The sequence below is a fragment of the Pipistrellus kuhlii genome, unplaced genomic scaffold (assembly GCF_014108245.1).
Source record: "Pipistrellus kuhlii isolate mPipKuh1 unplaced genomic scaffold, mPipKuh1.p scaffold_m20_p_13, whole genome shotgun sequence".
Lineage (NCBI taxonomy): Eukaryota > Metazoa > Chordata > Mammalia > Chiroptera > Vespertilionidae > Pipistrellus > Pipistrellus kuhlii.
Genome location: NW_023425438.1, coordinates 2795417 through 2867001, shown reverse-complemented (window position 1 = coordinate 2867001; position 71585 = coordinate 2795417). Strand labels below are relative to the sequence as shown.

Genomic DNA, 71585 nt, shown 5'->3' with positions numbered 1-71585 from the left:
AAGTCAATAAGGGCTGGCCAGCCAAGGGGAGGGACCACAGGAGGTTGGCTGTGGGAGCGCACTGACCACCAGGGGGCAGCTCCTGCATTGAGCATCTGCACCAGGGTGTTCAGTAGGCATCATAATTATTGACAGGTCCGTTCAGTCGTCTGGCCGTAACAATCACTTAGGCTTTTATATATATATAGATGCAAACTCCTTGTAGGGTGGTCATGCCAAATAAACATGGGTATAGCCCCTCACACCACTCCCAGTTTCCCATGGTGTGTCATGTAGAACCAAACAATGGTTTATGGACAGAACTAATCTGTTATTACTTTCATCTTCTTCATTTCTGATTTCTCCCTCCAGAATCAGGCCTGGCACTTGAAAATAACTGATACTATTGGAGCCTACCTACTAAGACTTTGTGAATTCAAATCCAGGCTCTGTCATTTACCAGCCACCATCTCTCTGATCCTTAGTTTCCTCATCTAGAAAATGGGATAATAATCTTGGCCATATCTATTCTTGAGAATTTTTTAGAGAATTATAGGAGCTGACAAATATAAAAAATGCTTTGCAAGTTGTAAAGTGCTACACACATTTGCATGTAGTTGTAACAAAAGACAGAGATAGGAATTGGGCAGGGTACTCAGTTCAGGCCCTCTTGACCCTGACATGCTCCATCCCACCCTCCCCAGTACCACTGGTGGTTAGGGTGGGGCTGGTGTTGCCCACTCCAAGATCTAGCTCAGCTGCAGGTCTCAGTGGGCTGGGATAACTCAGGGAGCAGCTGAAGCATTTTCAAATGCACATCCAGCTCCAGATTCAATCTGAACTGGCCACCTAATTCTTGTTATCTTCCATTTGGAGCATGCTAGGAATGGCAATTACGAAATTTTAAAAGATTCGCTGGCACCATTAGAATGAAATTCATCTTCAGAACAAAGAAGACTTGCTTGCTTTTGCATACAAATAAAACCCACACAAAAAGCCTGGGATCCCTTCCATTTCCTCCTTGGCCCATTTTCTGTCCTCTAGAAATACAAGTAATTCTGAGAGGCAGCCTGCTTTTGCAACTTCATTCTTCTTCGTTGATAATAGGCTGAACGCTGTGAAGGGAATTGATGAGGGAAATGCTATACTGAGAATTTAGTAGGGCTTGTCAAAATAATAACATTTATTCAATGCCTGCTATGTACAAGCTTTTTCTGATATGTCATTAAATGTGGACAATAATTCTGTAGAAAGTAATGGCATCCCCACTTCACAGAAAAGAAGACTGAGGTATGGAGAGGTGAGTTCGTTTACCCAGGGAAACACAGTGCTGGGGCAGAATCGACGTGCTGTGTGACTTTCCCTTGCGGGGGGGTGGTAGGGGGTCCTCCACATTTCACACCAGGTGTGTCAGGGACATGAGTCCTAAGGTCAGAGGAGTGAGGCTAGGCTTGTCCTGAGTCCTCCTGCCTAGACCAATCGTGGCAGAACTGGCAAACCAGGGCTCTTTCCACATGACTCCTGTGCACAGGGAAACATTGCGGAGCTTGAGTGAGAACAACAGAGAAACACTGAGTTTTAGAACAGAGATGAAGGGCCCACACTGACACAAAGGCATCCCATTATTTTACGCATATGCTTGGGCACAGCCAGTCCTTGTAGCTGGAATGTGCATTGAGTGAAAAAAGCTCTAGACTTGGGGTCTGACAGACTGAAACCCCAGCTCCACTATTGACTAGTGTTGTGACTTTCAGGAAGTACTTAACCTCTCTGAGGCTTAGCAGGGTTCCTGGGGTGAGTGAATGACATTTTAGCTTCCATGTGTTATCAGGCACATACAGGTGCTCAAGGCAGGAAGCCCTGTGGAGGTGCACCCAGCACAGAAAGGAGGGACGCCCTGGTGGTCTGGGGCTGGGCCCACCCTGCCTCTGGCAGCATCCTGAGCACAAATTAGTCAACCTTCCCCAGACACCCTTCCATTCACTCCCTCTCCACAGGAGAAAGGCTTTTATATTTTGATGAGGTATCACTGAAGCCCTAAGCCAAGCTCTGGCAAAATAATTCAAAGCAGCAAATAAAAAGCAGCTAGTCTCTATTTCACTATAGAGCATAAATTAGGACCAATTAAAAGAAGATTAGGAGACACCCAAGTCATTTTAGGGATGCTGACTCATTTATCACCTTTCCAATCTTTTCAAAGTAAAAGCGCTGCGATTTTAAATCCTTCAGGAGAGAGAACTTAATGCCCATCTTAAGCATTTCATAGCTTTTTTATTTGTAGGAGTGAAACTGCCTCACAGGGAGAGGGTTGCATTTGGTCTTAATAGTTCCAGGTATCTGAATATACAATACAAATAACCAGGTCCTGGGAGAAGACCATAAATCTCTCACGCATATGAGAGGAGGCTTTAGAACAACGGAACTGTTTCCGAGAACATGCTCCACTCCCTTCATTTGTATAGCAGACAGCAGCGGTCTGGGCAGGAGTGCTGTGCTCAGTTTTCCTTCCTCGGGACTGTAATTCTCCTCACAGTCAGAAAGGATGTGGCTGATGACAGTCTGCATCCCTCCACTCTTTTCTCAGGCATGTGACACCTGCCCATCCACCTGTAAGATCATCTCCAGCCCCTTTTCCAGGACCTGCACAGGGGGGCACATGGACAGCTCCAGCCCCTCACTGCTGGTCCATCCTCAACCTCATGCCCCACAGAAGGTGCTGAAAAATCTGTTTCCTTGTTCTTGTTTTAACCTTTTGTTTTGGTGCAATTTTAGACTTCACCCAGCTTGCCATGATGTTCACCTCTTAGGTAACCAGAGTAAAACTATGAAATGATCAACCCAGGAAATTAATATTGGTGCGATACTATTTTCACTAAACCACAGGCCTATATTTTGCTATTGCAAACAATGCTGCTGTGCATAGAATTGTGTATGTGTGTTTGTGCTTTCATATGGCTGAGATATGCCTGCAGGGTAGGTTCCTGGAAGAGATTGCTGGGTCAAAACATGCATGCACATATGGTTCCATCAAATGTCACCAGATTCCTCTCTAGGTGGGTTGTACCTATTTGCAGTCCTGCCAGCAATGATAATAGTACCTCTTTCCCCACAGATTTGTCAACACAATGTGTTAAACATTTTCATCTTTGCAAATCTGATGGAGAGATGGGGAACCTTGTGATTTTTTTAAATTTTGATCTCTCTTATTATGAGTAAGTTTGAATGTCAAGCATGCTTCCATTACTGTACCCCCCCCCCCCCCCCAAGAAAGAAAAAGCACGGAAGACACAAGTGGTCAAAATATCCACCCACCCCAGCCAGATGAGGGCAGAGAGGAGAGGTCTCAGATTCTCTGGTCCAAAGACTGTGAACATTGGCAGTCACTGTCCTTCTGCTGGCTCTCTGCCCCAGTACCCTGGGAATGCCCTGCTCAGCTAACAGATACCAGGAACTGTCCTCTCTCCAAGAAACCAAATCTATGGGAAAAGCCTGGCTTGGGGTCAGTTGAGCCTGGTACTACTTCCAGGCTATATGTTTTGGGGAAATTATTTCATCTGTCTGGATCTCAGTTTTCTCATTTTTAATATGGAAATAGATGAAATCTATTTCACATGGAAGTCACAAATATCAAGAGAGTCAAAGAATACAAGGCTTGTCCCCAATGACCAACAAGTGAGGGACCTTTGGTAAATGCTAGTTGTCCTGAGTTCCCTTCTCATCCCACACAGGCCATGGGATAGCTCTTTGTCAGTGGTACTGCCTTTTTCCTTCCAACACCTGAGCGAGATGGGTGTCCATTGAAGAGGTTTAATGCCAGACATCTCTTCTTTGGCCGCAGAGAAGGAAAGCAAGATACTAGCTCTTAGATACTACAATCCAGGCATTGTATCATTAAATCTGAAAGACGGTTGAGATGGGTAGGCAACAGGGTTGCCAGATTCAGCAAATAACAATACAGGATGTCCACTTAAATTTAAAGTTCACATCCTAAATATGAAGCATACTCATGTAGGAAGATGCTCTCCTAAATTAGAAACCTCATAATATTATTTTAAACACATTCTTAAAATACGATTATATGGTGAGACTACCGTTGGCAGGTAAAATACAGGATACTCAGATGTGAATTTCAGATAAGTCAACAAAAATGTTTTTGGTATAACTATGACCCACGTATTGCATGGAACCTATTTATACGAAACTTCATTTTGGTCTGAAATTCAAATATTGCATGGGGCATACATATACCTAAAATTTATTAGTTACCTAAAATGTAAGTATCACTGGGCATCCTGTGTTTTGTCTGGCAACTCGAACAGGAGATCTACTCACCGCCCTGAAAATCACCTGCCTGCTATCCTCCATGAAAGAAGGATGCCCCTCCCATTGTCCACGCCGCCAGAGAAGTCAATGAAGTAGATGACGGAACCAAATAGAGAGAAATTTCTCTGGATGAAATGCCTGGCAGTTGAAATGCCTTTCAGTTGCAAATGACAGAAACCCAACTCAAGCATGCGCAAAAGACAGACTGTTCTTTCCGGGTAGCTGAACATGTAAGGGACACAGCCGATGTAGGTGTGTCAAGAGGAATGGTTCTGACGATGTTCAGAACATCCCCTTTTCTCCATCTCTTGGCTCTGCTTCTCTCTGTTTTGGCTTCATTCTCAGGCAAGCTGTCCCCATGTGGTGGCAATGATGGCAACCAGAAGTTTCCACATCAAAGGAAATAGAGATTGTTATTCTCAATGCCTGGCACAATGTCTGGTACCAGTGGGTGATCAATAAAAAGTGAGTGAGTGAATGAATGAATGAATGAATGAATGGTGAACAAATAAAAAAATGGACAGAGGTGGAGAGGCTGGCTTTGAGAAAACTGGGAAGAAGGTGGAACAGGTGTAGATATAAATAAAGCTATCTGGAGGTAGAGTGTAGAGAAGTTGAAGCATTTGCCACAAAAACCCCCAAAATGAGAGCACCCAATTTTTCAAAAAAACTGTCCTTTAACACTTCCAAACTCCTTCTATGAAGCCAGCATCACCCTAATACCAAAACCAGATAAAGACAACTCAATGAAAGAGAATTACAGGCCAATATCCCTCATGAACATAGATGCCAAAATCCTCAACAAAATCCTAGCAAATCGGCTCCAGCAGAGCATCACAAAGATCATACACCATGACCAAGTAGGATTTATTCCAGGAATGCAAGGATGGTACAATATCCGCAAATCAATAAACGTGATACATCACATAAACAAATTGAAAGATAAAAATCATATAGTCATATCAATTGATGCAGAAAAAGCATTCGATAAAATCCAACACCCTTTCCTGATAAAAACTCTTAACAAAGTGGGAGTACAAGGATCATACCTCAACATAATAAAAGCTATATATGATAAACCCACAGCCAACATTATACTCAATGGGCAAAAACTAAAACCATTCCCTCTAAGAACAGGAACAAGACAGGGATGCCCACTTTCGCCACTCCTGTTTGACATAGTACTGGAAGTACTAGCCATTGCAATTAGACAAGAGGACGAAATAAAAGGCATCCAAATTGGAAAAGAAGAAGTAAAGTTATCCTTATTTGCAGATGACATGATATTGTACATAAAGAACCCAAAAGACTCCATTAAGAAACTAATTGACTTAATAAATGAATTTGGCAATGTAGCAGGATACAAAATTAACGCCAAGAAATCCATGGCATTTCTATACACCAACAGTGAAACTACAGAAACAGAGACTAAAAAAGCAATTCCATTTACCATCGCACCAAAAAAATTAAGATACCTAGGAATAAATTTAACTAAGGAAGTAAAGGATCTATATGCAGAAAATTACACGACACTGAAAAAAGAGATAGAGGATGATGTAAGGAGATGGAAGAACATACCATGTTCATGGATTGGTAGAATCAACATCATCAAAATGTCCATACTTCCTAAAGCAATCTATAGGTTCAATGCACTCCCCATTAAAATACCAAGGGCATATTTCACTGACCTAGAAAGAACTCTCCAACAGTTCATTTGGAACAATAAAAGACCCCGAATAGCCACAGCAATCCTGAGAAAGAAGGGTAAAGTAGGAGGGATCTCAATACCGGACTTCAAACTGTATTACAAAGCCACTGTTCTCAAAACAGCCTGGTACTGGCACAAGAACAGACATATAGATCAATGGAATAGAATTGAGAACCCAGATATCAACCCAAATCAATATGCTCAATTAATATTTGACAAAGGAGGAAAGAATATACAATGGAGTCAAGACAGTTTCTTCAATAAATGGTGTTGGGAAAATTGGGTAGACACATGCAAAAGAATGAAACTAGATCACCAACTTACACCATACACAAAAATAAACTCAAAATGGATACAGGACTTAAACATCAGACGGGAAACCATAAAAATACTAGAAGCATCTTCAGGCAGCAAAATCTCAGACGTATGCCAAAAGAACTTCTTCACTGATACTGCCCCTAGGGCAATGGAAGCTAAAGAGAAAATAAACAAATGGGACTACATCAAAATAAAAAGCTTTTTTACAGCAAAAGAAACCATCAACAAAACAACAAGAAAGCCCACGGTGTGGGAGAACATATTTGCAAATAACACCACTGATAAAGGTTTAATCTCTAACATCTACAGACAGCTGATACAACTAAATAAAAGGAAGATGAATGATCCAATTAAGAAATGGGCAAGGGACCTAAATAGAATATTTTCAAAAGAAGACAGAAGGAAGGCCAAAAGGCACATGAAAACATGCTCAAAGTCACTAATTATACGAGAGATGCAAATCAAAACAACAATGCGGTACCATCTCACACCTGTCAGAATGGCCAACATCAACAAATCGACAAACGACAAGTGTTGGCGAGGTTGCGGAGAAAAAGGAACCCTCGTGCACTGCTGGTGGGAATGCAGACTGGTGCAACCACTGTGGAGAACAGTGTGGAGTTTCCTCAAAAAACTGAAAATGGAACTCCCATTTGACCCAGTAATCCCACTCCTAGGAATATATCCCAAGAAACTAGAAACACCAATCAGAAAGGATATATGCACCCCTATGTTCATAGCAGCACAATCTACAATAGCCAGAATTTGGAAACAGCCTAGGTGCCCGTCAGCAGATGATTGGATCAAAAAACTATGGTACATCTACACAATGGAATACTATGCTGCCATAAAGAAGAAGGAATTCTCATCATTTGCAGCAACCTGGATGGAATTGGAGAACATCATGCTGAGTGAAATAAGCCAATCAATGAAAGAGAAACACCACATGACCTCACTCATTTGTGGATAATAAAGAGCATTATAAACTGATGAACCAAAAGATAGATATAGAGACAGTAAAGCAACAAGCAGATTGTCAAATTACAGCGGGGAGGGGAGGAGGATCTGGGGGAGATAATAGATCAACCGAAGGACTTGTATACATGCATATAAGTACAACCAATGGACATAAAACTATGGGGAGGGAGGGGCTATGGGGGAGGGAGGGAGGGGGGCAAAAAAAAATCATTAAAATATGTAAAAAATAAATTAATTAATTAATTAAAAAAAAAAAAAAAAAAAAAAAAAAAACTGTCCTTTGGCTGCCATGGAAGCTGCTGAGTGAACCAGAAGACACAATGGTGTGGGGTCGGAAAGACAGTTTCGAATATTGTTTAAAACTGAATACTTATTTGATTTGGAGAAAATTCCTCTAATCTCTCTGTACCTGAGTTTGTTCTCTCTAGAGATAAAAATTACCCTTAACTTAAGGGATTCTGTGAGATTTCATGTAACATGTCTAGCACAATGTGTGGCACAGGAGTGAACATATGATTGTTGTTGTTGCTGGTGCTATTGATGTCACTGTTGTTTTGCAGCCAAGAAACACGGCCTCTTGTGTCTAAATATTTTATTTAGCAGAAATCTGGGAACGCTTTCCCTGGGTATGTTTGCACAGCATCCTATTAGCAAATTGACAAGTCAGCCAGGGACTTACGAAAACCACCAACTGTGCTTAGAGAAATCCAAGGCCTGAAACACAGTCATGAGAAGCAGAAGGCCCCAAGGTCAGGCTCCACCCTGAAGGCAGCCAAGTGGGTAAAACAGACGCTTAAGCAAATGAAACAACCAGACAAGGGAGTCAATCAATATGGATGGGGGCCCACAGCTATTGTAGTATGTCCCTTTCTCCCAGACAGCACCTGTGTGTGTGGGGATTTGGATCTCCACAAACCCAAGATGAGGCAGCCAGGAACAAAGTACTCGAGGGGTCCTGAGCAGATGTCCTGTGAGATGCTTTGCTAAGGTCAATCTGGAAGGACAAGGTTTGGTGCATATGCCAAGGGCAGAAGCAGAGCCGCAAAGGGAAATCCCTGTGCAGAGTCGGGGCAGACGCAGAAGAGGAGCTGAGGAAGAGGAAAGCAGGGGAAGACAGAAGATTCCCGAAAGCCATGCTCAAGGTCTCAAGTTTGCCTTGTTGACGTTCATACAAGTGAGATAGAGTTCTGACAAATTCCAGGGCTACTCATTGGGCACAGAATCACACACTTCACATCTCAACTCTATTCAATTTCCCTTCTGCTAACTCATTTTTGTTCTTTAATATTATTATTAACTTTATGGCATTTGTTTGTTTTAACTTTATCAGGTAAAGCCCTTTGGGGATGCAGTTAGAGCATGAATACATATATTGCCGTTAATTTTGTCATGTTTGGTAGACTTATCTTTGTAAACTGCTTTATAACACTGCTCCAAGATATACTAAAATATATATGTACATTTTAAATGTATAGCTATGCATATTTTCCAATTTATTTTACATTTTCCACCTTTTTTTCATCTATTTATTCTTATCTTCCCGTTTCTCTTATCTCTCGTTCACAGAGTCCTGATCAAAGTTGTTAGCTGGGCTTGGAACATGTTGGTGAAATAATCCCTTTGAACTCTCTGTAAGCTACCCCAGTTTTGGGGTGTGGATGAAGTGGCATGTTAGTAAGTAAATAAACAATTAAATAAATGCTGCCTGTTTCTATAGTAACAATAGTGTACCATTTACTGAGTATCTGCTATTTGATAAGTTCTATGTCAAATGGTCTTCATATTTGTTTAATGTAACCCTCCTGATAACTAAAATGGGTGGCTTTTGTCATCCCCACTTTAGGATGGAAGTAGTTGCACAGGTCACTCAGCTAGTACAATATCTGAATCCGAAATAACCAAGCCCCCCAATTCTGGTCTTTTATGTAACATACGTATACATAAACACAAATGTTCATATGGGCTCACATAGACACCTCACCCAGAACAGAAATCGTGCAAAGGGTTGGAATATGCAATAAGTTATCCTGACTTCTTCAGAGATGTCCCCAAGGTAAAGTCTCTCTCCAAAACTCAGGCACGGGGAAATGGCTTTTTGCTCCTCTGTCATCTAGGATAGGAAAGAGAGAAATAAGAAGGGGGCGGGAAGAAATTAATATATGGATTTATGTTTAGTTTTTTTATTTTTAAGGGAGGAGGAGATAATTCTTGAGCTGATTCATAAATATTGAATAGGAATGAACGAATGAGAAGTAGGTAAGATAGCTTTCCAGAGAGAGGGAGCAGTCTGAGCAAAGGCATGAAAAATCAGGGTGGCAGAGGGGAAGAGAGGGGAGTGGGGTGCAAACAATAGCGCTTTTGGTATGGCTGGTGAGTAGGGTTTAAGGGTAAGATCTTGGCCAGGTCATAGGCCACGTGAACAGTGTTATAGAGTCAGAACTTCACCCTTGGGCAATGGGTACAGTTGATGGGTTGAGAGCAATGGTGATATGACCAAACAGAAAAGTCAATGTGGGCTAAGGTAAGCAAAGAAAACTTCCTAAAGAAGGAATATTTTGTGTTTGATGGTAAAGATAGAAGGAATAAAAACTTACCCAAAGAATCTGGGTAAGTTGTGACCATATCACCAACGTTCTCAATACAACGAAAATCCAACTCATTTTTTTTTACTCTCCATCAATGATGTAGACAAGCAAAGGTGTTGCCATTCTTCCCTATGGTATTGACCAAAATTCTGATCTCTACTAGTAAATCTACAGCTAATTAGTATTTATACCCTGTAGGGGGGGGGGGGGAAAGGAAATAAACTATTTAATAAGCAACCAGGAGTTTTAAAGAGGTTGCCTAGGGCATATAAGTAATAAACAACTGAACCACAACAGAAATCCAAGTCTGACCCCAAGTCCAGTGTTCTGTATGATTAAGCACCCGGCCTCAACTGTGATACAACATAAACTGTTCTCTTTTTATTCACTCTCCAATTTATTCTGACTTAGTAAATTCTCTCCTCATTCAAGAGGCCCTTTATATTTCTGTCAAAATTATGCAATCCCGATAAATTAGTATGATATTGTCTCATATCTGTTCTTCCCATCCACACACTCAATCGCTACAATCTTGGGAGTACAGGGACCTCATGGGAGACAATTCATGCTCACAAGATGAGGAAAAATGTAAGAGGCCCTTAAGTTACCTTCCTTCTGATCTACTTTTTCAAGGATGTTTATAGAATAGCTTCAGAAGATCGAGTGTCTCCAGATAGTGTCTTCCAGAACAAAGAGCAGCCTTGCTTCCAGTCCAGTAGAGTAATGTCCTCCTCTAGGGCAAAGGACAGACAGACTACCTCCCATTTTGAAAGACTTGGGTTCCCTCCACTCAGATATACTCTTCAAGTGCGCTCTGCAGCACCCTCTGGAAATGAGCTCATGGAGCAAGTGTAAATGCTGATATTCTAGTTACTGCCATTGCTATGATTAATGAACTTTCCTGTGCCTCTGACCCAGGAATCGTGTGTCCTCTGCCAGCACCCATAAATCTATGGCAGACTAACTTGTTACCATGCAAGTGGAATAGAATTTCAGATGCTTCTCAGTTCTCAATGGGATATTTATCATTCCTCCAGTCTTCTCGACCCAAAAAAGTCCCTGTCTTAACAAAAACAGCAGGGTCAAGAAATAAAGAGCAACCAATTCTCAGTGTTCAGATTTAGAAGCCCTGCTATTGGTAAATGCTAAAAACTTGGGCTCTTAAAACAGTCAAAATGTTTTTGATTAAATTTCTAAATAACCACTAGTCATATGACTTAAATTAGTATTAAAGCAGTATATTTATAATAGGCAAGAGCATAAATTCTAAAGTCAAACCAGGTTCCCGGGTTGAAACCTTAGCTTGTTAATTACTGCTGTGTGACTTTGGCAAAGTTTTACAACCCTTCTGTTCTTTAGTTTTGTCAATAATAAAATGAGAATGATAGCCATACTCCACTTCATGGGGTCATTATAAGGATTGAGTGGATTTATAGAAAGCACTAAAACTAATGCCAAGCACTCATGTCATATTATTATTGTATAGCTGCCACTCCAGATACAGCAGCACATTTCAAAGGCATCAAAACTACTATTAAAAATCCACATTTACTAGAAGTGTAGACAATTTCCTGAGATGGACTGAAATATTTAGCCATCGGGAATGAAGGATTCTTGTCCCAGGTGAACCCATACAGTCCCATTGTAGATATCTGGTGCCCAGGGAGGGATAGAAACCCTTGCCAAAAATTTTATGGACCCTGGTGATGATTGTCAGCACCCATGTACCATGTTTGTGAGGCAGTTATTTTGGACCCATGTTGTTCTGAGAATTCCTCACTGTTTGATGATGCAATATTGGATTCAAAAATATGAGCAAGTCTGTAGCTAAAGAAAGCTCCTGAGGTACAGACAGGGGTCTCCTGCCTCACGATGCATATGGTCATCAGGGGAAGAGGCAAGGTCTGTGTCTGCAATCAGTCAAGGGTAGAGGAGGCTGCTCTTTACCTCACTGCAACACTGGCATTTAATATCATGCAGATAAACCAACATGAGTTTATCAGGACAGGATGACGTGGACAGCAAGAAGATGATAAGTTTGAATCATCTTGTTTGCTGTCCACACAATACAGATTCACTAAATCGATGTCAGAAATATACATGAGAAGGTGGTCATCTAAAATTTGACTATGAGTCATGCCATATCTGTGGTTTGACTCCAGGCTCCCAGTGTTACTTGATAACTCTTGCTATGAAATCTGGAGAAGTGATATCTGATCAGGCCTACCGAGGCCATGGACTCCAATAGCCTGATATGTCCAGGTCCTCCCTGCAGGGCTGACAGCAGGTGGGGCTGGTTAGTGCTTTCCTAAGAGGCTGGTTGGGATGGCTCAGGTTAAAAATGGTCTGAAATGAAAAGATACACTGACTAAAAGTATGGGAGCACACTGTAGTGAGAAACAGAGAAGTCATTTGCCAAGACCCCAGGGCAGATAGTGAACAAGAGTCAAAGCTGAGGGTCAGGAGCCAGATCACACCCAGATCTATCGGAAGCTGGAAGGGACCAATGAGGAAGGTCTATTGCTGCAGGCTTCCAGCTCATTTCCATGGGCTGGATGGGCAGTCAGGCTTGGCCAGAGGCAAAGGTCATAGCAAACATGACCCACCCCCACCTCCATGCCCAACAAAGCCAGTCACCTCCCCTGAGAGCCAGGAAAGGTCTATGCAGAACCCTCTGCAGGTGGGGTGAGATGTCTCTCAGTGGCTGTCAAGGTTTTCTCTGTTAGGCAGTGGGAGAGATAAAGATGAGAACTGTAAGTGCGTGACCTTCCATGAGTCATCTTTCCTAGGACACCATGCACTGTACACCAGGACTCTTCCCTTGCTTCTGGAATCTGTTGGAGTTGGCCCAGGGGAGGAAGGGCCCCGTGTCTGACCCCAGGCTGTACAGGCCTCTATTCAGCCATGATTAGAACTGCTCAGACAAGAGCCATCATCATCGGTAGAGAGAATCCCTCACAGCCACAGATTTGCTGACAGAATTTACGGACCCATCATTGGCGCTGCAGAAACAATGAGGCTATTCTTGTTGGCACACGGGGATGGATGCTTGTGCTGTGCTTGCTGATAAACATCCTTTACAGTTTATAAATACCGCAGCACGTGCTCCCTCCTCCAGTGGAATAAATCCGGTTCGCCTGCTGCAGACACGGCACAATTTCATCAGATAATTGCTCCTGGAAAAAGAGCTCTGTATGCGCTCATACATCTGGCCTTCACTACTGTGGAACTTTTCCATAAAATGTATACTCACGCCGGGGGCTGGCAGGATTCACTTGGCTAGAAAGCTGAGTTCAAATAAAGCTACACAACGCTGCAGGGACCAAATGTTCTGTTCATTGATTTTTTTTAATGCAATAAAGTCCATCTGTACACACACACACACATGCAGTTGCTTCTTCTCTTTGTCTTCCTTATCAAGAAAGGAAGTGAAGTGTTTGTATTATAGAATATACTTGAAGAATTTTTACATCCTCACCACCATGACCTTGTTGTTTCCTTCTTTTTCAACCTCAAGACACTGAGGCTGAGAGAGGTGAAGTGGCTTCCCCAAGAACATTCAGAGAGAAACAACAGGTCTGGAATACAAACAAAAGGTATTCTGACCATACTTTTCCCCCATCTTCAAATCCATTGCATCTCAGTGATGTTTTCTGTTTTTGCAAAACCTTCATAAAACACTTAAAAGTTGTTCCAACATTAAATGTAATTCTTCTATTCTAGATTTGTATATCTTGTCACATAATGATATTTCATCAATTACCTTTCTGTTGACACCTATAAATGTCTTGACAGCCAATTGTGTTTGATTTTATGCATTTAGGACAATCAGACAGAAAAATACCTGGTCCTACATGGTAACCACTGAGATAAGCCAAAAGAAAGTCTTGCATTATAACACATGGAAGACCATTCGTGGGTGCACACTATATTCCAGGCTCTGCACCAGATATGTAATATATTATAGATCAGCCAATGTAATCCTTACACTATCCCTATATGAAGGTCAATAGCAACCCATATACAGATAAGAAGACTGAGGCTTAGAGAGTTTAAATGCAGACTTTATCCCAACCAATAAGAAGCATTTATATTAGAACACCATTAAAATGAAGATTTCTTAGTAGCTGAGTAACTTTGGTGTAGTAGGCTGAATATCAAGCCCCAATATCTAGAACCTGTGAGTGGTACCTTTTATGACAAAAGGGACTTTGCAGGTGTAACTAAATTGGGGATCTTGATATGGGGGGAGATCACCCTGGGTTATCCAAGTGGCTCCTAAATATAACCACAAGAGTCCTTATAAGAGTGAGGAAGAGAGAAGTGTGACACAGAAGAGGAGAAGGCATGTTGTATGAAGGAATGATGTATCCACAAGCTAAGGAATGCAGACAGCCATCAGAGCTAGAAGAGGCACCCAATGTGTTTTCTCCTCTCCCACCCCACTAGCCTCTTAAAGGAACTAGCTTTTCAACCTCTTATTTTTAGTCCCTGAGACTCCATTCAAACTTCTGTCCTCCAGAACTATGAGGGGGTAAATTTCTGTTATTTTAAGCTACCATGTTTCAGATAACTTGTCACAGCAGCCCAAGGAAACTAATACTTGTAGGAAGAAACCCACCATCTTATCTAGTGAGAATGAAAACTGACCAGATAATCCTGAGATGGCAGCATAGGTAAAAGCCTATACTCACTGCCTCCCACAACCACATCAAAATTACAACTAAAATACAGAATAACCATCATCCAGAACTGATGGAAAGCTGGCTGAATGGAAGTCCTACCACTAGAGAAGTAAAGAAGAAAGCACACAGAAAGTGCCAAGCAAAAGGAACCCAAAGAGGACCACACCAAGACACATCATCATTAAAATGCCAAGGGCTAAAGATAAAGAGAGAATCTTAAAAGCAGCAAGAGAAAAGCAGTTAGTTACCTACAAGGGAATGCCTATAAGACTGTTAGCTGATTTCTCAACAGAAACTATGCAGGCCAGAAGGAAGTGGCAAGAAATATTCAAAGTGATGAATAGCAAGGACCTACAACCAAGATTATTTTACCCAGCAAAGCTATCATTTAGAATTGAAGGTCAGATAAAGATTTTCACAGACAAGAAAAATCTAAAGGAGTTCATCACCATGAAACCAGTATTAAATGAAATGTTGAAGGGCGTTCTTTAAGAAGAGGGAGAAGAAAAAGAAAAAGATAAAAAATATGAACAACAAAATGAAAACACATACTTATCAAAAATTGAATCTAAAAGTAAATGAATAAGAAATATAATAAACAGAATAAACTGGTGAATAAAATAGAATCAGAGGCAAGGAAATGGAACAGACAGAGGATTCTCAGAGGGAGGGAGGTGGAGGGCAGGAAGAGATTAATCATGTATGCATTACCTATGGACAGACAACAGGGTGGGGACAGCCTGGGGCAGGGCGGGAACTGGGTGGAGAGGGGCAATGGGGGAGGGAAGACAGATATTTATAATCATCTTAACAATAAATATTTTTTAAAAGAAAATAGGCGAGCTGCATGGATTGTAGGAAAGCAAGAGAGGCATAACACAAGAACACTCTGCAGCTTTTTATCCTTAGAGCCCTGATGTCACTGTTGAGACTCTAACATGAGATTGCAGTGGGAACTGAGGTGAGAAAGTTCTATGAGGGATTTCCAGGTGGCCAAACCCAGAAGGAAGACATTACTCCACACACTGCTGAGTGCTGTGGCAAGCCACCTCCAGGAATCAATACTTGATACCACAACTATATGCTCCAACCACAACCGCCCACAGTCGAAAGGTCTAGGCTTGGAAGCTTGCCTTCAGAACCCACCAGATTCCTAGATTCTTATAGAACTACAGCTCTAGCTCTCCCACTGCATCTGCTGCTGTGCCAAGGAAGGACCAGAGTCTGCTCTAATTGTCCAGAACATCCTAGAAAACCCTGCTTAAACAAACCAGGCTGTGTTGTGGGTCAGGACAGCAAAGGTACCTAAGCCAGCATTTCCCCCTTTGGATTTGCATACTGGAAAAGTCAATTTGTTGCACTTTGTCTTCAGATGATCTCTGTCTTGAAATGCCCTTAAACCCACCCCGAGCACAGCAGAGCCGGATGCTGTGGCCAAGGCCTGGGCTCTGGAATCACTCCAGGTCTCAGCCCAATTCCATCCATCACTGTGGGACCATAAGCAAGCCCCTCTTCCTGTGAACCTCGGTTTCCTGATCTTAAAATGGAGACAATAATAACCCCTTGGTCCTGGGAACAGTGCAAGGAATAAATGAGATTATAGAGGTAAAATGCTTACATCGTATTTCACTATTATTGCTCTTGCTGTTATTATTACTTTATTCTTTTTTATATTTTTTTATTAATTTCAGAGGAGATGGGAGAGGCAGAGAGAGAGAGAAATGATGAGAAATAATCATTGACTGGCTGCCTCCTATATATTCCCTACTGGGAATCAAGCCCACATCTTAGGCATGTGCCCTTGACCAGAATCGAACAGGGGACCCTTCAGTCGCAGGCCATTGTTCTATCCACTGAGCCAAACCAGCGAGGGCACTATTTTATTATTTATTATTCCCATTACTATTACTATTACTACGTAAGCAGCCTACACTACTAACTGTAGTCTTCAATAAAAACAGATCCCAATTCCATTGCTATGCTTCAAAACTATATTTCTGCCAATATCGAAGGCATTCGTGGGGAAAGAAATGTTTCTTTTAATGGGCAAAAGGATGACACTCAGGCACTAAGCCTCCAGATTCAAAAGTGACAATAAACCCTGTTCAGTTATATCCACCTCAGAAGTCTCAGAAACATTAAGAGGAGTGATGAGTCAGAAACCTTCATCAGATAACTACAGACAATGTCCTTTCAATGAAACGCATCTGCAAACATAAAAAGGTGAATAAGAAATCCACATGGCTCTCCCATTCCAAAGATCTTGGGCAAAGAATTCAGCCTGACAGCATGAGTTAGGGTCAAAGTACAGCTCCGACAATGAGGCTTCAGCTGTATTCTCTCCGCATGGATGGAATTGCTATCACTGCCCTGGAAATGAGTCTGTATGTCTTCTTTTGTTATGAGGAGTTTTTACATAAGATGCAGACATAACTGTCTCAAAAGCTATTTTTAAACGTTGGCTCATTCAGTAGGTACCAGCATAGCTTTTCCCAGTGATTTAAGTTTCACTCCTCTGGGTGTAGAGAATCACATGTGTGTGTTTGTGATTTCTTTCTTCCAGAGACTGAATGCATCTCTGCCTGTGAGTGTGGAGGTTTACTCTGCTCTGCATAATTTTCAGGTGACAAGGTTTTATCTTAGCAGAATATACTGGAAACATATCTGTAGGGGCCCATGTTTCATTCATAGATGCTAATTTGACTATGTCCTAAACATGGTCATGTTTAGTCAGTTTACACTGGCCAGTGTGTTTTATCAGAGACACCAGCTGACCACCACCAAGCAAAACCCCTTGAACCAAAATATAACTAGCCCATCTAACCGGTATGACACAGTGGTTGAGAGTCAACCTATGAACCAGGAGGTCAAGGTTTGATTCTCAATCAGGGCACATACCTGGATTTTGGGATCAATCCCCAGTGTGGGGTATACAGGAAGCAGCTGATCAATGATTCTCTCTCATCATTGATGTTTATATATCTCTCTCCCCCTCTAACCTCTCTCTCTGAAATCAATAAAAATACATTTAAAAAAAACTGGCCCATTTCCAGGGCACTGATAGCAATTCCAGTATGTCCAAAACTCAAAAACAAACAGACAGGACTCTCAGGGCTCCAAAGAGAGGATTTTCACTTTTGAGCATATGGGAATGTACTTATTTGACATATAAACATACAACCAAGACATTCTCCGTACTGAATTAGGCAGTTTATTAGGCTCCTAATGTCCATGTCTAGAATGTGAACATGGATTTACATGCACTGTCTCATGTTGTGGATCTTACATGCATGTTGCCTTCAGTTAGCTGGGCCTTGGATTCTACTTGTCAGTAATTGATAGCTCAATGTGAGTAAATGACAAACACAGCATGATACATAAGCCGTAGCAACAAATCCCACCCAATCCCACTTATCTTTTTTTTTTTTTCCAAAAGCATATCACATCTCCCTCTTGTAAAAATAAATTTCAGAACAAGGCATTTAATTCACTTCACCGAGAAAAATAAAGACGATTCTATCACTTCGGAGCAATGAAGGTCCAACTTATGGCTGAAAGGTACGCCCTGAGAAGTAAATGATTTTAACGAACCCACTGAGGTTGATAAAGCTGTGTTAACCTATCGTCACGAAGGGACACCAGAGCCAGGCACAGACGCCCCTGCTCATTTGGCTGTGCAGTTCTCCAAGGACGCCATGTTATACACATCCTCCTCATCTTCAATGCTTGAGGCATCTGTGGAGTCAGGATCCGCCACCACAATTCCCACAGGAGAGAGACTGCTGATGAAGGCATGCATCCGCTGGGCATAGATGTCCCTGATGTTAAAGTAAGGGAGCTCACGCCCCTTCTCCTGCGGGTCCTCGCTGCACGGGTCCACGTCAATGTCCTTTTGCTTCTGGTAGTACTTGGAGAACTTGTTGAAGATGATGGTGATGGGCAGGGCCACCACCAAGATGCCGCAGATGATGCAGGTGCTGGCGATCAGCTTCCCGAGCACGGTGACCGGGTGGGTGTCTCCGTAGCCCACAGTCGTCATGCTGATGGTGGCCCACCACCAGCAGATGGGGATGCTGCTGAGGCTGGACGTGTCGTCGTCTTTCTCCACCGAGTAGATGAGCACAGAGAAGATGGAGATGCCCACGGAGAGGAAGAGCAGCAGCAGCCCAACCTCGTGATAGCTGTGCCTCAGCGTGGCACCCAGAGACCGAAGGCCTACGGAGTGCCGGGCAAGTTTGAGGATTCGGAAAATCCTCATCAGCCTGAGGATCTGGACCACCTTGCCCATGTTCTCGATGTCCTCGCTCTCTTCCTCCTTGGTGTCTACGGCCAATGTGGCATAGAAGGGAATGATGGACACGAAATCGATAATGTTCAGAGGGTGTTTCCAGAATTTCTTCTGACAGGGAGCAGCCATGAGCCGGATGGCGAGCTCGCTGGTGAACCAAGCGATGCAGGCGATCTCCACCCCTTCCAGCACCGGGTCGTCCACCTCCCCGTCCTCGTTCTGGAACTCGGACATGCTGTGGATACACATGGCGACGATGGAGGCCAGCACCACGCTCAGGGAAGAGATGGCGATTAGCTTGGCGGACAGGCAGGAGGCTGGGTTTTCCATGCGGATCCAGATCTTCTTCCGGAGCTGGCCCAGTCGCAGCTTGTCAAACTTCTCCAGCTCCTTCTCGAACAGAGACGACTCTTCGAAGGACGAGTCGGTGCTCACGTCATTGCTCTTCTGGTCCCAGTCCTTCTCGTGGGTCTCCTCCTTGCGCTCCTGATAACGATTGCTGCAGCAGGAGTCGATGAAGAGCTCGTTGATGCCCCAGTACTCGATCTCCTGGCAGAAGGAGAACACGCAAAGCTCCTCCATGACGTGCAGCTTCCCCGTGTAGTAGAAATTCAGCACATACTGGAACAAGGAGGGGTTCCGGTCGAAGTAGTACTCTTTGTCGGCCACGCTGTAGTCATCGCACAGCTCCAGGATGGCCTCTTCCGAGTGGCAGGTGAGCAGCTTCCCGAGTCTGGTGTGTGGGAAGCGCCGGAGGGTGCTCTGGTCCACGGACTGCTTGAAGCCCCCCACGTTCAAGTTGACAAGTTCCTCGTCTGGTCCAGGGCGATGGAAGAACTCACCAAACACCATGGTGGATGCAGGGGGCGGAGAGCTTGCCGGGCAGGGAGACGAGGCAGGTCACGCTGCACCTGGAAGGAGCACAAGACGACGTTAGCGCTGCTCCTCACACCCGGCCAAGCCTGTTTATCACCTGCCCTCTCCTGGACGGGCCACCTTAAAGGCCCAAAGCCTGGGGTTCATAAATCCATATTCTAGGAAAAAGAAAAGACAGCCATTTTTATTTCTTATTTCTCTATTTTAAAAATGCGCCTTCCACCCTCCCCCAAAAAAGCAATGCATTTTAGATCACTTACATGACACAAGCATCTCCAGTTGAGGCGCCATGTTTGGGAATGCTCAGTGCCGATGGGATAGGCTGGTGCCGTCCAGCTTGTAGCTCATTGCTCCTGGTCCCCCAGGCTCTGCCATGCACCCTTAGAAACAGCTCGCCCTCCTCTGCTCTGCACCTTGCCTCCAACCCACAGGCCACCAGGGGCTCAGCTCCGCGCTCACCAAAGAGGTAGGCTTCCCCTTCTGTTCCAGTGACTCACTCCTTTAAGAGAAAGCCCTGATCCCTGTGCTTGGAGTGGACAATCAAGAGGATACCATTACCTCCCTGTCCTTAAGCGCCCTGCGTCTTAAAGGTATCGTTACACGTCATGGGATGGTGTTTCAGGTGACTCCCAGGGGAAGAAACCTTTTTAGGTTAATTGCACTATCGGTTTCCTGTCACAAACACTCTCCTACTTCCTCTGGCCACTCACAGACGGTCTCCCAGTCTATGGCACCCAAGTCAATGGCCCAGTATACACAGCCTGTTTTAAGTCTTGACACTAACCAGGATGAACCAGACCCATTTCTCAGAGAGAAAATAATAGATTTTGAGCACAGATAAAACAGAAACAGGAGATTGTCATATGAGCTAAGCAACAGAAGAAAAGGAAATTCTGGACATGGGCACCAATGTGTATGCAAAAGCCACTCTGTGCATAGGTAAGTCCTCACTTAATGTTGTTGATAGGTTCTGTAACATGAAGTGAAACAACATGTAACAAAACCAATTTCACCAGAGGCTAAATTGATAGAAGCAAGAGTTAAGTTCCCATGGCATCTGATCAAAGCAGTAACAAAACGAGATTGAAGGAAATGATGCTATATAACCCTCTGAAGATTAGTAGGCAAGACCACCAAACAATCTTAACCAATGAGTAGACATGGTTGTATTTGTGACTGTGACTTAGAAAGACCCCACCATCTCAGGGTAGAAGATTGTGGGGGGACAGGCTAGGGCCAAGGAGATAGGACTGCAAGTGAATAGGGAGGAAGTGAGAGGACCCAAACTCAGACAGCAGTGCTGTGTAAAAGAGGAAGTGACAAATTAAAGCGAAGTTTATAACATTTAAAGGATAACAGTTCTTGGTGATTGACTGGAAAGAAGAGACAAGGAAGCTGAAAGGGTGTGCTTTCTACTCTGCATAAGTGAGTGGATGGTGACACCATCAGAGGAGGAAACTACTAAAAAGGAATTTCCTTCTTTTTTTAATAATTTTTTTTTTATTGACTTGAGTGAGAAAGGGTGAGGAAGAGAGAGAAACATCAACGATGAGAGAGAATCATTGATCGGCTGCCTCCTGTACGCCCCACACTGGTGATTGATCTCACAACCTGGGCATATGGCCTTACTGGGTATTGAACTGTGACTTCCTGGTCCATATGTCGATGCTCAACCACTGAGCAATAATAGCCGGCCCAGAAAAGAATTCTTTTACCCCCTATGTTTACAGAAAGCCAAGGCTGTTGGGAAGACAAGTGCTTTTCACTCAGAAAAGTACACACCAGAGGACATGGCCTTCCGTCCTCCACCCCTGCAGGAAGCCACGGCATTCCTCCCAGGACACCATCTATGTGCTCCATGAAACCAGAGACCACAACATGGCTTGACACACCACTGAAGAGATTTGCTAACCTCTTCAAAAGACATGATATTTTCCCCACCTCTGATTTCTATTTTTAGTTAGATATCTTCTTTGGAGAACCTAAATCAGAGCTAATGGCTTGGTGCAAATATTTATGGAACTTCATCTCTCTGAAAGCAGGCTTAAGCTCATGGCAAGTATAGGAGAGAGGCTCCAAGGAGCTGGCATGAGCTAAGCCGGCACTAAGACTTTAATGGATGCTGTCTTCTGGCGGATTGCTTTTCATCTCCTTGGCTCTCCTGAAAAGCCCCAGCGCTAGAAAGCTGGAGTCTGCCTTCATGTTGGTCTCATAATCCTTGGGCATGCAATCTATTTCCCAATCGTCCTGCAGTCATTTCTCTCAAGAACACTGTTGTCAGCCATAAAAATCTCTCCTTGCCTGTCCTCTTTGCTTTTTATTCACTCCAGGCCAGTGTGAAAGCTCATTACGAGGTTCATTCCACAAACTCTAATCCTAAGAGCCACACACATCCTCAAAGCAAAGGTTTCTTTCTGTGGGGCTTTCCAAAGACAGAGAAAGGAACACCTCCCTGGACCAGATCAAAACCTGAGACCCTTCAGGCCAACACCCTATCCACTAAGCCAAACCAGTTAGGGTAGGAATAAATTTTTTTTTTAAGTGCTGCAAGTTTTTACAAATGAAAACTACAAAATACTATTGAAAGAAATTAAATAAGGCATAAATAAATGAAAAGACATTCCATGTTCATAGATTGGAAAGTTTACTATTGTTATAATGGTTAAGACTCCTCCAAATTAATCTATAGATTCAGCACAATCCCCTTTTTTTTTTTTTTTTTAGAAATTTATAAGTTAATTCTAAAATTCATATGGAAATGCAAAGGACCCAGAATAGCCAAATGATCTTGAAAAAGAAGAACAAATTTAGAAGATAGATAATTCATTATTTCAAAACTTGCTACAAAATTATAGTACCAAGAAGGGTTGTACTGGCATAGAACAGTCAGGTAGATCAAGGCAACAAAATTAGAATCCAGAAATGAGTCCATAATGGTCAACTGATTTTCTAAACGAATGTCAAGACATCCAATCTTTTCAACAAATGGTTTTGAGACAATTGGATAGCCATGTGTAAAAGAATTAAACTGGATGTCTACCTCACATCGTATACAAAAAATTTAACTTAAGCCCTCACCGGTTTGGCACAGTAGATAGAGCATTGGCCTGAGAGCTGAAAGGTCCCAGGTTCGATTCTGGTCCAGGGCATGTGCCGGGGTTCTGGGCTCGATCCCCAGTGGGGCACTTGCAGGAGGCAGCCGATCCATGATTCTCTCTCAACATGGATATTTCTATCTCTCTCTCCCTTTTCCTTCCTCTCTGAAATCAATAAAAATATACTTTTTAAAAAGTTTTTTTTTAAAGTTTAACTTAAAATGGATCAAAGACCCAAAACCATAAACTTTCATAAGAAAACTTTTAAATTTTCCTGAACTTGGATTAGGTAATACCTTTTTAGATATGATACCAAAATCACAATGAATATAAGAAAAATAGATAACTGACTTCATCAAAATTAAAAACGCTATGCTTCAAAGGATACTATCAAGGCAAAGGCCACGTACCAAGGGGCTTGTACACTACTTTTCACCCTTCAATCCCCAGCAATGTGTGCAGTGCCTGGACACTAGTAGGTATCACTGAATGAATGAATTGTGTCCTATAATTCTCCAACAATCCTAAGATCTTATAACCTCATGTGGCAAATAGGGAATCCAGAGGCTCAGAGTTTAGGCAACATTATCCAGCTTTTATGGGGCAGACTCTCCACTTTGCCTCAAAAATTAGTATTTAATTTTTTTTTTTTTCATAAAGTGGGAGGAAGGAGGGACTGGGTGATCTTTGAATTTACATATTTTATTGGTCACCCTTATTAAAGAACACCATATGCTTTGGTAAGGGATTTTGTCAATAGCATGCCAAGGGCACACAGGGTCTCAAATCAGGGACATCTGTGGATACAGAAGGCATTTGGATACAAGGTGGAAGAAGCCATTACTTTGATTCTCTTCCTCAAGAAGAGGTTAGGCCCCTGCTACTGCCAATTCAAATCACTGTGCCGAGGACACTATAGACTGTATTTGGCCACCTTGTGCCTCTTGGTGTTAGTAAGATGAGAAAGAAAGACAAAGCTATCAAAGGTCCAAGATATTTACTGGAAGCTTAAAAGAAAAACTGCATTGGTCCACTTCTCTCCAAGTGATACCTGCACAGCCTTTTCAACGCCGTTAACCTCTTACCTTTCTCCATTTCTTGCTCTCAAGCTCACTTGAAGAGCACTCTCAAAACTGGGTATATTCCAGACTGACACATCTGAATGCACACATGTGCATCAGTGTCTTTGACAAGTCCTTGCTTTGCTCAGAAAAGTAACACAAGTATAACAAATCCAAGCCAGTTTTTAATTGGGTAAAACCCAATTAAAAGTCAATTTTTAAAGTCAATTTCACAAAAGGAAATGGAAACCTAGATTCCTTTTTCTTCCCACTCTTCCAAAATCTACACTAGTCCTTTCATCAAAGGGAAAAAAGGGGGCATTTTTCTGCATTGATACTGCCATCTTTTTTTGGCACATCCTTCTAAACAAGCTGCATTTTATTCTATTAATTTTTTAATCATTTATGTCTTTTAAAAGGGTAGGTCATATTAACTTTTACTTCTGTCCATGCCATGTGAGTATATTCCAAATAAAACCAAGAAAATGTAAAGAGAATTGAAAAGCTAAACTCAATCTACACCCATGGATTGAGCACCCCCATTGCACCAGGCACCTTCCCCAGCAATGACCTTCTCTTAGAATGAGACCACGGCGTGGGTCACATGTGAATGGAAGAGAACATCAGAAGTCAATGTTTGGGCCAAAGGACAACACACAAAATGTCAATGGGGTCACATAGTCCACCCTGTCTATGAACTTGGAAATGAAGATGCTAGTGGTCCTTGGCCTTCAGTGTTTTTACTACAGCTAACATAGTGCAATTCTGAAAAAGAAATAGCTGTTTATGAGATACCTATAAACACATGCCCAGAGCCAGAGCAAAGAACAAACGAAATGTTAAAGAGCCTTCTGCATGTGAGTCTGTTTCCAAGGACCAGAGTTCTTGGGACACCCTGAAGCTTTGACATGGAGCCATTCCTCCAGTAACCTTCCAAGTAGCTCAGCCCAGCCCAGTGAGGAAGCCTGGAGAGAACGTGGGTCCCACTGGCCAAGTAGACAGCAAGGAAAGGGCCCTCGTAGGTTTGCTGCACCTCTGACATGTTTGACACCATGCACACAGCTGGCAAGACACTACTGGCACAGGTCCAAGTACTCACCGGAGCCCCAAGTAACCCTATTGCAGAATACTCATACCCTAAATCCAACTTTCATATGTTGAACTGAACAAAATGAATGCACTGGGTCCCCTAATCCATGCTGAACTAATGAAAAGAGTAAAAGGCTAGGACTCGGAAAACTTTAATTTGAGTTGCTATTTCCCCACTACATGACCTGGGGAGGGTAGATTCTTGATCTATAAAAGGTGACAGACACACTTTGATGGTACAATGACAAATGCAAGAGTCTTCTGAAAACAAAACACAGATACATATGAAACCTTATTCCAAAAGTAAGAGATGGAGGTAAGAGTACCTCTACCGTCCCCTTCCTGTACCTACTCCTCCCCTCTCTTGCTCCTTCTGCCTGGCCCAGAGGGAATGAATGCAACTCATTCATTCATGAGTTGCATTCATTCCCTAGTGAATGAGCCCTATTTAATGAGGCTGCTCCCCTCTGGGAACTCCAGGGGTCCCTGTAATGCCCACAGCTCATCTCCAAGCAGAGGGTTGCTCAGACCGCTGATTTCACAAGCCAAGTAGCCAGAAATTGGTCCTACTTGTAAACAGCAAAGAATCACATACAAAATATTTTTAACCAGGAACAGGAAAACTTGGACTTTTCCACAAGAGGGGAGCCTTACCTCTGCAGTAGGTACCCCATCTAAGTCTCCAGTGAGTCACATCACACGGAGGAACCCACATACAAATGGCCTTAGTGGTGGGTGACACTGGTATCCAGGTGAGGGAGTTCTGGAGAACCTGAAAACACTTAGGCCAAAGTAGCAGCTTCCCCCCAACTTCCCAACTCTACTCACCTTCCCCCACAGTCATTCAGGTGCACTTTTATTTTAGTATCACCATCCGCCCCCACAAGATACTATAATGTGTTTTGCAATCCTCCTTACACACATCCCAGATCTGCTCACTGTGGTCACTGGGCTCAAAGCTCTTCCATGGAAGGGATTGTGTATTGTCATCTCCACAACCGCAGCTCCTGGTGCCGGTTGCTGCCCATTGTCTAGTGAAAGATATTCCCTTTTATCTACAATGATTGACAAAGGCTATAATGCTTTTGTCAACAAATTAACAGAGTGATCAAACTGGGCATGATGAAATGAAAACCTCCAGTGGCCAAACAAGTCGGTTAACCCAATGAAGTGGGTTGGCTGGGACTGTGCTGAGCTGTCCACACGCTTTGAAGAGGCAGAGACTACCCAGCGCCTGAGTCCTCTATGGGAAGAGAGGGCCAGGGAAGGGGTGTCTCTGGAGTTCTGAGAGAACCCGGAAATCCTGCTTTCCATGTGGGATTGCTCAAGTTTAATTAGAATTGGTCCACCATGTTTGCAACATGACATGGCTCAAGTGAAAATGTGTCCCTGGGCCAGGTACTTCCTACAGGTCTCCAGCCTGGGACCTGAGCCAGACTCTTACCCACCCCAGCTCCCCGACACCCATTTTAAGCTAGACCCACTCAAATGGACACAAGGGGAATCTTGTCACAAAAACAGTCATGTTACTCCCTTAAGTCTGAACTACAAATGTCAAAAGTGGGGGGAATAAGGACAATTATGTAAGACCATAATTAATAAAAATAAATTAATTTTAAAAATAATAATAAATAAAAATAAAAAGTGGGGGGAGAGGGGCAATGTGAACACAGAATCTTCCCAGGTTGGCCTACGCATTCCCCAATACAACTTCAACCTAATCCTTCCTGGTGGATGCTCTCCCTTCCTCCTAAGTCACCTGCCCCACTGCCCAGTGATCTCACAATCTAAATGGTCTGCCTTGGGTGCGACCTGCATTTGTGTCATGTACTGGAAGGTTCGATCTCTCCTTCCTTTGACAAATAATGGTGCCAGAGAAAATATCATGTGAGAGAGGAACTCTTACCCTTGTGGTGTTGATGTCACACACTCTGCCCTCATCCTGGCCAGTGGGATGTCCATCGTCATCCAAGAAGCTCCTCCCTTCTTCCCCCACTGGAATGCGTGGTGCACAGAGGCATTTAGTGGCCACAAGGCGGAGAAGATTCCTGCTCTCCGGTTGTGCAAAGCAGCCGCCAGGAAACCACCTGCAGAAGAAACCGTCAATCAAGTTGTAAGTCCAGGGAGGAAATACACCCAAGACAAGACATTCTAGCTCACACTCAGCACAAGGGCGGTTAGCCCCTGTCTCAGACCCCACTTATCTCTCAGGGAGGGGGCAGTCTTTTTCCTCCACGGAACCATCACTCCCACTGGACTCATGGATCAAGAGGCATCAGCTCAAGCCTCAGGATTCACAACCACTCTCAGGCTTAAGGCCTCTCAGATCCTAACAATAGTGGATACTTGGGTAAGGTGACCAGACGTCCCGCTTTTGGCGGGACAGTCCCGATTTTTAACAATTTGGCCCGAGGTGTTTTAAAAAAGTCCAAAAGATTTAAAAGAATCTTTCCAAATATAGGGACTGTCCCGCCAAAAGCGGGACGTCTGGTCACCTTACACTTGGGGCATCTCCAGGGACCCAAAAGCCAACAAAATAAGAAAGGCACTAGAATTAGGACCGCAGCCACTCATCTCCCACACAATTTCTTCAAGGAATGTGGTTTTCCTCAAGGATATGCTTGCAAATCTCTAATGAATACATTTTAATTCATTCCCAAAACCGAGTTCTGAGTGTGACTGCCCTAATAGAATTAACACTCCTGCTCTAATTTAAAATCAATAGGTTTTAGAGGCTGGTCAAATTCGATTTTGCTTTGTTTTTTTCACTGTGATATTTCACAGATTAGAAATGACTATAAGTGCCGGGTCAGAGTCCTCTGGTTAATGCATGGGTGCATGCATGTATATATGCATGCTTGTGTGCGTGTCTGTGCATATATATGGAGGGGGAATTAAGTTTGTATCAGAAGAAAAGCACAAATTCCCATTCTCTCTGAAAAACAAATAAGCCAAAAAATTGCAGTTCCCAAAAGGTAAGCCTTGCCTCATGCAGACACATCCCCATAGCTTTATATTAGCATCTAAGCATCCACCCATTGATTTTCATGTTTCCAATCAATGCCAGGTCCAAAGGTGTGGATTTGGGGAGGAAGAAGGAAAGATTGATTCTGAGCTTCAGAAAGAGATGCAAAGTGCCTCTGGCAATGTCCGCCATTGAGCCAGCATTCCTAATCACTTAAAATCCACAGAGCATCTAGCAAGGCCGGGAATTACAAACAAGATTCAGAGCTCGCCCTCCCCACCCCCAGGAGCTGGCAGGCCCAAAACCACACATTAAACAATAAAGACAACATTGGAGCGATGGAGAGGAAGTACAGCAGAACAGTTTCCGGTTAGTCCCAGCAAACAATGGGCGGGCAATCCTTCAATGACACCCACCTTAAGGGAGGGGATCCCAGAAAAATGCAGCTCCTCCCAAACTGCACTTCTGAGATAGGGTTCTTTTTTTTTTTTAATCAATCTTTATTATTCATATTATTACAAAGGTTCCTCATTTCTTCCCCCTCCACCCTCTGCCCTTTCCCCACCCCTCATTGTCCTCATCCATAGGTGCACAGTTTATGTTCTGAGATAGGGTTCTGGACAGAAGAGGTAGAAAAATCTCAGGAGGATAAATAAAATCAATCCAGGGGCTAAAATAATCCTCCTCCTCTTCCCTCCTCCTTCTCCTCCTCCTCCTCCTCGTCCTCCTCCTCCTCCTCCACTTCCAGGAGCTAAAATAATTATCCTCCTCTTTTTTCCTCCTCCTCCTCCTCCTCCTCCTCCTCCTCCTCCTCCTCCTCCTCCTCCTCCTCCTTCAGAAGCTAAAATAATTCTCCTTCTCTTTCTTCTTCTCCTCCTCTTCCATCTCCTCCACCTCCCCCTCCTCTTCCTCCTACCCCTCCATGGCCCCCAGCAGCTTGTCCCTGAGCCAGCCTCAGACACTTGCATTCACATAAAGTGAAGAAATGCTGCTGAGCTTCTAAGACAGTCTGCTCGTCCCTATCAGACTTCTTTCCAAATGTAGCACATGTTAGGGGAAGTAAAATTCACCGAAATAAAGAATTAACAAAGCCCTTAGGCTGTTGAGGACTTCTAAAACAACCCAAGCACTGCTGGGCCCAGCTCCTCACAGAGGGACAGGGCTGGGCCAGGGACAGGCAAACTGTGAGGTTAGCCAAGTTTATTTTTACAGAAACGGTACCTGGTGGGCCCTCAGTCAGTGCCTGGTGAATACAGGGCATCCCAGGCTGTCCCTTTCTCTCCCCTCCCCCAAAACTCAGAATCCTTTCTTGTTGTTAATCCTCACCTGAAGATATTTTCCCCATTGCTTTTCAGAGAGATAGTGGAAGGGAGGGAAGGAGGAAGAGAGAGCGAGGGAGAAGAAGAGTGAGAGAGAAACATCAATGTGAGAGAGACACATTGACTGGTTGCCTCCTGCATGCGCCCAACAAGGTGCAGAGAGTGAACCCACAACTGAGGTAACTGCCCTTGACCAGGAATTGAACCCACAACCCTTCGGTGCATGGGCCAATGTTCCAACCAGGGAACCAGTGCAAAACTCAGAATTCATATCCCTTGCCCCATTTTCCATCACTATGATTCCTGTAAAACAAAACAAACAAACAAAAAAACAACAACACTGGATTTGGGGGGGAGGTGTATACCTTTAGGTCAACACCTTTACATGTGAGTGTAAGTCATACCCTTCTTAGGGCATTCACAATCTCAGTGCAAGCTCCTCCCAGAAAATGATACCCAGCATTTTCTGAGTCCCCACAGCGTGCCAGGAACCTCCCAGGGGGTTCACACAGGTCCCCTCTGTCCCCAACCATCATGTGGTACACACTGTCCTTCCCAATGTTACAGAGGGGACAGGAAGGCTCAGAGAAGCCGTCTGCCCAGAGCCCACACCTACTGAGGCCAAAGCCATCTGCGGGCGGGCGGGCGGGCAGGTCTGCCTGATTGCATTTAGTGCAGAAAAGCAAGGCCCACTGCAGCTGTTGGGGCAGGTTCAGGAAGGACGGAGAGGAGTGGGCAGAACAAGCCCCACACAGCAGGCTCTGGGGCAGAAAAATGTGCACATCCTATCCATTCCCCCTTTCTGCATCCCAGCCCGCCACGGGGTCCTGTCCCTCTGTGTCCGCCCAGGCCTCTCTGCAGCTGATCAAAAGCAGCAAGCACCACTGTGACCCAGCACATAAGCAGGTGTTGGCTTTGCTGAGCGATTCATCAGGATCCTGGCAAAAGCCATCAGCTTCCCGCAGTGTTGATGTCTCCCCAGAACCTCCCTCTGCACACTGAAGGGGAAACTCCCTGCCCCAGCTGTGCACCTCCCTCCCGCGCGTTTCTGCTTCCCGAAGGGCTGACCTCAGCCTTTACAATGGCCCAGACGGCCGCCTCTCTGATTGAGAGGGGAGAGGGGAGAGCCGGCGGCATGCTGGACTCTTCCATCACCCAAACCCGCCATCCGATCGTGCACCAGAACGAGGAATATCAAGCGGACACGCAGACAGGACACCGAGGGGAATGACCCTCTAGAGGTCTCAGAATCACAGCAGTAAGGCTGCCTTCACAGCTTCACCTAACATCAGTGCCTGCGAGATGAAAGCAGACACTGCCAGCAGCGTTACATGTGGCCTCTGTGCCTGAGCAGAATCCTCAGTGGCCCTGTCACTGCCCCGCTCACATTCTGCTAGAATGTCGCCACCTCGGTGCCACCTGCCAGCTGAGAAAGCCTCCAGCTAGGGACCGTGTCCTAATAGCCATCTTCATAGGAACGAGCCCTCCTACACGGTGGTGCCCGACACGTTTTTATTGAACCGATTTCTCTCCACCAAGCTGGCCAGACTAGAGTAGATTAATTAAAAGAATCAATATGGTCCCTGGCTGGTTTGGCTCAGTGGATAGAGTGTCGGCCTGTGGACTGAGGGTCCCGGTTCCACTCCAGTCAAGGGCCTATGCTCCGGTTGCGGGCTCATTCCCCAGAAGGAAGCATGCAGGAGGCAGCTGATCAATGATTCTCTCATCATTGCTGTTTCTCTCTCTCTCTCCCCCCCCTCTCCCTTCCTCTCTGAAATCAATAAAAATATGTTTTTGTTTTTGTTTTTTTCAAGAATCAATATGGGTCACGAAAGGCATGGTCAGAATGGAAGAAAAGGAGGAAAGTGCCAAAGATCAAAGCTGATTGCCAAGACCCATCGGGGCACTTTCTAAAGAAGAGTGTTAATGCGATGAGTTCATCTTGAGCTAAGTTTGAAGTTTCCAGATCTCAGGGTTTCGGGTGTGATTCTACCCCCAAATCTCCCTCGTCTGATTCCAGGGTCCCGGAGACTCCTGGCCATTTCAGTTCCTGGGCACTCGCTGCCGGGGGGTATCTGAGCTCACAGCCAACACAAGTGCTCATGCGAATGAAAGGGCAAATTCAACCCCACCTGTATCTTGCTTAACCAATGAGAATTCTGGAAATTATGACCCAGGGTTTTCTTACTAAATAAAAGGAAAATATCACATGAGACCACCATAATTGGAGTTATTGTGCCAGAAATATTCTACTTATATTTATTTGTTTATTTTGTTAATCCTACCTGAGGATATTTTTTCCATTGCTTTTCAGAGAGCGTGGAAGGGATGGATTACTAGAGTCAGGGAGTGAACCCGCAACTGAGGCACATGCCCTTGATCGGGAATTGAACTCCAGACCCTACAGTCCAAGAGCTGATATTCTAACCACTGAGCCACCAGCCAGGGCAAACTGTACTTATATTTAAATCCTACAATGCAAGGCAATCAGAAAAGTACACCACCTTCAGGGTGATTCAGACAGATTACTGAGACTCTCCCCACACTGCTTATTATTTTCAAATGATCAAATTATAAGGAGTACATTACAATATGAGAAATCCTTGAATTTCTAATTTTTTTTTTTTAATTTTGAACTGTCATAAGAAGAAAATAAAGACTTCTCAGGTCTAATACAGTCAAGGATTAAAAAATGAATTTCTACAAGTTCGGGTCTTCAGAGAGAAAACGCAGGAAATGCTTCCCAAAGTAAAGCCTCTAAGTCACATGCAAAAGGTTAGTGTACGTTCTATTGCTCTCGTCTATCCAGAACTCCCTCAGGCTGGAGCCTGGGCATCAATTGCCACAGCCCTTTCCTCTCCTCTGGGCTGAGTTCCTGGACAACCTTGGGGGAAAGGGGGAGAGAGAAAGAGGGGGAGCCAGCCAGTAGGCTGCTGCTGAGTCACTGATCAGCTCCAAAGACAAGCTACAGAAGAGAGTCCTGTGGAAGGGCGAGCACCTCCCAGGAGGAAGCAAACCACACCGCCTCTCACCCAGCGTGGGCATCCCCACGTGTGCACAGGGCTCCGGCCACTCTCAGTGGCCCCGTGACCACCACCACTCCACAAGCCCAGGAGGGAATGCCCAGCCCTGGCCCCCTCCACTTCGGGGGAGTCCCCAGGAGCGGGGCTGGCCTCCGCCAGGGAACTGTCAGCACATCAGCCCCCGTGAAGGGCTTCGGACCCTGCGCTCAGCCTCGTCTGTCTTGAGTGGCTGGTGCATTGATCGCCTGCACAGCCTTGATAGAGAGGAGCTGAGAGCCAGCTGCTTGCAGGGAGGGGCACAGAGAAAACATCTCATGCCGCCCGGGGAACGGGGGTGGGAACCGGCTAAGGAAAACCTTCCGGAGAGCACTGCGGTGCAGCGTGGCCAGAGTCCCATGGTTCACATCGGGGCTGCATCCTGGGGAAATGAATCAGGCCGTGTGCAAGGCTGTGTGACAAGGATGTTTACTGCATCATTAATTATTCATAGGAGCAAAAAGCCACAGGCTGCCGGAGTGTCCATCGGTACGGGGATGATTGCACGGACTGGGGGTGGCCGCGCCATGGAAGACTGTGGCCCTGAAAACGCCGGAATAATAATAATACAGGAGCTCCTCTCCGTGGAGCCAGCCCTGTCCAGTGTCCGCATGTCTGAGGCCACTTACTCCTCCCGACCCTCATGGAAGTAGCGTTTTATTGCATTCCTTTTACAAGTGGGGAGACTGGGAAATAGAGATGCTAACGGTCTCTCCGAGGTCAACAGCTAGGCAGTGACAGCGTCATGGTTTGAATTCAAAGAACAATGCTCTCACCACTGTGCTCCCTGCTTGCACACACGTGCACAGAAAGATAGTCACAACATGCTAAGTAAACAGAGAGGAATTAATACAATGGATGCCAGAATGTGATCCTTACAAAATATGACTGATTTTTTAAAAATGTATTTAATTGATTTTTTTACATAGAGGAGGAGAGAGGAATAGAAAGTTAGAAACATCGATGAGAGAGAAACATCGATCAGCTGCCTCCTGCACACTCCCCACTGGGGATGTGCCTGCAACCAAGGTGCATGCCCTTGACCGGAATCGAACCTGGGACCTTCCAGTCCACAGGCCAATGCTCTCTCCACTGAACCAAACCAGTTTTGGCATGACTGATTTTTATACAATGAAAAAAAAATCTATGAGAATATACACCAAAATGGTAAATGCATTCTGTCCGGTGATGGACTTGGGGGTCACTGTGGCTTTCTCTGTATCTCCCAACATTGTGTGAACATTTTTACAGTATTGCAAAACACTTAAGAAAATAGTTATTGGCTGAAACTGATTTGTCTCAGTGGATAGAGCATTGGTCTGCGGACTCAAGGGTCCCGGGTTCGATTCCAAGGACATGTACATTGGTTGTGGGCACATCCCCGGTGGGGTGTGTGCAGGAGGCAGCTGGTCGATGTTTCTCTCTCATCGATGTTTCTAGCTCGCTATCCCTCTCCTTTCCTCTCTGTGAAAAATCAATAAAATATATATATATATATATTTTTTTTTTAAAGAAAATAGTTATTGTCCGGCCATCGTGGCTCAGTGGTTGAGCATCAACCAATGAACCAGGAGGTCACTGTTAGATTCCTGGCCAGGGTACATGCCCTGGTTGTGGGCTTAATCCCCAATAGGAGGCATGCCAGGAGACAGCTGATCAATGATTGTCTCTCGTCATTGATGTCTCCATCCCTCTTTCCCTCTCCCTTCCTCTCGGAAATCAATAAAAATATATTATTTTAAAAAGAGAGAAAACAGTTATTTCTACCTGTGAAAAGAACAGGTGCTAAGCAGCCTTGGCCAGGATTTTGGGAGGGGGCATGGCCTAGACCACATGTGTCAAACACAAGGCCCGCGGGCCAAATCCGTCCCGCCAGGCCTTGCAATGTGGCCCGCACCGCGCTGTCATCACTGCACTCCGCTGCGTTTCCATCACAATGACAGTTTATGACTGTTCAGTAAACCATTCGGCCCGAGATTTAGGCTGGATTTTAGATTTTGGCCCCTTCTCTGATTGAGTTCGACACCCCTAGCCTAGACATTGAGGAACTTACAGCTGCTGTGACTTTACAGCTCCTGTGTTTCTGTGTCGTTTGTAGAGATCCCAGGCGTTGCTCTTCACTCACACCTGCTTTATGGCAGGCACTGGTCTGAGCCTATGGAGAACAAGAGCCAACATGGGCACAGGAATGCCGACACCAGTTTGGCTCAGTGGATAGAGCATCAGCCTGCGAACTGAAGGGTCCCAGGTTCGATTCCGGTCAAGGGCATGTACCTTGGTTGTAGGCACATCCCCTGTGGAGGGTGTGCAGGAGGTGCCTGATCTGTTTCTCTCCCATCAATGTTTCTAACTCTCTGTCCCTCTCCCTTCCTCTCTGTAAAAAATCAATAAAATATATATTAAAAAAAAACAAAAAAAAAAACTGCAGGAACTTAGAAGAGCTCATAGGAAGGGAAGCAGGTAAATAAATCACAGCCCTCACTACAAGGCTGAAGACTCGCGTACCATGAGGAAAGGTACTCGGAAGTGTTACAGAAGTCCAGAGCAGGTAAAGTCCCTCCAGGGAAGTCCTGTAGGGACAACCACATGAACAGGTAACATTTGAGCTGAGCCCTGTGGTCCGGTCAGGTATGAACAAGTAAAGGAGACAGGTAAGAGTCAGAGGCCTTCTCCGAGGAGTGGATCACCTGCCGATGGAGGGCGGGAGTGTCAATGGGGGGGAGTAATGGGAGACACCTGTAATACTTTCAACTGTAAAGACTTCTTTAAGTGATCGTGTGCAGAGACACGGGGACTAGAAAGCTTAGGATGGCCAGGGGGGAGCCCAATGACCTGGAGACATTTATACACATCGTTACATCTTAGAATGTCAAGAACTCTGTCTGTCCCATCCACACCTTGTCAACCAGCAATGACCCAGGAGACAGAAGTCCCAAGGACAGAGTACGTGTGAATCTGCTGAAACTCCTATCCCCCTTCCTCGCTTTATTTTCTCCATCACGTTTATCAATTCCTAAAAATACACTTGGAGACATATACTTAATTTCTTTCCATTGGGTACAGCGTGTTTCCCCACTCAACTATGAGCTCTACGTAGGCGGGGATGTCTGTACATCAGATGCAGTACCATATCCTCGGAGCCTGGCATCTTATCTGACACATAGTATGTTCTGAAAATTATTCGGTGACTTCATTAACAAATTGATTAGTTGGTTGATAATAGTTAGGATTGGGGGTAGGGCCAGCTACTGGCTGCTTCCAGTTGATGCTGAATTTTAATCTCTCTCTTGTCCACTGTTTTACTGGGAGAAAAAAAATCTTAGCAAATGTGCTTGTGAAATTGCAGTCACCTCAGAGAACAGTAGCTTCTTTATCAGTCACTGCAGAGGGAGATACAGATTTCCCTTCCTCAAAACCAAAGACAAGATAGATGTGTTCTAACACACACACACACGCATATTCACGCACTCCAAGCTGAGACTTGCACGTGGCCATGGAGGACTGGGTCCTCTCCTTAGTCCCGGTCTTGAACCTGTCCAGACGCTTTAGCCCCTCTCCACACAGCGTCAAGGTCCTTAAAAACAAGGACTGAGAGACAATACACAGACGGGGCTACACGCAGTGCGGGATTCTGGGTAGATCCTCCTTCACAAAAGGGCTATTAGTGAAAGACTAGGGAAGCACAAGTCTATAGTCCGGTTCAAGCAGGGCACCAGGGTTCACTTGTTCGCCGCGTCAGGGCCGGGGTTGTGGAAGCTGAGAACACAGGAGAGACTACCTGTGCGCTGGCACCCTGTACTCACTATGCAATTGGGGGGGAGTAAAGCTAGAATTATTCCAAAACAAAAAGTTTCATTTTTAAATGGGTCATTAACAGCTCTGGCCAATTAAGTTCAGTGGTATGAGCATCAGCCCAAAGACTGGTTTGTGGGTCCCGCCCCTCAACTACCATTGGATGAGGTTGTAAGTGGGTCCCACCCCTTCACAACCATTGGGTGAGGTTGGACGTGGGTCTCGCCCCTCAACTACCATTGGGTGAGGTTAGAAGTGGGACCAGCCCCTCAACAACCATTGGGTGAGGATGGAAGTAGGTCCAAAAGGCAGGGTCCAAATTAATTACAGAAATAGTATCTCTCTGAACAATACCCACCTTTAGGCCCAGCCTCTTTGACTGGTCCTGCCTCTTCCTCACTGCTCATGACCAATCTATCCTCAAAAAGAGGGGCAATTGTGTCATGCCAAAGCACTTTCCCCTCACCCCCAACCCACCTCACCCCCACCCTTGCCTTCCTCCCCCTCCAAGGAGGCACTATGTGTCTCTCTCCCAATGCTCAGACTGTGGGGAGGAAATCACAGCCTGTGTACAGTGCAGACCCTGGAAGACCCCCCAGGGTCCTGGAGACCAGGGATGCAGGGAAAAGTGGTGCTGGTATCACGTGCCCTGACTCTGTGCAATGGGCATGCTCCACAGACACCTGCGGTGCCTTCCCCAAACCCCAGTCTATTATGAGGAAAACACCAGAGAATGCAAGAGGCATCCTACAAAACACAGGACCAGCACTGTGCCGCCGCCGCCACCAGGCACGGCCAAGGGTGATCCTGAGAGGGGGCGGCTGAAAGGTTTCGAACAGACAAGAGAATGACAGCTGGGTCTCGGTGGGATGCTGCTTCCTGAAAGACAGCGCCCAAACCCACTGGCCAGGTCTTTCATTTAGAGCAGGTGCCACAAGGTATAAGGACCTGGTCAACAGGTCTACAGCATTCTCAAGGGTTTCCATCCTACTCCATTGCATGCACCTGAGCACACTTTGTTTACCTGCAGCCTATATCACTCAGGCATGTGGGGCCAGGTGTTCAGACCATAGGTTCAAGATTACAACTCTAGCTGTTGGATATCATTGTGCTGGGAGGCTCTGCCCTCCCAGCTGAGACTTGCATGTGGCCATGAGAGGACTGGGTCCTCTCCTTAGTCCCAGACTTGAACCTGTCCAAACCCACATGCACATTCACACATAGTAAGTTATTGGATCAAACTATATCATAAAACAATATGATATAGCTTGATCCAATATCATAAAACAAATACAAAAAACTAAATAGAAAAATTGGCATGTGGCATAAAACTAATAAAAGCACCAACCCAGACTGCAATAGAGCCGATGCTGGCTGATAAGCTCACCCCACAGATCCCGCCTGGCCAGTGATAAAAGGCAATGAACAGCGTCCAAATGCTTGAGGAGAATCGGATAACAAATCCCCGCATGTGCTCTCCTCAACTTATCCTGCTGTGGCAAAAAGGTAGAATTATCTACTGGAAGGCAAACATGCATTGCACACAGGTCAGATATGTAGTTGGCAGACTGTCTTCCCATACGCAGAAGGCCCCTCACTCTGTTCTATACCCTGGGAGTGCTCTGTTTTAACAAGAACAACCAAGCCTAAGACTGGACTCCTTGTAGCTATAAACTGTCAGTCAAGGACAACGAAAGAAAGTGCTACTTTCTATCACATGCATCCTTCTATAGATATTATACTAATGGCCTGGTGCACGAAATCCATGCACTGAGGAGGCAGGTGCAGCCAAACAGATGTGTGGCCAACAAGTCCATGCAACTTCCCCAGAGAGTTCTCCATGTTTGGCCTTAAACTATAATACAGAGAATGTGGAAGATTAACCTGTTAACCAGGGAGTTCCCTTTTTAATTACGCAACATGTAATGGGGGCGTACTCTTTCACTAGGACGTGTCAGTACGTCATGCCCAGAGGACGTAATTTCATTATTATTTTTTTTATTTATACGTAATTAAAATAAATGATATATATACAAAGGAAAATACAAAATTACAAAAAAATAGAAAAGAATACCAACAAAAAAAATGGAAACATCGAATTAAAAAATTATAAATTTTACAAACAATTCTAAAGATTACAAAAAATATATACCGTCCCTCTCAGGGCGCAACATATATTTCCAGGACATATTCATACGTCCTACCCATTCTCGATATTGTTTAAGTTTGACGTATTTATAGGTCCCGCTCAGTTAACAGGTTAAGGAAATTTAGGAATCAAGGAGCAAACCAAAATAACTATGTGAGTCACTGTTTACCTCTCCAGGACCTCCAAGCCACAGTGGCATACAAGCCAGTACCATCACTTTGCCACACTTCTCACTAACACCCTCCCTCTCCCCAGTGGCCAGAGGTAGTGACACATCAGAATGTGCCAATACAGCATAGCCCTTCAGGGGCTCCCTCTGTCTGACCTCCTCAGGTTTCAAGTGAGAACTTCCCTGCCTGCCTCTGGGGCCTCAGTGTCCACCAGCCAACTTCACATCCCACTGCCTCAGCCACATCCAATTGTTTCTCACCCCCCACCCTATGGTGCCCTCTCATTCCCAAATTCTCACTGGAGCTGTTCCCTCTGTTCCCTTTTTTTCTATTTAATTCCAATTGTTTCTTTGTTTGTTTGTTTGTTTGTTTTGTTTTGTTTTTTACAGAGAGGAAGGGAGAGGGATAGTTAGAAACATCGATGAGAGAGAAACATCGATCAGCTGCCTCCTGCAGACCTCCTGCTGGGGATGTGCCTGCAACCAAGGTACATGCCCTTAACCGGAATCGAACGTGGGACCTTTCAGTCCACAGGCCAATGCCCTATCCATTGAGCCACACCAGCCAGGGCTGATTCCAGTTTTGTCCTCCAACAAATCAGCTCCAATTCACCTGGTCCTTTGATGTGCCACATGCTCATGCTAACAGGCACCTCTGTTTTGTGCTGCAGAACCGGATCCTCAGCCATATCACCAGACTCACAGTGATTGGTGTCTGGACCCCAGCAGACAGGAGGGAGAGGTGTGGTGGAAATAGAACTAAATGAACGTTCTGCTTAAGTGTGAAAGACTCAGGTTTTCCTGCTCAAAATAGCGTGCCAAAGGCTGTGTGGGGGTATCTTCTCGTCATCCAGCCTTTTCTGGGGGCTCCAGGACACTGGGGTGCGATTGCCGGACCACACTGCACCCCGGCGAAGTACCCAACATGTCAGGCACCCCCAAAGGATTGGAGAAAAGCATTTCTAGAAGTCAGGGTGCTGTTGGCAAACCATACATCCTCAGCATATGTTCACAAACTCCCGGAGACAGGCGCCTTGGCTCTAGTAAGTTGCCACAGTGACTACTTATTTCTTGGGGTGAAAAGGGGGTTCTACTTAAACTTCTAAAAAGCTATAATAAAACAAATCTGATTGTTTATACGGCATCTGATCCATTATTTGGAAAGCAGAGAGCAAGTTTTTATGCTTCACCAGCATGCCATCCGGCTCGGGGAAGCCACGCTAGAAGGATTACTTTTTAATGCTCTGCCCAGAACACCCCACTATGATTACTTCCACACTTCACCAACATGGAAGAATTATAAAATAATGAGATCCCCAGGCAATGCAAGTGAAAACGATTTCACTTGGACTTGTAAGTTAATTCTCACATCTCTCCTTTCTCCAGTCCCTTTTCTAAGTGCACTCGCCTTCCCCTAACTCTCCAGTTCTCCAAACGAGGGAAGGTGGAGGCGCCTCCACGCTCCCCACCCCTTCCCACCCCCTGGGGATCAAGCTAGCAAGCCAGGCATGTGCCCTGACCTGGAATCGAACTGGGACCTCCTAATTCACAGATCAATGCTCAATCACTGAGCCATATAGGCAGGCCATCTTAACAATTTTTTTAGCGTACAGTCAGTGGTATTAAATGCGTTTATAATGCGGTGCAGCCATCACTGCCATCCATCTCCAGAACGCTTTTCATTTTGTAAGACTGAAACTCTACATTCAGTATGGTACTTCGGTGTGGTTTATCCACTTCTGTCCGGTCAGCTAAGCAGCCCACACTAAGGAGCACTCTGCCGGCTCCAGAGTGCGCATGTGTTTTGATGGGCATGTGGTGTGGGACGCTGGTCCTGGGAGGGGAACTCCATGTCCTGCTCAATCCTGGAGCTCCACTATTCCAACCATCTCACCTCTCACTCCTTAGGACTTAACTGCATTGTGAGGTAGTCAGAACCTGAACCCCCATACCTGACCATGCTTAAATGGGATTGTACCCAAGCTGCTGAGACTCACTTACAAATGAAGGGTTGTAAAATTGGGCTTGCTGTGTGCTCCTAACTGTTGATGTGGGTGAAAGGAGTGACTGGTAAAAGGAAACTTAAAGCAAACCCATTAGCGTTTAGGGCCACATAGCGCAGCTGTGGCCCCTGTACTCCACTCCAAAGCCCCTGATAGAAGAGAGCAGAGAGCAGCTTCCACGTGTTACGTCTGGAGCAGCTGAGAGACAAAAGCTCGGTCCTTATCACCAGACAGGTGCGCCACGCTGACATTCAATTTCTAATTAGATCAAGAAGTTTGGGGAAGCCAAAATCGGTTTGGCTCAGTGGATAGAGCGTCGGCCTGTGGACTGGAAGGTCCCGGGTTCGATTCTGGTCAAGGGCGTGTACCTTGGCAGCTGGTCGATGTTTCTCTCTCATCGACATTTCTAGCTCTCTATCCCTCTCCTTTTCTCTCTGTAAAAAAAATCAATAAAATATATTTTAAAAAAAAAGTTTGGGGAAACTGCTTAAAAGATAGTTTTCAAGGCATCTTATAAACTTTCATGGGATCCTTTTTGTGCATATTCAGAGAGCCTACATTGTAGGATTTGTGATTTAAGGAAATGATGAGAAGGTATGGGGATAGTGATACCTTTTTCACTTTGGCTAAGATAGATAATAGATAGATAGATAGATAGATAGATAGATAGATAGATAGATGATAGATAGATAGATGATAGATAGATGGATGGATGCAGATAGGACAATGCCACATAATGGCATTTTAATTTATACTATTAGCTAAGAGGAAGCAAACTTCCCCAAGAAGGCTCAACTGTGAGACACCTTGTGGCTAAATCATGGCCAGGCAACGCCTTATCACCAAGGGGAGGAAGGCAGGTCTTAGACAGTGGCTTCATAAGGATACAACAGTTAGAAAGCTGGGATCTTGAAAAAAAAAGTTAAACTTATAAAAACAAAACACACACACACAGACAAAGACTACCCAGAAGGTATGATTTATTGAGCTCAAAGACAAAAATGCTGAAATAACTGCCAGAACCCAAGTGTCTCCTTTCAATCCATACCTTTAAACCACAGTCTTTAATCACGGACTTCTCCCATCTCTTTGATCAATTAAATTCTCTACCTTAAGGAATGCTTTCAGGTTCACCTACGCATGCCAATCAGGGCATGAGAGAGCCAGCCCAGTCTGTGGGAGGGTGAGAGGAAAGAATGTAAGCATGTGCAAGTCCAAAATTTCAGTCTTCCGGCATTCCTTTACCTCCACACACACATTCTTTGCCAGGATACAAGTCAGCATTCCTGGAAGAAGCCTTCAAGAGGCAGCCAGCATCTTAGCTGATCTCTGGAGTAACTTTCCATTCTGTGGTCCTGTGCAAACGCTCGTTCCCTACAAGCATAGATTGATCTCTGGGTACCCTATCGCTTCCTCAAAGCCCCATCAGACCATCCGTTATGTTCACTATTGATCTTCAGGCCAGCAAATTCTTCTAAACATGACTTCCCAGAGGACATAACAAATGTACTGCTTTGGCACCTTTTCATGAGATATCCACGGGCACAGTGCAGGTGTCTCGGGTAATGAGGAAGCCCAGGGAAGGACTTGTTCCCTGAGACACGGAAGCTGGCTTCTAGCCGAGCCCAAGGCTGTCCACTGGGCCTCACCCCGAATATCCTGGAAAGGCTTAGCATCTCCTCTCCACCAGCCTCTTCGCTGGCGTCTCTCTAGTTAGGTCAGAGTGAAAGCAGCTTATTGGAGATCATCAAAGAGCAAATGATTGGAATCTCACCACAAACGTTCCCACACATCCACTCTAAGTTCTCCTAATTCAATTTATGAAAAGCATCCAAATTACCACAAATAAATGAGTCTATTGAAGAAGACTATTTGTAGAAAAGTAACTTTTTTTTTAATCATAAAATCACCAGGCTGAATGGTTGGGGGGGTGGGGGGGGGGGGCAGCGAGGAACAGGGAAGAACAAATGATAAGCTCAAATTTACCCAGCAACTGGAGACAAAGTCAGAGCTAGGGTTCAAATTTCTAATCTTCTAGTAATGCTAGCAACATTTAACTCACACACAGAGATGTGTATCTGTTGATTTATTAAGGAGCTGGATTCAACTCCCCAACCTCAGCCAAGGTCGCCTTCCACATAGACGCAGGCATATGCACACACTCTGTCTCTCTGTTGCCTTTCAAACCAACCTCCCCTTCTTTTTCGCTCAGTCCCACCTGGCTGGAGGTCCCATCTCTCCGTCACACCTCTTAATAAGAAACCCAGCCGAAACCGGTTTGGCTCAATGGATAGAGCATTGGCTTGGGGACTGAAAGGTCCCGGGTTCGATTCTGGTCAAGGGCATGTACCTTGGTTGCGGGCATATCCCCAGTAGGGGTTGTGCAAGAGGCAGCTGATCGATGACTCTCTCTCATTGATGTTTCTAACTCTCTATCTCTCTCCCTTCCTCTCTGTACAAAATCAATAAAATATATTAAAAAAAAAAAAAAAAAGAAACCCAATTGTCATTCTTGAATCTCTCTATTCTTCACAGCTTTCACTGACAATCCAAAAATACAAATTGGCTCCTGAACCTCCATTAATTTCCTCCCAGAGCCCTTAGGAAAAACTCTTAAGATCCTGAGCTTGGCCTGAAAAGCCAAGGAGGATCTGGCCCATCCTCCTCTCTGACCTCCTCCCAGCCACCCTGCCACCTGGTTCTCTTGGAGTTCCACCATCAATGCTTAGTGCTCATCCTTGTTAGAATCCTCACACCCTGGCTCAGCCTGGACTTCTCTCCTCACAGAGGTCTTTCCAGCTCCCCATCTGAACTAGCCCTGCCTGTCCTTGTTCTCCTCCCCAGGGAAGTGCTTTAGAAAGCTTGCCACTGCTAAAATGTTCGCACTGATTTGTTTACTGTCTCGTTCCTTACCCATCTGGCTACCTTCCCCCATGTCTGTTTCCTTTAACACTGCATACCCAGCCCCTAGCATAATGCATAACACTGGGTAAGTGTTCAAATACATGTTGAATGAATGAGTGTACATATTTGCATATGAATATATATACACTGAGTGGCCAGATTATTATGATCTCTGAACGCATAATAATCCGGCCACTCAGTGTATATCCTATATAATAAAAGGCTAATATGCAAATTGTCCCTTCAACCATCAGGCAGGCTGGCCAACCGCCCATGTCCCCACCCCCTGGTCAGGCTGGCTGGACCCCACCCATGCACGAATTCATGCACCTGGCCTCTAATACACACACACACACACACAGAGTGGTCAGATCATTATGCATTCAGAGATCATAAATCTGGCCACTCAGTGTATATGGCTACACAACTCAATCATGACGTCGAAGTTGGTATGTGCTGGGTGCTCAGCTGAGGATGAGCTGCAGGAGGCTTCCGTCGTTGGGGATTTTAGCGAGCACACTAAAGCCACTGCAGTCAACATTAACTGCTTCTCTGTAATGTGATTGGCTGAAAGCAGATCTTGGGCTTTTGTCACTCAACATGTGTGCAATTAAAGACAGTCTTATATAGTATCTACTCCAAGCAGACCATGTGCAAGGAGGAGGAGACAGGGAGGAGGTGGGGAAGAGAAGGAGAAGAAATACTGAGCTGGTGCTTTGCTGGCACACCCAAGCCTCCGAGCACCGAGTTTTTAATATTTTAGTGTTTCTGAACAGAATGCAGATTGCTTCCAGCTTCCCAGTTTGCTCTCATACACCTGACTAGCAAAAGTTTAGCTTTGCTGCACTCACGAATGTGTTTACTCAGGCCAATTTTCCAGGAAATCATGGCTCAGCCACAGAACTGGATTAAAACAGATCCTACCATGGTCTCCTCAATATTCAAGGCATGCTTTGGTTCGGAGTTCTTAAGCACTTTGCTACTGCTCTCTACCCCCTACCCCAATACTGATCATTTCTAGTTCTAAAATAGACACATTTAATATTAGGACAGGGGAAGGAAGAAGTCCGGTGAGAATTAAAAATAAGCAAACAAACAAACAAACAAACAAACAGGACTAGACTGAGAGCAGAAACTTCCTCTTACAAGGAGGCATCCAGAGCAGAGCCCAGAGCCTGGTAATGGCCGCTAAACGGCCTGACGAATCCATATCCTCAAGGAGTTCACAGTCCAGGCGTGGAATGCGACCTGCACAATACTCCAAGTTCAACCACCCAGTCAGTGCCACCCTTTCAGCCCGAACTAAATGGGGGAGGACACGCTCCAGGGCATCTGCCTTTAGCCAGGGGGCAGGTGCCCAGGAAAATGCTTGCTTCCCGTTTCCCTGGGCAGGTATTTGCAAGTCGTATGAAAGAGGGGCCACCAGGGGTGGCTTACACAGGTCTAAGCCAAGGGTTATGCAAAGCACTTAAGCAAATGCGTGGACAGGGCTGAGAGGTTGTTGCTCTGGCTTTCCTCCTGTGCCCGCACTGGAAGGTGGGGTGAAATGCAAACACCAGGAGCCAGGGGGACCCCAGGTCTCCCTGTGAGAACAAGCTCTCCACAGCCCCTGCCCCCACCCCCTGCGCCCACTCCTCAGCAGGCACACACCAGACCCCCTCCACCATCCCCAGTCACCCTGGCGCGGTGGTGGGGGGGGGGGTCCTTGCTTTCTCCACCCCCGCCCCTCCCCGGACTGAGTCAGAACCCTGCCCAGTCCCCCAGGCAAGGTGAGGGAGAAGCCAAGGGTGCAAAAGGTGCTCCTTTCCCGAAGAGACCAGACAAGACAGTGTGGAGGTGCGGGGGGGAGGGTGCGGGGGTGCAGACTGCAATGCGAAAGGCGCCACCCGGCTCCCCAGAAGGTCTGACTCCCTCGCCGGCCCATTCGCCCGGAGCGGCATGGGAAATGGGGAAAAAGGGGTGCCCGACCCACCCGAGCGCCCACTCCCGTCCCCCCACCCATCCAAACGCCGGGGCTGCGGGCGCCTCTCCGCGGGTCCTGCGCCCCGAGCCGCCCCCACCCCGAGCGCCCAGCGCGCCGGCCGCCCCGGGGCGCAGCGCTGCACCCAGACAGGGTGCCCCCCAAACCGCGGCCCGTGGCGGGGCCCGCACCCTGCGGGGCAGCGGAAGGAGGGGGGACGGGAGAAGGCGGGGCGGCGGCCCGGGCAGCACTTTGGGGCCCGGAGCCCCCTCCTCCCGGGGCAGAGGCTCAGAGCGCCTGGGGCTGCGGCTCTGCCAGCGCCGCCGCTCCGGCCCCGGGCTCCCCGCCTCCAGCCCTCCCCCCCCCCCGCCCCTCCCCGCAACCCCGGGCCCCGGGCCGACCCCAGAGACCCTCCCGACGCTCCCGGCGCCCGGAGGGACCCCGCTCCGCTGGGCCGCCCGCAGCCGCGCAACAGGCGGGTCCGGGGCTCAGCCGGCGGCGCGGGAGCGGGGGGACCGGTGCGGGGCAGCGGGCAGCCCCCGGGGACGCGGACCTCCCGGGTCCCGCACGGGCCCCCCGGGCCCCCTGGGGGCGGGGGTGCCCAGAGGCCGGCAAAGTTGCGGGGTCGCGGGGACAAGTCCCGGAGCGCACGGGGAGGAGGGGAGGGGCCGCGCGGGTACCTCCGGAGCCGGTGCCTCCGCCTCCGCAGCGCCGCCCACGCCGCAGGGATCGGGCCTCCCGCCGGCCCCGCGGCCGCTGCGGCAGGAGCGCCGGGGGCCGCCCGGTCCGTGTGTCCGGCCGCAGCCCCGGGCGCCCGGCCGCGGCGGGAGGGGGGGCGGGGCCCGCGGACTCAGCCCCGCCCACCAGCCGCCGCCGCGGGAGCACGGCCACCGGCTGCGGGGTCCGATGGGGCCGCGGGGTGGCCGGGCTGAGAGGCGGCCCTGCGGCCCCAGATGCACAGTCACCCCAGATGCACAGCCACCCCAGATGCAGTCACCCCGATGCACAGTCACCCCAATGCCCGTCCCGGGAGGAGCCGGGCGCGCACCCGCACCTACGCGCCCTCCCTCCCGGCCGGGAGCTTCGTGACCCCGCGGGACACAGACCTCCGCGGCCCCCGGCCCGGCCCCGCAGCGCTGCAGGTCTGCTTGCCGGGGTTCCCTCGGGAAGTCACGGGACCCCCAAACTTGTCTCCAAACAAAGTGCGAGGGAGGCTCCAGCCCCGCGCCCCGCCGCCCGCAGCCGGGAGCCCGGAGCCCCGCGCGGATCGGGGCTGCGCTCCACGTTCCGTCCCTGGACTCACCGGGGGAGCGGCGCGGGCCCTCCGCCTGAGTGCACGGCGATCGCGCGGGGTCCGCTCCCCGCAGACCCGAGAGGGGCCGCCGGGGCGACCGGTGCCCGGGGCCGCGGCGGAGGCACTGAGCCCGGGCGGCGTGCGGCCGGGAGGCAGGAGGCGCGGCTGGCCCGCTCGGTGAGCAGCCCGGCTCCCGAGCCGCCCGCCCGCCCGCCGCCCGCGGAGGAGGAAGGGGCCGCTGGGGCCACCCCCGCGCTCCCCGCCCGCCCCGCGCCGCGGCTGCGGGTGGAAGTTGTGCGGACCTGCAGGAACTCCGCGCGCCCGGCGTCCCCTGGGGGCCCGCCCCGCAGCACCAAATGGACCGAATGGCCCGGCTGCCCCGAGCCAGCACCGAGCCCGAGCCGCTCGCCCCGGGCCAGCACCTGGCCGGACCGCAGGCTGCTCATTGAGTCCAGGCCCGGAGCCAGGATCCCCGGAGGGGGCGGGGCAGAAGGATGCGTGAAGTCGGTGAAAGTCACTTTCTCTGACCTCCTGGAAGTGCCGGTGTTTTCTCCTTGTTTTTGTTTGCTCAAAAGTGGGAGTCAGCCGAAACCGGTGTGCCTCAGTGGATAGAGCCTCAGCCTGCGGACTGAAAGGTCCCGGGTTCGATTCCGGTCAAGGGCATGTACCTTGGTTGCGGGCACATCCCCACTAGGGAGTGTGCAGGAGGCAGATGATCAATGATGCTCTCTCGTGGCTGTTTCTAACTCTCCATCCCTCTCCTTTCCTCTCTGTAAAAAAAATCAATTAAAAAAAATTTTTAAAAGTGGGAGTCAGAGTGGTTTACAGACTCTGGGAGGTTTCTAACAGGAGGTAAGGGCCGCGGAGGTCTGGCAGGGGGAGAGAGGTTGGGAGCCAGCAGGGATGGGCCAGCAAGAGCGAAAGCACCAGATGTGGTACCTCCAGCGCTGTCATGGCCTCGTGGACGGCAAGGCCCTCATACAGGCGGCTGAGGAACAGGTGCTCCGGGCCCTCTGTCCCTCCTCCCAGGGTCTGTGGCTCCCCAAGCCGGACCCTCTCTCTTGGGGAAGAGGATTTGTCCACCCTGCTGTTTGCAGGCAGCTGAAGAAGGTGATTTTCCTGCCCAATTCATCATTTTTAGCACAGCTTATTCTAAAAATATGTTTATGTTTTATCAGCACCTGAGACGAATGCTCTCCCGTCTCTGCCAGAAGTTGGCTCTTTAATCATTTACAATCGCTGAGGTCCAGCATTGTGTGCGTGGGAAGGAAATATGGTGGGAGACGCTGAGCACTGCAGAGAGGTATCTGCAGTGCAGAACCCCCAGGGCTGCCTGCTTCTGGGTCTGGGCGGCACACGGGACCAGGGGGGCAGACACCCCCACTGGGGGGCAGAAAGGGCATGTCTCCACTGCGGGCGTATGGGGGTGTGCAAGTAGAAAGGGCACAGATTTGAGAATCAGACCGGGGTTCTCATCCTGCTGGACCCTGCACGGAGCCCTGTGAAGTCCTGAGCCTTTCTGTCCTGGTTTCTTCATTGATAAGGAAAGTCCCCCTCTCACAGGAGGAGGAGACAAAGAAAATGCAGTGACAAACAGGAAAGCATTGTATGGGCCCTAAAAAGCATGTCTGTTCCCCAAAAGTTCACCCCTAAAAACGTACCAAAGTTGAATGCTAGCAAAGTGGTGAATGCATTCCTACACACACACACACACACACACACACACTGCTCTCACCCTCTATCTCCAGTCTCTTCCTCTGACTTCAGTCTCCATCGCCACAGGGCCTGCTTGGATGTCTCCCTCATTCCTCCCACATGCCCAGGTTTCCTGCTTGATCCCCAGTGGGGGGGGGGGGGGGGGGAGGTGTGCAAAGGAAACCGATCAATGATCCTCTCTCATCATTGATGTGTCTATCTCTCTCTCCCTCTCCCTTCCTTTCTGAAATCAAAATGTTTTTTATTTATTTTTATTCCCCCGTTAAAATATATTTTTTGAAAGAGGAAGAGTGGAGTGCCATTGAGAGAGGGACCACCATTGCCACCAGGGGAGAGCAGGACACTTCGCACCTTGCTCTCTGAAAATCTCTTCTGGCTGCTTCTCGCAACTGTATCTTTGCATGATGGAATTTCCTCCTTGTCGTTACAGAAAGTTGTGATTTTTTTCAAAATAAATTTTAATAGAAAATTTCTTCTGTTCCTGAGATTGAACAGGCCAGTTCCACCGACAGCCCTTTGGAAATCACTCCGTCATATGCTCTCCCCCAGCAGCCCGGGGCTCGGCTATGAAGACTCTATCCGGGGCAGCAATGTCCCTAATGGGTGGCCCACTGTACTGGTTTTCCTGGACTGAGGAGGTTCCTAGGACACTGGGCTTCCAGTTTGAAACTGAGACAATAACAGGAAAACCAGAAAGAGTTGGTTATCCTATAACAATACTGAGGAAGCAGAAAAAAGATCATGGGATTATGCCTAATGGTCTCTGCCAGGGGGGTACCTTTCATTCTTCTTGATGGAAATAAAGGCTAGACCCCGAGTTCCATCACGCAAGTGAAGGATTATTAAAATAGATATAGAACGCCCAGACCAGACACATCTGGTCTTTGGTGCCTCTGAGTTTGTCTTTCTGCACCTTACCTGCAGTCTGAAGACCTTAGTTTATCTACCTATTACTCACTTGTCCATCTATCCATCCATCCACCCATTGTTTGGCCATTCATCCACCTTTTTGTTAGTGAATCAGTCACTGAGCATCTGTCATGGGCCAGTCCCTGAAGATACTGAGATGAATAACACCACATAGTGCCTGCCCTCAAGGAGCCCAAGGTTTAATGCAGAAGACTCAATCCAAGCAGATGACACGCATACAGAAGTATAACTGTACTGGAGGTTGGGAAAGTATAATGGGACCCAGTAGAAGGAGCAACTTGAGTCAGAAGATTCGGAGAAATCTCTTCTGGCTGCTTCTTGCCACTGTATCTTGGAGATAAGTTGATTTTGGAGATTAAGTGATTTTGGAGATTAAGTTGACCTTGGCCAGGTAGAGAAGGGGGCCTTATGGGAACAGTGTACTGGTTCAGGGAGCTCACCATAGCACAGTGGGAAGATGGAGAGGATGGTTCGGGCTGGAATGTAAGTGCACAGAGAGTGGGGGTCAGGGTTGGAGTAAGATGTGTAGGAACGGGTCAGGCAGAGAGCAAGGTGTGAAGAGCTTGGCTGAGAAGGAAAGATGCCAGATCTGAGCACTCAAGAAGCCCATTCCTGGGAGTGCTTTTGTGACCTGGTTTCTCAGACAGAGCTTTTCTCTGCTGAAGTGCAATATGAGGGTAGACAAGTAGGATGTATGACCTTGCTCAGCACCTCTTGGCCATGGCCCAAGGGTCCTCATGGCACAGGGAATTACCCTTGAGGACACCCCCAAGCACCTCTCCACCAAGAGCATTCTTCTGGGGGTGGGGACAGGCCATGTTCTGCCACATTTCTTTCTTTAATAATTGATAAACTGTGTCCTCTGTCTGTAGAGCTGTAAAGTTTGTAGAGTTGGCAGGAACTTTGGCAATATCTAGTCAAAACCCAGCCAAAGCCAGAGAGGAGATATCACTGAACAGATCAGAGGCAGAGGTGGATTAGAATTCAAATCTTTGGATTTGAAGGCCATAAATATTTAAGGTACTTCAAATATAAAAATAATATAACAGGCCATTTAAAGTAAGCCTACGAACACTTTCCTAAAGAAAAGTGATCATGACCTAGCTGTTTGGCTCAGTGGATAGAGCCTGCAGACTGAAGGGTCCTGAGTTCAATTCCTGTCAAGGGCATATGCCTGAGTTGCAGGCTCAATCTCTAGTAGGGGGTGTTTAGGAGGCAACTGATCAATGATTCTCTCTCATCATTGATGTTTCTATCTCCCTCCTCCTCTCCCTTCCTCTCTGAAATCAATAAAAATCTTTTTTAAAGAGTGATCATTGTATCATAATCTGAAATAAATCATTCTAACTAATTCATTAGATTTAGTCTTAGCTACATCCAAGCACTAGGACTGCCGGGGCTTTCCACCATCCAGACACTGAAGGGTTAATACTCAGCAGCTAGAACTGTCTTTCCAACAATATTTAGTCAATATTCTGAGTATCACCCCTGGATATGCATATATTTAATTTGAGTTTCCCAATCCATTCTCCACAGAGCAACAACAAAACAAGCTAAGAAACCCAACAGTCCGGCCCAGTCTCTTGTCTTTGAGGAATCCTCAGAGCTACAGAAACACTGCTGATGTGCCCATCTGTGTCACCAAGGGCTGCTAACTCATCCTCCACAGAGATGCAGGAGCCAGCCGTCTGTGACCCCTCTCTCGACAGCAGGGCCAATGCCGCAGGCAGCTGAGTTAGCGAGTCACTTGGACCACTTCATATCTCTCTCTGTGCCTTGGTCTCCCCAGCTCCACAACTGGGTTGGAGTGGTGTCAGGTAAGATGACATACAGAGCAATGTAGAGGAAAGCAAAGACCTTTGTGTTCAACTCAGCATCAAACTGACTGTGTCACGTTGCCCCCTCCCCTCCATCTCGTGTCCCAGTCCCTCCCATGTAAAATGGGGATAATTATACTGGATTGTATCCCCAAATTATTATGAGATTCCATGTGTTGTCTTCACATCTTTGAGCCTCACTGCACCGCAGAAGCTCAGCCAGGAGTTCCCCTATTTGGCTAGTTTGCCTACCAGCTGGACCAGCTCACCCCATGTGGTTCCCAACCCAATGGGTCTCACTTCCCCGTCTGACCTGTTCGCACAAGCCAATCCCATAGTTCCGTGGGACCCAAGAGTCACCTCACCTTCTTATCATACAAAGCCTGCCTCCCGCAGCCCCTGCTGGCTCCCTCCGCTCCTGAGCGCAGCGCAGCCCCGTGGCCCTGCCAGGTGGGGTCCTCCTCCAGGGTTGTGAGTGCAGGACAAGAGGGTTTTAACAGATTACAGCCCCGGAATGCACGCCACAGCACAGAGAAACACATGCGTTCCAGAGCTCCCTCCAGGCTTTACCACCTTAAAGCCTTGAGCATCTGACTCAATTTTCACTCACTCATTCATTCATTCATTCAACCCACATGTGAAGTTTACGGAGTGCCAAGTGTGCTAACCACAGCTACAACTTAACCATTATAAAATGAGGGTAATAATGACAGTAACTTAAGAATTAATCTTGCCCTAACCAGTTTGGCTCAGTGGATAGAGCGTCAGCCTGCGGAATGAAGGGTCCCAGGATTGATTCCAGTCAAGGGCATGTACCTTGGTTGCGGGCACATTCTCAATTGGAGGCAGCTGATGGATGTTTCTCTCTCATCGATGTTTCTAACTCTATCCCTCTCCCTTTCTCTCTGTAAAAAAAATCAATAAAATATCTATTTTTAAAAAACTAGTCTTGAAACTTTGGTGCTTCGAGCACAAAGTGTGAATAAGTGGGAATTATCTTCCACTTTTCTTTCTGGCCCTGAGCACCCACGTTCCTTTTCTGTATGAAAAGAGGAATGTCTGGTAAACAAAATAAATCCCAGTTGGATGAGAGCATCCCACTTTAAAGCGCACGCTGGGTTCTCTCAGGAGCTGTTGCACCGCATTCTCATCACATGGAGAGCATCCCAGGGCGGAGTCCCCGGGCCTGACGAAGGGTGGCAGGCAGGCCTTAAGCAGGACGGCTGGCAGCTGCTTCCATGCATGCTCTCTGACCATCAGAAGAGCTACACTTTCATTCATTCATTCCCTCATCATTCATTCTTGTTGTCATCGGAGGGTTTCTGAACATTAGCATTATACCAGGCTTGGTACAACGAACTGGGTTCTTGAATGTGAATTTTGAGGACTCGGACTCAGCGGTGCAATTATTTACTTTCTATTTCTCTGCCCTGGTCTTAGTTCTTGAGCCGCTTCTGCATGGCAGCAGAGAAAAGCAAGCCTGGTAATCCCCGATGAGTCTGGTGTCCATTCAGGCCGCTCCCCTGTCCCCTCCTTCCCTTACCCTCTGAGGGACCCATGGTCTGGGGAGGGCGGGGTGCCACCACAGCTGGGGGTTAATGGGGTGGCATCTCCTCAGTGGCCTCAATTGAGATGGCTGCCCACTGTCTGGTGCCCTCCCCACACCATCCTACATAGAAGGAGCACACACTGAAATAATCACATGTGCGGTTCGTTAGCATCCGGAACTGGGCAGGACTCATTTTAATGAGAGAGCAGAATCGGAGTCTGAGATCTGCCAGGAAGCGGGACAGGTAGGCAGTGGGAAGCGCACTGACCGGCACTGCTCACGAGCTAGATAAAAGCTAAGGCCAAGAGGCTTGTTGATCAGCCTGAACTCGAAAATAAACCTGAAAAGGATGCCTTTTCCCATCACTGATCTCCACCGCGTCCGGTCACAAGGCTCCATTTCGCTCTCAGGGACAGCTGGGCAGATGCCCCAGCCTGCCAGGTCGTTTTGTTGTTAAAAGTCCAGGAGAGCCAAGCCTGTGTGGATCGGTGGTTGAGCACGGGCCTATGAACCTGGAGATCCAGGTTAAATTCCTGGTTGGGGCACATGTCTGGGCTTGATCCCCAGTGTGGGGCATGCAGGAGGCAGTCGACCAATGATTCTCTCTCATCATTGATGTTTCTCTCTCCCTCTCCCTCTCCCTCTCCCTCTCCCTCTCCCTCTCCCTCTCCCTCTCCCTCTCCCTCTCCCTCTCCCTCTCCCTCTCCCTCTCCCTCTCCCTCTCCCTCTCCCTCTCCCTCTCCCTCTTCCTCTCCCTCTCCTTCTCCCTCTCCCTCTCCCTCTCTCTCTCTCACTCTGAAATAAATAAAAACACTTTTAAAAAGCCCAGGATGGTTTGAGAGAAAGTTTCCTTCGGCCAGCTGCAGCCAATCACTCTCCACCCCACCCCGCCCCCGCGTGCTGTCTGTCTTTCGGCTGAAGGCACCCGGAGTCAGGCACACTGAGGTGGGAAGGGGTGATGTGTTTTTTTCCAATGCCCCCCTTTATTGCTCTAGGATAGGGGTGTCGAACTCAATCAGAGAAGGGGCCAAAATCTAAAATCCAGCCTAAATCGCGGGCCGAATGGTTTACTGAACAGTCATAAACTGTCATTGTGATGGAAACTCAGCGGAGTGCAGTGATGACAGCGCGGTGCGGGCCACATTGCAAGGCCTGGCGGGACGGATTTGGCCCGCGGGCCTTGTGTTTGACACATGTGCTCTAGGATCAAGACTTCCAGTATACCTGCCGAAACTGGTTTGGCTCAGTGGATAGAGCGTCGGTCTGCGGACTGAAAGGTCCCAAGTTCGATTCCGGTCAGGGGCATGTACCTTGGGTTGCGGGCACATCCCCAGTGGGGGGAGTGCAGGAGGCAGCTGATATGTTTCTCTCTCATGGATGTTTCTAGCTCTCTATCTCTCTCCCTTCCTCTCTGTAAAAAATCAATAAAATAAATTTAGAAAAAAGAGACTTCCAGTATATCAGGGCATGAAGGAAAAAAAGAGCAAAATAAGCATTGTGTGTGTGTGTGTGTTGTGTGTGTGTGTGTGTTTTATGGGTCTTTTTTTTCATTTTCACTGCATTGGCTGGGGTCCCCTGTCATGGCCGGTTCCCCACCGACTGCCATTATTACTCTGTGTGACAGGTGTCCCACGCGGGTTCCTTTGTGGGTAGGGATAAGGCGTGTGCTCACCTCCGAGGACTGACGTGGAAGGTTCTAGTGCAGGTGCTGCCCCTTCCTTCCCCACCTCCCACTTCCTTTAAGATTGGGTTCCCTCCCTGAACTGTCAGAGGGGAGCTGCATGCCTGAGGGCCCCGGTGGGTCCTGTAGGCCCGGGAACACATCACTCCCCCAGCCAAAGTGGGAATGCGGGCTGCTCCCCTCCACGGGCTCCACCTCGGCCCTGCTCTCCGAGCTGGCTCAGCTGGGCTCAGGGGCAGCTCCATCTGCTCAGGCAGGCGCCCCCTCTCACCTGCGCATCATCTCCCACTTCCACGTCCTGCATTCTCTGGCTTCCGCCCTCCTAGCTGAGGCGAGGCGGTGTTATAGAGGAGGGTGCCTTTGGGGGCCAGCACTGTCCAAGGCTCCCTAGCTTTCAGGGCTCAGCTTGTTCAGCAGCTGCGCCTCCCGAGCCCATTAGACCAGTGTTTCCCAAACTTCTCTCATGACGGGAATCACCTGGTGGAGTTGTTAAACTACAGATTCCTGAATCCCAACTAAGAAGTGCTAAACTAGAATTTGTGGGAACATATAGGTAAAATTGTGTCTCATCATGAGAGAAGTTTGGGAAACACTGCATTAGACGGGCACAGGCATCCCCGTGTGGCGGGTCCCTGCCATTGCACCGGAGCAAGATTGCAGCAACCAAAACTGTAACGCACTCACTCACAGGTGCTGCTTTTGCTTCCAGTAGGCTTTCCGGGAGCACAGAAAGAGCGCAGATCTGTACCCTTCTTTTTTCACTTAACAAGCCTAGACAATTTAATTCTTCTACTCTTGGGGATTTTTAATATAAAAATATTTTTCATATAAAAATATTGCACTAAACTGAGAATAACTTAGGTTACTCTCAGTAGTTCCCTCCCTACCTACCCCTTCCCTTTCTTCTTCCTTTCCCTTCTTCCCCTTTTCTTCCCCCTCTCCCTCACTTCCCCTCTCTCCTTCACACACACACACACATACGCACGCACACACACACTTTTAGGGGTTCTTTATTTGTCCAGGTAGGAGTTGGGGTCCACATGGAAGGAGAAGGGAATGGAGCTGCTTGCCTGCTTCCTGAGTGTGTGTCCATAACCCATCAGGGCTTTCAGTTGAGAACCTCCAGACAGCAAATCCCTGCTTCACAAATAAAGAACCGCAGTTCAGAAGAGTTAAGTAACATTCCCAAGGTCACACAGCTGGTGCGGATCAAGCACACTTTGTTACCACCCAAAAGCACTGCTGTCTTCTGAGCTGCCAAACTAGAGCTTCCTCCAACCCGGGCAGTGGTGCATCCACTGACATCCTTTAGGACAGCTTCTAAAGTTGTTGGGGTTTTTTGGTTGTTTTTTTTTTTAATTATTTTACCCATTCAACCAGAATGGCCCCAGCTCCCGCACAGTCCCCCACCCAGAAGGCACTCACGTTGCCCTCCAGGAGACATTCCTGGGTCTGCTTCTCCCGCTCCCAGGCTCCTTGGCTGATTTAGGGATGTTCCAGACCCTGGAGATGCCCCCACAGTCATATTTTAGCCTCTGTCCCGGCAGATGTGACCAGCAGGGAGTCAGTCCTAACTGAATGAGGAAGTGCTCACAGTAGTCACCCACCCAGAGAGCCCCCTGTTCTGCTGGCAGCCAATCCACTCTCCGCACCCCTCCACCCCCAACCCCAAATCCCAGCCCCGCCCCGCCCCAAAGCCACAGTTCAGTGACTGTGGCCTCATAGGAGCAACATTCCTTTAATAAGAAATCAGGGACACCCAGCTGGCATGTCCTCAGAGATTGCCTTGCCAGCTCTCTGATTTGACTTAAAAGTACATGGAAGGCCAGAGCGGAGAGGGACTCTCTCAGCAGGATAGGGCCAGGGTAAGCTCTTAGCTAATTATGATTCCCATCCTAAAGATTTCCTCTTCTCAACAAAACTTTGGAGTAGGGGTTGCCAAACCTAGCAAATAAAAATTCAGGATGCCCTGTTAAATTGGAATTTCAGATACACAGGAATAACTTTTTACCATAAGTATGTCTCACATGTTGCAGCCATGTCCAGCATTGCAATATTCCAAGTATGAGCTAAATTTAGAACTTTACGAGGGATCCTATACTTCCTCTGGCTGCCCTGCTCCGGGCCTCTCTTGGAGTGTTTGTAGAACATTCCTGTGCGTGCTGGGAAGGGGAGCTTTAGGAAGGAAGCAGGGGATGTTGGGGGCAGGGCTCCTTGCCGGGCAGCTGTCTTGGGTCCTGCCTCTCTGCCTGGGGAGAAGGGCAGCTGCTGGGGCTGCTCCTGGTGATCACCAGCCCTCTGGGGACCGTTCCATGCGAACAGGCCAGCAGAGAGCAGAGCCCTCTGCAGAAACAAAAGGCCAGAGGGCCCGCTGGGCTGCCGGCTGGTCCAGGGCTCTGCATCTTGCAGTGAGAAGAGGGATGCTGCCTGGCTCTCACCAGAGGTCTAAGTGAGGCCGCAGGGCCTCGGGGTTCAGGGAAGGGGGTGTCTTTTTCTGCGTCTGTGTGTCTGCTTGTGTGTCTGTGTGTCTGTGTGTCTCTATGTTTATCTGTACAGAGGTGGACAAAAGTAGGTTTACAGCTGTGAGTACACAACGCACAGTTATTCTTGTATTATTATTTATTGATTATTGTATTACTTATTTGTATTGCAACTGTGAGCCTACTTTTGCCCACTCCTGAGTGTGTGTGTGTGTGTGTCTGTCTGTCTCCATATGTCTGTCTGTCTCTCCCTGCTACCCCACCCTCTTTCTCAGGCTGTTGGGTAAAAGCCTCTCAGTACCTCTCTAAGTGGGGCAGGGAAAGGCATTCCTGTGCAGACTCCACGGTGGAGTTGGTTCTGTCTCTTGCTGAAGGTTCCTTCTTTCAGGGGCTTTGGTTTTCGGACACGGAGCCCCTCCTGCGGTGGGTGACAAGGATTCCCCCCCCCCCCCCCCCCCCTGGACCTGGAGGGGCTGCAGTGGCATTCAGAGGCTCATTGCCCCCTTCTCTCAGCTTTCACACACACATCTGCGGACCTCATGACCCTGGAGTGTGGGAAGTCCCATGCAAATGACCCTGGCGGCCACCCACCTGGGAGACAGGTATCTGGACTTCAATTCCATGGGTGAGAGCCACCCAATGTGGGAGTACAGCTTTGACCGCTCTCCATTCACATGGGGGGGGGGGGGGGGGGGCATTCATCTCTCCTTGGCTTAAGCCATGTCAAAGGATTGCATATTTTGCAACTAGAGCTCACAAAGGCCACATGTTCCCCATAACTCCCTGGTACCTTCTAGTTTTGTTAGCATTAGCACACCTCATTTGCCATCTGTCGGTATTACTTCCCTGGGACCTAGACCTCTGGCCTTGGCATAACTGGTGGATTTCACAGATGCACGTAGGCCGATCGTTGACTCTTCCCAATAAGAAACAGCTGCCTGCAGGTGGCTACTTCAGAAGGAGCCATGCATCTAATAGAAGCCACAGAGGACTATGGAGAGAGCTGGGACTTGAAACGAAGTCTACCTCTGCTCTTCACTAGCACTGTGACCTTGAAGGGAGCTTACCCTTTTGACCCTCAGTTTCCACATAAGCTGGGAACAATGCCATGTGTATTTGTAGAGGGGGTGGGATGAAAGAATGAGTGAAAGGATATTAAGTGCCCAGTGCGGTCCCTGCCACATGTAGAAACTTATTCCTACGGTCATCATTTACCATCATTTAGCACCTACAGTGTACCAGGCACTTCTTGGAGGCTGAGGGACATGGAGTCAATGAGACAAACTATCAAAATTTCTACTTTTGTTTTTAAAATAAAATAAAAATTTTAAAGCCCGAGAGTGTAGGCTCCGGGCCAATTGCCTGAATTCGAATCATGACTCCAGCTCTTCTCAGTGACATGACCTTCAGCTTTAAAGTGGGGGCCTGTGGACTAGCACCTGGGGCTGAGTGGGGAGGAGGACATTTGATAAGACACTGTCTGGGGCTCTGCACAGACCAGTTGGGCTCAGGAAGAAAGACAGATGAGCGCTGCCTGTGCAGGTGGCCACTCCATCCTCTTGAACCACTGGGGGGATGTGGCACTGTAGGCGTCTCTTCTCAGCTGGTACACCTGTGTGCAGGTGCATGCCCCAGGCCCCTGGGATGGCTTGTTCAGAGAGTGCAGTCAGCCTCAGAAGTGACTCTGCACATGGAGGTTGAGATCAGCCCTGGACTGTTGATATATTGAGACTCTCACCCTTGACTTCTCGAACCCGTTCTTGCAGGAATAGACATCTATTGAGTCCGACAGGCACCTTCAACAAGTCAGATCCAGCCATACTGAAGGCCCCATCAGAGTTTTAAGTCATAGAAGAGAAGTTATGCTTAGAGTGCCCCCAACTGTGGGTTTGTGAGGGGTCCCTGAAAAGAGGGTGTCTTGTGCTTGTATGTAAGTGGCTTGAAGCCTCACAGTTAAGTTTCTCTGGTGTCAAGTGTTTGCATTGTGCTTACTAGGCACCGGGCACTGTCTTTGGCACTGAGATCCAGGCTTACTCTGCTAGAGCTATTTCCACCCACTTGCTTCACTGTGCAAAGCAGTCAACCAGTTTCACACATTCATAAACTAGTTGCGTTGCCCGTCAATGTCCATATCAACTTTGTGGCTATTCTCCTCCTTGACTACTTCAGTAAAAAAGGACTTTCAAATGTTCTAACAACTATAAGACATATTAGACCCAGTATGAAGTGACCTGGGAGGCTGCAAAGGTCAAGTCCAAGTGCCTTCAAGGATCTTGCTCTAGTATGAGACGTTCACGTAGGTATCTACCTGGAACTTGTAGTTTTGGGCAGTTTTTCTAGATACAATGAACCCAATGGCCTGTCTGTCCCTTGAGCTCTTCATTCCCCGTTGGAATTCTACAGTGTTGTCTCTCATGTGGCTGCCACATGACTCAGTCCCAACAACTAGAGTGATCAGTTAGAGCTGCCATGTATTGAGCCTTTAACACATGCCCTGTTAAAGAACATCACATACATTAGCTCGCTTAATCTCTCAGCAGCCCTATGAGCCGTTACCCCACCCCCGCTGTACAAATGAGGAAACGGAGCTTAAAAGCCCAGTAAATGAATCCTACAAAGAAAACGGCAGAACCAGAGTCCAAAGCAAGAGTTCCAAAGCTACAGGCCCTTACCCTTAAGCCTACTCATCTGCAAGAGCCAGAGAGAGACGTGGACATGTGACATGGCTACTTCCAATTCTCCCAAGCGAGAATTGCTCTTACATTTTACCAGAGTGGGCAGGGGGAGCCCTTCTGAAAGCAAAAAGTCAGGTCACAACCCACAAAGTATAAGTAAAAGCACTGTAGTTTCATGTTTTTTGCTCAATTCTGCACAAAACTAGCTAAAATTCTGCTAAACTGGTTACCAAGCAGAAGCTATTTCAGGGTGAATATAAGCACTGAAACCTATGCAGACTATGCAATACGGCAATGGCTTCTGACTGAGTCAGTTATTTCTACTCTGGCTCAGCTTACCTCGGGCGTCTGCTGTATTACAATAACATGGCTATTGACATCGGTCATTGCTGTGAGGCAGCTCTCAGGGGAGAGTCTTCCACAGTCGCTCCTCTTATACACACACAGCATACTCTGGAATTACCCTGGGCCTCCGTCGTGGGCATTCTGATGTTCATAATACGAAGCTCTGTTACCTGTTAGAACTACAATAGATGACAGCTGCTGAATGCTTGAGTAGGTAGATTAGTGGGGTAATCGTCATATTGACCCGAGAACAAGAGATCTTATTTACCACGACGAGGAGAGCTAAAGTGTGCATCATTAACAACCTTCTTCTCAACCTTCATCCCAATGGGCTGCCCCAGGATGAGCCAGAGGGTAGGGCACAGCCTTCCCTTAGATCCGTGTGTCTTGAGAAAACTCGTGAGATCCTTCCACAGAGTTTCTGAATCTCACCCCCTGCTGGGATGGGAGACTGGGGCACCTCAGAAGAGCATGGTCCGATGGGGAATGAGAGTCTCACAAGGAAGACATTCCAAGTGTCCTCACACGTATGATCTTGAGTGATGGCCTCCAGCGGTCAGAGTGTCTGTGATGCTGGTGAGGGTTTTGGTGCTCCAGGTATACACCAGGAATAGGGCTTTGAAAAAAACCAAGTTCCCACCCCCAGAGCCTATATTCATTGGAGGAAGATAAGCACGGTGGCCATCTAGTGCTCTGAAGAGCATGATGCTGAGGGGAGGTTGCAGGGACTGGGCGTCCTCGGTGGATGGGAAAGTCACTCTCTGAGGAGGTGACATTTGGGCAGAGACCTGAGAATGAGGCTAATCGCAAAGAATCGGGGCTGACCATTTCAGACACCCAGGGGATTCATTGATGAAGATGTTTCTGCCTGGAAATCAGAAATTTGGCTAACTGCACTCATTCCCTAGAGCGACAGTTCTCCCCGAGAGCAAATTACATCATGTTTTTGGCTCATTTTGAGAATCAATGTAAAATCATCACATCTTTTCATCTTCTAGGAAAGTATTTTTCAAGATCTTTTTCGCACTTAATGCCATGAACCTTTTTGTCTTCAGACAATGATTCCATGACGCTGTTTCTCTTCCTGCCTAAAAACGCTGTTGTTAGGAGGGCTCAGGAGTGAATTTTATCTACTGGGAATTAAACTACTCCCCTACTCTCAACACCTTTCACATTTCTCTTATGACTTCAACAGCCTTTTTATTTAGCTTGTCTTGTCAATATTTGGCATAGGCAAAATTTTACATTCAGCATAAAGACAGTGCATAAAGTTGACCCTCTAAAAGTTCATGTCCACAGAAGAACTAAGATGTTGATAGCATCCTATTCCTGCAGCATCCACAGATCCAATATCTGGGTGGTTGATGAGGAAAATAAGACATTTGGGGTGGGGATGGGGGAGGGGAAGGTGTGAGGGGCCTGCCAGCAGCCTGACTCTGTATCCCCAATGCACATTCCTGTTAGTCTACTGCCCCTTCCTTAATATCTGGTCTGGCAAGACCTGTTTACCTAATCACATGTGTCAAACACAAGGCCCGCGGGCCAAATCCGTCCCGCCAGGCCTTGCAATGTGGCCCGCACCGCGCTGTCATCACTGCACTCCGCTGCGTTTCCATCACAATGACAGTTTATGACTGTTCAGTAAACCATTCGGCCCGCGATTTAGGCTGGATTTTAGATTTTGGCCCCTTCTCTGATTGAGTTCGACACCCCTAACCTAAATACTCCCGTTTTACAGAGGCCATACACCATGAACAATACGCAGCGCCCAGAGGGGGTTATCAGTGCTGGTGCCAGGCCAGGCCATTAGGTATTTAGGTGTGGTCTCAGGGCCCCATCCCAACACACATGGCTTTTTGCAAAGCCCTCGAAAGGTCCGGATGTCTAATCCATATATGGGGGACAAAGAAAGCAGAGGGTATAAAGAGAAAGCTTCCTCCATGTTGGTTGACTCAGGATTTGGAGCAGTGACCCCCTGAGTCACTGCACGAGTACATGTGAAATGTCTGAAAATAAATGTTTTGTTTTCCCTGTATCTCCAGGTACTTCTGGGTATTTTTTTATTAAATTATTATCTGTGCAAATATACCATTGTCCTGTGTGTTTTTTGATCACCTTCATCCAGCAGAAGGGCCAGGCTGACAGGACTCCCATCCACCACTGCCCACTGTGCTGGTCTGGGTCCTTCCGTGGCACCTTCTGCTCTCAGTGCCCCCAGGGGCCAGCAGGCCTGGCGGTGTTCCTTAGCAAACAGGAACTGAAATGACTTAAATGTGAGCCTCTCTCTGCTAGGAAGTAATTAGACAGGCAGTCAAAACAGTGACAGGGGCCTGGGGGGTTGGGGGGAGGTAGCTAATTCCTGAATTATAAACGGGAATAAAAGGGTTCAAGGGCCGAAACCGGTTTGGCTCAGTGGATAGAGCATCAGCCTGCAGACTGAAAGGTCCCAGGTTCGATTCTGGCCAAGGGCAGGTACCTTGGTTGCAGACACATCCCCAGTGGGGGGTGTGCAGGAGGCAGCTGATCCATGTTTCTGACTATCTCTCTCCCTTCCTCTCTGTAAAAAAAAAAAAAAAAAAAAAAAAAAAATCAAATAAATTAAAAAAATAAAAAATAAAAGGATACAAGGGTTTAGCTACTCTGACTGTTTAGTGCGTGCACGCGGAGGTTTGAAATGCAGACAGGTGTTTTCATTGTTCTGTCTTGGTGGGGATGCCTGTGGGGGCAGGGTTTAGGACAGAGCTGGAGTTCCTGGATGACAGCATAGTTTACCCAGAAGGAACCGAATTAGAAATTTAAAATTCTGGATTCTCATGCCAGCTCTGTCATTTATGAACAGTTATGATATTTTGTCATTATGAGCCTGAATGTCCTCATCTGTAAAGTAAACACAATTCCTCACGTATACTGAGATACAGGTAAGAATTAAACAAGATCATCCATGTAAAGCGCTTTATAATCACACAAATAGAGACACACCTGGTGCAGAACTGCACCACACCAGGCTGGGGGTTAAATCAAGTTTTCACCTCTCCGGGCCTCGGTTTCCCATCTGAGAGTTGTTAAAGTCGTTATCTATTACTTCTTACAGGTTAAAGTATGTTATGTAATTTACTCTCTCTAATTTAGTATCTCACTCAGAGCAAGCACACAATGAACATTAGTTGCTATTGTTATAATGATTGCCTGAAAGAAACTGAGGAAAAAGGTATGCAGCTGAAGTCCCTGAGAGCAGGTGCTTCTGAAGTCAGGTTTATATGTCTTTGGAGACATACAAAGGCCCCAAAGTTGTTACAAAACTTTCACATTGTGTTTTAAAAATTTTGTTTTGAGAGAGAGAGACAGAGAGGGGGCGGGGGGGGGGGGGGGAAGAGATCATGTTCCAATCCTCACCGGACAGGAGTAGGAATGGTGTCACCAGTTAGCACCTGCCCTGACCTCCAGCAATGCTAATGCAAAGGCAGAGCAAGAACACAGGTGGGCGAGGCCTGAATGCGGAGACCCCTCTGCCCTGTCTTAGTCACCGCTGCCTCTGGCTCAGAGGCCACAGTCTTGTGGGAAGAATGAGTCAAGCAGACCTGGGTAGACTCCTGGGCCCGGCCCCAATTAGGTGACCTTGGCCTCTCTGTGCCTCTTTATTTACAAAATGGGCTAATAATAGCCACCTCTATTGTCAGCGGTCAAGATGAAAGGAGAAAGAGTATAGGAGCCCTTGGCGCTGAGCCTGACACGGATGATGAATCCGTCCACATCTGCTGCTGACTGGGCTGGGAATGGGCCAGGGCATCGCTCCTTCCCCAGCTCTCCTCCCTCCTTCAGGGCCCCGGCCTCCAGCCCTGCCTGCCTCCCCCCTAACTTAATGAAGACAAACAGAGTTCATTCATAGCTTCAGGGGAGACTGCTGAGGGAGGGAAGCCAATAGTTTTCCAACCCAGGGGACAGAGAAAGAACTGTCCTTTCCCCGCTGCCCCCCTCCTCTTCCCCAACCCCCCCCCCCCTCTCCTCAAATGTCTTTTGCTTTCTTCCTCCTCCGAGTTCAAGGGCCTTTCTGGAACCCAAGGAGCAAGATCTGAGTGTTCTAAGAGGCACTGCGTTAGCTTCAACACTTCATTGGCAACCAGGAGGACAAGAGGCATGTGCCAGCTGGTGGTGGTGGAGCCTGCGTGGGCAGAGGCCACAGGGGTCAGGGCCAGGCCCAGGCTCCTTCCCGCAGCCTGGAGCATGCACGGGCATTGGTGCTGGCACAGAACCTACCGGACCATGGTAATAGGACCTCCAAGGCAGCAACACCAAAACCCACCTACATAAGCATCTTCTCCTGCTGTTGTTTTTTAAGATTGACCTTAAGGAACAACAATAAGGGTAATTCTGTTGACTTGTTAGTTCGCAAAGCATCTCTCTCCCCACCCTTGCTTGGGCCTCTCTCCCATTCAGCTAATGTGGCAGGAGCTGCGAGAACAAAGGAACCTCAGCCCTGTGTGAATTGGGTAAACTTTATTGAGCACCAACGGACAGACGTCAGGTTTCCTCTGCGGGTCAGGAAGGACTCTGGGCGCCAGGAAGGAAGGGAAGGGAAGCTCTGGAAAGGTTTGGGGTGGAGGTGGAAGTTCAAAGGGAAATGATTTAATGACAAGATGAAGAGCCCCTTCTGAAAGCCTTCAGGTGGGGAAAGGAGCCCGGGGCCCAGGGAGGGAGATGCAGAGAAAAGGCGGAGAAGCCCAGAGTGAAGATTTGCTCTGGGGAAGTGGGGAGTGAGGATTTCTCTCCTGTTGCCCAGCGCGGGGCAGGGGGGCCTGGGAGCCCCTGGAAGAGAGGGCAGCACAGCAGGACTCCACGGAGGGGCCTGAGCTTTGGAGTCGGAGCCTAACTCACTAGCCAAGTCTTCCCCCACGTGCCACTCCTGATCATGTGGCTTTGCCCTGCTTCCCTTTCCTCAAATGGAACTGATAATGCCCACGGCCTGGGACTGTTTGGAGGACAGTGTGAAACTAAAAATATGAAAATTCCCAGCACAGCACATTGGACACACACAAATTGCAGTTCCTATCTAAGCACCCAAAGTGACTTATTCCCACCCCTGAGCTGGGCCCAGGCCAGCTGCTGCTTTTCAGTGCTCCCCAGAGAAATCAGGGAGCCGCTCCAGCTCTGCTCCCCCCCGGGAGGTGACCTCATCCTCATCGGGGACTGCTGCAGTCAGAGGCTGAGGGGCAGCTGCCTCTCCCCACGGCGGCCGGCCGGGGGGTGCCCATGCAATGTGGGGAGGCCTGCAGCTGTGCGGAGTGCAGCCAGGCCCGCGCTGGAGGCCTCCTGCCAGGAAGCTGTCACCTTCTCCTGACTTTCCAGAGGCCTCCTCTCAGCTGGCACCTTGGGAGCCCAGCCAGTAGGGAGTCTGTGGCTTTCGGGGTTGTCTGAAAGTGAGGACAGCATCTCCTAACCCATTCACAGAATCCAGAAGGCAACCCAAACTGGCCACAATTGCTATTTATAACCCATTCTTACTGCTTGAACTTGAAAAAAAATATCGAAAGTCAAGAGCATGGCAAGAAAAATGACAATGGATCTAAAAGCCAATCAAAGGCTAGACACACCCTTCCCCACATCACACTCTCCTTTCTAACCCTCCTCCCCCAACAAATAGAGTAACACACACACACACACATATACATATGTGTACACACACTCTCACATGAACATCTATACATACACAGGCTAGAGGCCCTTACGGAAAACTTTGATATTATCCAACATTTTCCAGTTTCTTCTCTAAAATGCCACTGGCAAATGTAGAGAAGTTGATGAAGTTTGTACATACAAAATAACATTTTAGCAAATGTGCCTATCACCTGACCCCCCCCACCCCCCGCCAATGGCAAGATATTTCTCAGTTACAAAAATACTAATCAGAAATAAAGTTAGATCCCGTCTATGCACAAAAACATAAAAAATAAGTTGCAGGTATGTTAAAGAGCTATAGATAAATAGTTACAGAAACATATATTTAAACCTAAACATTTAGATAGCCTTGGAACAGGGAAAAATTAGGCAAAGTGAAAAAAAAAAACACATATAAGCCATAAAAAAGGAGATATTTGATCATATAAAATGCAAAACTTAAAAGAGGAAAAGATCTCATGCTCAAAGTCAAATATAAAATATAAGAATGGCAACAAAACAATAGATTGGGAGCAAATATTTGTATCACATATCATGTACTAAGAACCCTCCCAAATTATTAATGACGATAAATAAGCAATAGAGAAATGACAAAGAACATAAAATGGCAAGTTATAAAAAAAAACCCAAAACGAACAACAGTAACGTAAAATTTTTAAAGCCGCGCCATCTCAAATAGTTCATAGAAAAATTAAAATTAACACAACGACATACCTATTTCCTATCCATTAAAACAGTTCAAAAGATTGGTAATATCCAGCAGCTGGTTCTGGCCCATAATGTTAGGGCAAGTGTGAATAATTACAAACTTTGTAAAAGTCATCATATTTATTCAGCTTTAACACGTACACACTCTCTAATGCAGGAATTCCATTTCTGTGAATTACTAGGACTAATTAAAATATCAGTGTAAAAAGCTAGTGAGTTGTCTGTGATGTCTGTTAAGGCACTGTAATTAAAAAGAAACTGAAGACAACCTAAATATCATTCACCAGGTGATTCATTACACAAAGGATGCTGTGGCGCATCGTTGACCTTCTGCATCCTCTACTTGTTCACACGTGGGTCGCAGGGCAAGTCTGCACTTCCGTTTCCTCGTCTGTAGGATGAAGGTAATAACGGCCCTCACGTTACAGGTTTATGTGTGCTAACTTGGGAGGGCTTTGGCTATGTGTCCCAAGTTTAAAAAAAAAAAAAAGCAATTTGTAGAATTAAAGAGGGTCTTTAAAAATGCATGCATGACTACATTTATTTGCATGAAAAGGAAGAAGTGGACTCTACATAAAATTGTGAACACCTCGACTGCCTTTGTAGTTTGTTGCTAAAAAAGGAAAAAGTCACCAACAGAAAAAAAACACAGGAGCCATAAACATTGAGAAACAAATACAAATGCTTACTCATTAGAGGAGGGGACTATTCAGCCTAAAGCTTACCTCTCCTGAGAGCCTCCTTAATGCAAAGCTCCTTGGTGATGCCACGTACCATCAAATCAGCCAAGCTGAGGGCGCTGTGGTCACCCCCTCCGATGAGGCACAGGGAAGGTGTGTGGGTGCATGTGGGGTGACTTGGGGGTAGGGAGGAGGGGCTGATGCTCTGGTGAAGAAATAAATACCTTTGCAGGGATTTGAGGTAGACTAGGGTTCTGATCCTGCCCCTGGCACTTTACTACACAATCAAAATAGTCTGGTTTCCTTTTGGAATCATTCTCTTCACTTGAGAAATGAGTGAGTGACGGGATCCAGAGAGGTCATATTCCCAGGAGGCCTAGCACAGGACCCTCCAGCCCTCCGAGCCCAGGCCCACCCCGCAGCACGGAGTCCTCCCTCTCCTCCTCCCCTGCTCTACCCCTCCTGTTCCCTGCACTAGCCTTGCTCGCTGGCAGCCTTCTTTCCCTTCCCTTAAGACCGCAGGCGCTGGCCCTAGGCTCCTCACTGTCTTAGCATAGTCTGTCTGTCCCTGGCGGTCTGTTTCCCATGACGCTCATCTCTGCTGCATGTAAGGGATTTGGGGTCCTTGTGCAGGTAAAGGCAGGGTTCCAGTCACACACACACACAAGCACTGAGCCCTTTCCCTGACACAGAACCTTCTAAATTGGAATCCAGGTGTCACCCTGGATCCTGTACAGAATACAGGTCTCCTTGGCCACGGAAGAAAGCTCCCCACGCCAGCGTGACAAGAGAAGATGAGCTGTAACCATTTCACAGTGCTTTACTTAAAGTCATGGAACCTTGAAAGGAACGTGAACAGAGAAAGGCAGACGAATCCGTGTCTTTGCAAAGGACCAGCCTCCTGAGACATCCTGGGGGAACTGGAAGCTAAGTACCTGCTTCTCCGGCTGTTCCATCAAGCCCAGAGGACATCCCCTGAAGACTCTCCCCACAGCAAGGTCCCAGGCTGCCCACACAGACATGCCCGTGTGCTGCTGGTGGTCCAGGGAGCCCGGTGGAGTCCCCGAGTGGAGTCTCTGGGCTGGGCTCAGGCGCTCTGGGCCCGGGGCTCCCTGCCGCTGTTGAGCAGGTCCGTGAGCTCCCCGATGTACTTGATGGTGTACTTGAGCGTCTGGATCTTGGTGAGCGGCTGGCCCCGCTGGCTGTAGACGGGCGGCAGGTAGTTGCGCAGGGTGTGCAGGGCGTCGGCCAGGGTCCGCATGCGGAGCTTCTCCCTCTCGCTGGCCTTGCGTCTGCGCTGCACGGACATCCTGACCTTGCTGCCCTTGTGGGCCTTGGGGCCCCCGGCGGCCTGCAGGTAGGCCGGCTGGAAAGCCAGCATGTTGTAGTCCACCTCCACCAGGCCGCCCGCGTCTCTGCTCTCGGTGCTGGCACCGCCGTGCCCACGGGGCAGCCCGGCTGCGGCGGGGCAGGGGGAGGAGGTGTAGGACTCCAGCGAGGGCGCCGGGGACAGGCTCTGGGCGGGCGAGGCCTGGCTCAGCTCGAAGGGCCCGGCCCCGCTCTTCCAGTCCCAGGCGGCCAGCAGGCCGGGGCCGTCGGAGGGGCCCCCGCTGTCGTCCTCCAGGCCCAGGAGGGTGTCCCGCAGGCCGTCCATGCCTGCCAGGTGGCTGCAGAGAGAGGGGCTCCCCGGCCAGAGAGAAAGGAGGTTCTGCGGCCGCCAGCCCGGCCAGAGCTGGCTTTTATGGTGCTGGGGGCCGAGTGATGAAGTGGCAAAGAGGCCGGGGAGGGAGTTCAAAGGAGAGTCGAGCAGGACCAAGATGGAAGATGGACTCCTCAGGTGTCACTTTCTCCTCATTGATAATTAGCATCCTCCAGCTAAAACGGCTCAGAGCAAAACGGCCTCCCCTCCCGGGGAAGAAAAAAGGAATTATCTCGTGGCAACTAAACCAATTAAGGCTGCCTAACTAGACTTAGCATCGTCCTGAGGAGCTCATTAAAGGGGAGCCAAAGAAAACAAACCTGGGCAGCCTGCAGCCAGGAGGCAGCGGCCAGGGGCCAGAGGAGAGGAGCAGAGGGGCCCAGAGGCCTCCTCTTCCCTTCAAACCCTCCTCCCCCCACCCTCCAAACACACACACCCCAAGCCCACCTAGAGGTTCAGAGCCTGTGGGGTGTACTGTCACAGAAACAGGTCTAGGGAGGGGATAACCGCTCTGAGCGTGGATGCCCTCCTATGCTAAACGCAGACCATAAACCCTTACTTCACAGGGCTATTGGGGGGAGAAGGAGAAGACATGCTGGATGCCAGCTTCCGCCTTTCTCCTCCGTAGGCGATTCCCCCAGGGTCTGTAGCGGGCAGAAGGCCCACAGGCAGAACGGCCAAGGCCAGCAGCCCCAGTGAGCGCAGAGCCTTACGGAGCAGGAAGTACCTCCAAAAGCTTAAAGCCTTGTTTTCACTGAGCAGGTTGTGATCTGTCCCAGGGAACAGGCACCAGGAAAGAGAAGGCTCCTTGAGGCAGGGGGTTAGGTTCCTAGGGTACCTGGCAGCCAGCTTCTGAAGGTGCTGGGTGTTTTGTTTTGTTTTGAGATCGGGCTGCGGAGTCACACCTTGTTTTTGAAATGGACGGGAAGTGTGAGATTAACTAGGGAGCCGGCCTGTTTTCCCCACCCCGCCTCCAAACGCCCTGCGATGTGTGAGTTGGATGGTCCTGCTAGTTTGCTTCACTTCCTACATGCTCTGAGGGGCGGACCTGGGTTTCCAAAAAGGGTGTCTCCGAGTCCCCATTTGTCCCAGGAGCGTTCCTTCTCCTCCACGGAACTGATTCTACAAGGGAGTAGGATTATCAGAAGCACGGCCAGTTACAGCTCAGAGTAATAGTGTGTCCTCTAGCGCGGTGAGTTAAGGCCCCTTTTGCAGTTATTGAGAAATGTCAATGGTCTAATTAAAACACTGATGGTCGTTTTTAATTAAGTAGGCGCAGGGAAGAAAATGCTCACTCGGGCAATCTAGAGGAATGCTCTTAATTTTTTTAAATTAAATTATTATCTTTGTACATATACCATAGCTCCCCCCATACATGCCCTCCCTCCCCAGAGTTTTGTATCCATTGGTTGTACTTATATGCATGTATTTAAGTCCTTCAGTTGATCTCTTATCTCCCCCAGGTCTCCCCAACCTCCCCGCTGTAATTTGACAGTCTGCCTGTTGCTTTACTGTCTCTATATCTATCTTTTAATGCTCTTAATTTTGCTACTTACTAAAGGACCCTTAGTCCTATCTGGCAGAATAACATTAATAAAACATAGTAAATGTAACAAGTGATTTCCTCTCCTCTTCCCCTCCCGTTTCTTCTCCTTCAGCTCTTACTGGGAAGCCTAGAATCTGCGGTTACTATTTAAGGACATTTACACATCATCTAATTAACCTTTATTAAAAAACAAAGAAGCCAACATTTTACGGATGAAAGTATGAAGGCTCTGTGGTTAAAAGACTCAGTTACGATTCCCCTGGTAGGAAGGGGTCGAGCCAAGGTCCCCGTAAGACCACCTTTTAAAAAACCGATTTCTTTCTATTTCACTTGGTTGTGTAGTGGCAGGTGGCCTGAATGTGCTGGGGTAGCCACTGTCTTTCGGCTTTCAATCCTCATTCCAAACCTCCCAGTTTTGCACATGATATCACTTCTGCTCTCAGACTCCCTCTCTTTTTCTTTTTCTATAGCTTCTTTCCAAAATTGCTAATTCCTTAAGCTTCCACTTTACGAAATTTCGTTTTCCAAATGAGACAACATCTGCCAAGTCCGTGGTACACTGGCGGTGCTTAATAAGCACTGGCTTTGCTCTTGTCACCGGTATCAGAAGGACTTCCTGTGCTCTCACTCCCCTCTGCTGGCCTCAGGCAACCAGCATTGCTGGTCCCCCAATCCTGTTTTGGGAACAAGGAAACTGCCTGGGATCCGTGCTTGCCAAGGTACCCTCTCTTTCTCTAGTAAGACATAAGCCAGAACCAGATCTGCATGGACCTGCTTGTCTCCCCGAAGCTCTCTGAGATCATTCTGTGGACATGGGGTTCAGGACAGCAGAGCTGGGGCCACGGCAGGCCTGGAGGCCAAGGCTGCTCCAGAGAGCACTCCAGGTGTGTAACAGAGACTAATTCACACAATCCTCACGATAACCCTAGGAGGTAGGAGCTATTATCACCACCAATCCTGTTGTACTGATAGGAAACTGAGGCACGGAGTGGTTAAGTAACTCCCTGGAGACCCCACACCTAACATCTAATGCCTGGCAGCCCAGGGTTCAAATCTCCACACACTGCCTCAGGCCAGGCTTTAACCCCTGGCTGGAACACCCGACAACAGTCAGAGGCATTGGCACAGATGATGTCTGTAGAGCTCTTGATTCCTGAACTCAAGCTATAGCTGCAACCCAGTTAAAAACTGGGAAGACTGATTGATTGGTGCCAATCAATGGTGGCCAGTGTGTACAGAGCACCGAGATTGGCCTAGCACCGAAGGGGCTTAAAAGATGCAGTAGGTTTAGACTTCCCATCCTCATTCCTAAATTAGACAGTGAGACAGATTAGCATCCACGTACTTCTCTGCCACGATTCGTGGACAGGCCCGATTCTGGCATTCTGAAGGGAATGCTGTGTGTACAATCAATCCCCAGAGGCACCCCCTGTCTTGGCCATACCCACAGTTACCCCAATAAACTTATTTAGTGCTAAGGGTTTTGT

The 71585-nt window shown here is 47.6% G+C and overlaps 2 protein-coding genes across 5 annotated transcripts; both read right to left on the bottom strand.

Annotated features, from left to right (window-relative positions):
• Positions 1-17767: 17767 nt before the first annotated feature.
• KCNS3 (potassium voltage-gated channel modifier subfamily S member 3) lies at positions 17768-46108 on the bottom strand. 4 transcript variants are annotated; one of them, XM_036434653.2, is made up of 4 exons: positions 45986-46036; positions 34450-34455; positions 26892-27072; positions 17768-19775 (listed from the first exon to the last, which is right to left on the bottom strand). In XM_036434653.2, the coding sequence occupies exon 4, from the start codon at positions 19714-19716 to the stop codon at positions 18241-18243; it is 1476 nt and encodes a 491-aa protein (XP_036290546.1). In that variant the 5' UTR covers positions 19717-19775; positions 26892-27072; positions 34450-34455; positions 45986-46036; the 3' UTR covers positions 17768-18240. The 4 variants fall into 4 exon arrangements, with proteins under 4 accessions (XP_036290546.1, XP_045436439.1, XP_045436440.1 ...); XM_045580483.1 differs by lacking the exon at positions 34450-34455 and having other exon boundaries at positions 45986-46108; XM_045580484.1 differs by lacking the exons at positions 34450-34455; positions 45986-46036 and adding an exon at positions 30601-30707.
• Positions 46109-64290: 18182 nt separating this feature from the next.
• MSGN1 (mesogenin 1) lies at positions 64291-69916 on the bottom strand. Its single transcript, XM_045580482.1, has one exon. It carries the CDS (start codon positions 68505-68507, stop codon positions 67941-67943), a length of 567 nt encoding a protein of 188 aa, XP_045436438.1. The 5' UTR covers positions 68508-69916; the 3' UTR covers positions 64291-67940.
• Positions 69917-71585: the final 1669 nt, after the last annotated feature.

Bases quoted from the DNA above. Each gene is read 5' to 3' on its own strand.
- MSGN1 (XM_045580482.1), bottom strand. From the start codon at position 68,507: ATGGACGGCCTGCGGGACACCCTCCTGGGCCTGGAGGACGACAGCGGG.
- KCNS3 (XM_045580483.1), bottom strand. From the start codon at position 19,716: ATGGTGTTTGGTGAGTTCTTCCATCGCCCTGGACCAGACGAGGAACTT.